General features: G+C 33.8%; 3 protein-coding genes across 4 annotated transcripts; 1 reads left to right on the top strand and 2 right to left on the bottom strand.

The window, feature by feature from the left end:
• Window positions 1-18328: 18328 nt before the first annotated feature.
• On the top strand, window positions 18329-20570 carry LOC106356530 (WAT1-related protein At5g40230). Its single transcript, XM_013796268.3, has 6 exons — window positions 18329-18983; window positions 19051-19230; window positions 19396-19615; window positions 19702-19860; window positions 19925-20076; window positions 20219-20570. The coding sequence occupies exons 1-6, from the start codon at window positions 18571-18573 to the stop codon at window positions 20358-20360; spliced, it is 1266 nt and encodes a 421-aa protein (XP_013651722.2). The 5' UTR covers window positions 18329-18570; the 3' UTR covers window positions 20361-20570.
• Window positions 20571-34109: 13539 nt separating this feature from the next.
• Window positions 34110-35932, bottom strand: LOC125589883 (RING-H2 finger protein ATL16-like). The gene has a single exon (XM_048762538.1). The coding sequence runs from the start codon at window positions 35494-35496 to the stop codon at window positions 34330-34332; it is 1167 nt and encodes a 388-aa protein (XP_048618495.1). The 5' UTR covers window positions 35497-35932; the 3' UTR covers window positions 34110-34329.
• A 3957-nt stretch (window positions 35933-39889) lies between these two features.
• On the bottom strand, window positions 39890-42214 carry LOC111207818 (B3 domain-containing protein REM2-like). Of its 2 annotated transcripts, XM_048762537.1 has the most exons (3): window positions 40663-42214; window positions 40279-40573; window positions 39890-40178 (listed from the first exon to the last, which is right to left on the bottom strand). In XM_048762537.1, exons 1-3 carry the CDS (start codon window positions 40825-40827, stop codon window positions 40147-40149), a joined length of 492 nt encoding a protein of 163 aa, XP_048618494.1. In that variant the 5' UTR covers window positions 40828-42214; the 3' UTR covers window positions 39890-40146. The 2 variants fall into 2 exon arrangements, with proteins under 2 accessions (XP_048618494.1, XP_048618493.1); XM_048762536.1 differs by having other exon boundaries at window positions 39890-40573.
• Between the last annotated feature and the right edge of the window lie 10949 nt (window positions 42215-53163).

Below are 53163 nucleotides of genomic sequence, written 5' to 3'. Positions count from 1 at the left end.
ATTGGTTTGATTAGATTACCAATAAATTCTTAACAGAACAAAAATAAGCTATAGTATTATGATTACCTGGTTTCCAAAATAGCAGGACACTCAACAGCTCTGCGCTGGAAGCAGATTGTATGACTTACATAACTGAAAAGAAGGAGACTGGATTCTGCTTTGTCCAAAAACGTGTCCTGAGAAAAATGATGACAATATGATCATGGAAAAAGTAAAATGCAAGGGTGTGAAGAAATGCCTTGGATGCAGAACCTGGATTAAAGCTTGAAGTGGATCTTCATTAGAAGGCCTGACATATTGATTCTTGACATTGACAATACAGCAGGCTCCAACTCGTGAAATCTCATCTTGGGAAAAATGCACATTTATATCATCATCGTCAAAATCTGCATTGTATGTAGTTGAACCAAAGTCATTTTCAAGTAAGTCAAGAGACAAAAGAAAATGCATGTGGAAGATGAACCAAGATACGTAAAAGCAACTATGTATTTAAAGAAGACGTAAAGCATAAAACTACATATAAGACAGCAATGGTTATTAGTAGGATCAGTGTATATGTGTCTATAGCCGTAGCGTTCAATGAGAAACCAAAATGATGAAAACGACCTCCAAGGAGGCGAAAGTAAAGAGTCTCAAATAAGGTGGAAAAATCAGTTACCAAAAAAAAAAAATGTAGGAGAAGTTCACTGAGTCATAAATGACAGAAGCGGTGGCCATGGAACTTTCTTCAGCAAAATTATGAACTAACTCGGCAGCTCATGAACATTTTGAATTCTTCACCTAAAGAAACAATCAGCTACAAGACAAGACATTTACACCGTTAATGAAAACAAATGTTCTCAAGATGTGACTTCAAGACAACACAAAGGCTTTTCCAAGAACATTCTCAGAAGTCAGAAACAATTACATTAACTATCAATGCAGGTAGTCAAACCAATATCAAAAACTCAAAAAGCATAGACTTGTTACACACTACTAACCTCTCCCATCTCAGCTTTGCTTCCTGGTTTAGCCTTTATTCTCCCCACCATTTGATTCAACATTGTATCATATTGTGGGTCTCGTTCTTCCAAAACACTATCATCGTTCGTTGTTCTCCGAGCTTCTTCATCCAACAGATATTCCCAAGATTCACGATTGAATCATATTTCATAAAAAGGTGAAAACTTTCAATCACTCAAAGGCTAAGATGAACAGAAACACCATTAACGCGGCGGTAGACAGTGATTTGGTGGCGGTGAGCTCTTCCTATGGAAGCCGGTCGACAGTGACTCTTGATGCAAATCTCTCAAATTCTTTGACTTTGCCAATGGCTCGACGCAGTTGCGGACCAATTGAAAGACCAACTCTTCAGAGAATACTGGAAGCAGCTACGGTTGTGTTCTTCATATGTTTCAAGGAGGACTAAGATTGGTATTTTGAAACCTGAGTTACAAACTTGGTAGATAGGACACAAATAAACGAAAGCTCGATAGTAAGATTTATTTGTATTTAGTAGAGATGGAGGTGATGGAAAAAAAGAAGCCAAAGGAGAAACCTTGATCATGGGTTTGCTGATGATTTGCATGTGCGCTTGCTTATGAATCGAGAGGAAGTGATGATTCTAATGACCGGCTCCGGAATCTTGGATCGAGCTCTTGCGCTAATCGACTCTGCAGTCGCCGTTCCGGCCTAATTTCCGATAAGACTGTCGCTGTGAGAGAGAGAGAGAGAGAGAAAGAAAGGTTATCAGTGCCATTGAGAACATCCAAAATCATATAATAATCAATTTGAGGATGAGGAAACGGAGAAGACGAAGAAAAAGGTCTATCGACGATGGGTGAATTTTGGAGGTTCCGTGAGTTTTTGGGCGGAGCAGAGAATGGGAATAAGAGTTTATATGACCTCACAAATAAAAGGATTCTGAACGTTAGCATGTCTTCCGATTGATGGATTAAAGAGGAGGTTTAATGAGAAAGCGTAATGGATCTGACGTTATTAAACAGAATAGAAGATATGAATTGTCATAGGTTCTCCAGTTAGAACGAAGAAGATGACGAATTGCTAACGACAAAATTGATTTTTTTTAAGTAAAATTTGGGCCTCAGTAAATACATAAATTGACGTGGCCATTAAAAGCTTTCTGATTTACTGATTTTTTTAATCGACTTGGTATAGCTGAGAGTTGATGTTATTCTTCTTTTAGTATTGTGAGGTTCGGAATGTTTTTTTGTTTTTTTGGTAGATAAAAGGTTAGCAATTTGTTTGGATTGTTTAATGTGTGTATATCATAGATGAAAAGAACAAAAAAATCCTTAGAATAGGAGATCATTTATTTGGTAAAGTGGTACAATTTTTATATTTACATCATACAAGTAGTTACAAAAAAAGTGGTTACAAAAACTACTATTAATTTATACGATTTCATTTGACTGTCGTATAGATAACTACGTCATGTCAGTGAATCACAGTTAATTACGTCATATAAGTGAATCGGTTTTAAGTGTTCTTGCACTGTTCTGGATGGTCCAACTCCAATTGTCGTGACCCTCAAATGTCCGACTTAATATCCAAATTATAGTGTCGAACAGAACCGTTAAACACGTATTTTCTCTTTTAAAATAAAACTAGATTTCGTGCGGGTATTAATTTTCATATTTATATATATTTTACATAATTAGAATATATTTTTTAAGTTATTTATATATTTAATGATTTATATATAATTATTTTAAATATAACAATTTGATAGTTTTCATGCTGTAACTTAATTGATTATTTCAAATCATCACATATATTTGACATTTTTTATTATATATATTTTAAAATTATTTTTTATTCAATTATTATGATCATGATGCGTAATTCAAAGCGCTAGATTTTCTTTATTAATATTTTTTATGTTTATTCATTTAAGATAATAACTATATATATATAAAAGTTTAAGATAAGTTAATTTTATACATGAATTATCTAATTTACTAATGTCAACCCGTTCTACCAACAGATTATATTTCTAGCATAAATTTTTAATGTTTGTGAAAGTAAAATATATTAATTTATCAGTTTAAAATAATTTTATCATATTTAGTTAAATACAATGTTTTATTTTAAAATGATACATATAACTATAAAATAGTTAAATTAGTTAAATATAATGTTTATAAAAGATAACTGAGTATATATATATATATATATATATATATATATATATATATATATATGTATAATAACATTAATTTCATTACTAATTACAAAATTAGTGAAAATATTTATATACAATTTTTAATAATTAAGATATTGTTATAATGTTTTTCAACACATTTGTTAAGAAATTAAATATATATATTTATATTTTAAATTAAAAGATATCAAATTATATTATGATTTAAGTAGTTAAGAGATTATATAATAGCATTTAAGAAATACATTTAATAAAAAAATTAAATGATGATCCAAATAAAAATATCACACATGAATCAATGTGAGTTTGTTAACCAATCCAGGTTTTTAGGAGTCGATGTTATATTAGGAATGATATATTATTAATCCTTATTATTAATAACAAATGAATGATAACTGATTTCCAGTGAGAGTCCATTTAAAAAAAAAATCACACATAAATCAAAGTTTTGACTTCTGTTTTAATATATAAAACTAGGTGATTTTTCCGTGCTCATGCATGTGTATAAATATTTATACGATAAATATACTATAATGGTTGATTGATATTTACTTTTAATTTTAAAATAATTTATAATTTATATGTATAATTTATATTAATAATATTATATTACTTTAATTAGACATGATTTTTGATATGTTATATCTAGCCGATTTTGTTGTTTTCACAGTCGATTTAGTTATCATTTGAGCATATTGGATTGCATCTATTTATCTTAATTCAACTATAACGTTTTTTATTCTAAATATATTAAAGTTTTGATTAATTTTCTTATTTGTATTTAGGTTGGTTGTTGTTTTATATACATAAATGTATTTTAGTAAGATTATGTATAACTTAAAATATATTGTGCTTAGAATGAAATAAAAAACAAGCGAAATTGTATGATTCCAAATTACATAAATTAATATAATGATAATAATCTGAAGTCTCATGCATATATAGAAATTTTACAAAAGAACTAAATCGTAACAGTTGGTTAATATTTTATTTTAAATTATTAATATATTTTGAGTTATCTATACTTATATTTATAAAATAAATATATTATTATGAAATTATATATATTCTTATTGTAGTTAAATCTATGGTTTTAGATATAAGTTGGGTTAGTCGAGTCACTCATGTTGTGAGTATATTGAGTTACATATATTCTTTCAAATTAAGACTGACATGTATTTATTTTTTATTATTATTAAGTCAAATAAAAGTGGTATTATTTATCGCTTAAATGTACATGTATTTTCATAATATTTACCAAATTATATGTTGATATTTAAAAAATATTAGAAAATAAAACCATGATCAACAGGAAGTTACATACATAAATAACTGATAAATTTTTGAAAGATTATGAACACATATTAATATTATAATAATTAAAATATTTTATAAATTCTAGATAATTTTTTGCCTTAGATTTATTGAATGATAACATGAAATTTATTTTAAATAAACTTAAAATGAGAATTGAGGTTTGGTTGAGTATTTTGATTATGGTTATATTAAGTTCCACAAACATAAAAATAAAATAGCAAACTAAATATTAAGAAAATAAATATTTTTAACAATAATAATATATATACCTTGCTAAAGTATATACTGTTAATATTTTTTGTATTGTTTAAATTTATGTTTTAAAAGAAAAAATATTTCTTTTTTTAATATCAAGATTATCTGAGTGAGCTTTTTCTTTGAAATCACATTACATACAAAAATATTTTTTTTCATCTAAGAAAATATAGATATAAAGAATGTAATTTCTTGAACAAAAAAATAAGTATTTTATTACTTCAAAAGTATATTTATGTTATTTAAAAATATGTTTTGAATGGAATATTACTATTTTGTGAACTTTCCTTTTCAATGAAATCATATTATATATAATATATTTTCGTTTTAAAATTTTCTTTTTAAACTTTGTAAATGCTTCTTTTTTGATATGTTATTTGGAAATTTTTTAAAAGGAAACTAGATTAAAAATCAATAATAGTATTTAAATGTAAAATTTTTATTCATTAAGGGTACCTCGGTAACTAACCGTCTTAAGAATTAACGTGAGATCGATACGTGAAAAAGTGACTTCTCAAATAATATTATAGAGATATCATAGTAATACAAACATTAAACTTGGACAATTTAGTGATTCCACTTATGAATTAGTGCAATTTTCAAAAAAAAAAAAAGGAGTGGTGTAGTTTTCAAAATAGAACTTTTTATAAACTTAACAAATCTCTTGATTCTTAAAATCAATCAACTCTACCTAAATTCATCTCCCACTAGTAATTCCTTACTACTTTTTTTTTTGTAACTGAATTCCTTACTACTATGTAGTTAGAGTTTCTAGATAAACAAAATCACGTTATAATAATAATCAGTTACTAGAGATTATTGTCCACATTGTTAGTCAAATTAACAACATTCTCTCAACTTTCACCGGACTAGATATGCGGCAAAATTAAGTACCAAATCAGTTGACTAAATCAAATTTTTTTTTGAGAATATCGTTTTACCATATTTGCAAGTCCTTTGTTTTCAGAGTAAGGTAAAAATATAAATGGTAATACAGTCCTCCTTCTCTCTCCTAAGACGCCTATAATCAATCTACTCTATTAAAAGAGAATCATTCTGAAAAAATCTACTTATACAAGTTGTTTGGACTCTTTCATTAGATTACTAATATTTTGGTCTTACCTTAAATTTATACTAACAATATGTTACCATATATTTCTCTAACAATAATTTAATCACAACTTATTATTTATTAGACCCACATTTTTAATACACGTTGATATCAGATCCTAACCACATCTATATTTTATTTGGTAGACCTTATAATACACGAAAATATGGAAATGCTCCTGCAATGTCAAATGTTTGCCTAAAGTGTTTTTAATGATTCTCTTTAACTATGGACAATGGACAATGGAGAATGCAACATATATGATGTCAATACTCTTATTCAAATTTGACTTATTCACATAAAAACCATTAGTGTTATAGAGCACATAGACTATTATTACTTTTGATACATGTCACAAGGTCCACAACTAACTCAAGATTCATTTTGGACTATAAGAATTAAATCAATATTTTTGTCCACTTTGTATTTTTGTAGGCTACATTAATAGATAACTGAACACTGTTTTCATTATTATTTTTATCTCACCATCTTCTTAAGTTTTAAATAAAAACTAAATCCAATACCAAAAACACCTAAACCCTATATAGATTATATGTAATCTCAAAACTATAATTTTTTTAACTTAATAAATCTATATATTGTCAGATTCATGAAATATTATATGATATAATTAATGGTTCTCACAAATTATTAAATTCTTCCAAATGAATTTTAATTTAAAATAAAATATATAAATAAATGCAAAAACATATATTTTCGTGACTATTAGGTTTTTTACAATTAATCTACCAAATTAATTTTGTATCATGTTGATATGGTTCTCGCAAAACATTTTAAAATTTAGACGAGATGTACACATTTATTCTTCTGTCTAGCAACTTACCAAACGTACCTATTTACTGTTAATAAATATATCCTACCAACATTAAGAATATAAATATTCAAATTTATATCAATCATAAATGCTATATATTAGAATAGATTTTGAAGATATTTTAGCTAAGAAAAATATTCTGAATTGTATCACCTTATTGATACTCATACATTCATTTTTTACGTAATTAAATTTACTAAAATTATATATATATATATATATATATATATTCCCTTAAAATTATATACATGGTTAAACTGTTGTCCATATCGCTGATTATATAAGTTTTTTCTTGACAACACATACTTATATTGTTATACAGTATCTTATAATCTAAAATATGAATATAATTTATTACAGTTTTGTAAGAATTAATGTGAGTTCTATATTCTGGTTTTCAACGTGTGTAAACGGTTGTACATGATATATATATATATATATATATATATATATATATATATATATATATATATATATATATATATATATATATATATATATCATTTGTGATCTATTTTAAAATAATTATACATACATCATAACACATATTCATATATTTATAATATACTTTACTTTTAAAATATAAAATTTCAAAATATTAAAGATGAAATAATAAATTTTGATTTATAGTTTAAAAATATTGTAAGTCAGAATATTTATAAATAAAATTAATGTATTTTGTTTGATAAAAATAAATTGTTAACAGTTACCTAAAATAGGTTAAACAAAGAGACTCATAATACGAGTCAATTTATATGGGATTTTATCGGATCAACCAATATTGGATAGTGGGTCAATGATAGATTTTTACGTTTTCACCGAGTTTTATCAGATTTTTATATATAAGGTTTTAACAAAATTCATACCAGATTATATATGAATCACATGATTTACTTCTGAGACTGTAGGTTTGGGTCACGTATGAAAACACTGCTAAAACTATTAAAAATTCTACAATTATATACTATTAGATTAGCTCAAAATCTGCCAAGTAAAATTTTTGTCTCATCAACTCAACAAATATAACTCTTACAAAAAACACACAAAATGTAATGATGACGTTGTAACATATAACTCTTACAAAAAACACACAAAATGCAATGATGACGTTGTAACATAAGAATGTACATATAAATTCTAAAATAAAATATTTTATAAATTTTATAATTTTGTAACTTAATAATATACTTTGAAACATCAAAACTAAAATAATAATTCATATCAAACATTATTATTACTTGGAAAAAAAATCCGCGCTTTTGAAGCGCGGATCAAAATCTAGTACTAATTTAAATTAAGATGATGACCCATTGATATATGTTGTGTCCAACTATTTAATCATTTTATTTAAGAAACCACTTATTATACAAACTGCCATTTTATAACTAAGAATTAATAATATTGATTTTTGTAACTTCCTTCCTCCTTGGTTCCAATATTCTTGTAGCCCACTTCTATCGAATACATACAAATAATACTCGATGATTTTTTTTTTTTTAACGTCATAATACTCGATGATTACATAATGGATTTGAGCGCGTGATAATAAAATACTACTATATGGTCGACTAATATTTACATAACAAACGCTAATTAAGGAAATTCTTAACGTTTAGTGCGACAATATGCCACTTTCATTCATATTAATGATTGATACACTTTTATTGATATACAGTATAACCTCTTTAAATTAATACTCTATAAATTAATATACACTAAAAATCTCTACAAAATAATATAATTTTATAATTTCAAATCGAGTTTTTGGTTCAATTAGTATATCGATAAATTAATATCTCTATAAATTAATAAAAAAATATAGTTTTGGTGTAGTCCCAACGTTATTAATTTATAGAGGTTTCATGTATATACTAAACAAAAAGATATTTAAATCTAGTTCACACACTCGGTTTTAAGGGTAACCGTTTCAATATACTAAACCAAAAAAAAATAGAAATCTGTCCATTAGAATTTTCAACAAATGTGTTAATATTTTTCCGCTTCTTTGGTGTAAAAACAAATCAGTTCATGGTTCAGAAAAACTAACAAGTTCATTATATTTATTTTATCATTATATAAGGGCTTGCCGGTTCAGTGTAAATATATAAAGATTTTGAGTATTCAAAAATATTTTAAATATTATTATAAAATTAAATTTTAAATCTAAAATAAATAGAAATATAAATTTATATAGACTATTAATAACAAAAATAAATTAATACTGTTATTTACTATTAATTTAATATAAATTTTTGGAGTTTTGTCAGATCAACCAGTATCAGATCGCGGGTTGGTAGCGGTTTTTAGTTTCTTTTTTTTGGTTTTATCTGATTAACAGATATATTCTATTAAATCAGAATCATGACCAATTGATAAATTATTGGTCCAATAATTTTTTCCCACGTGGCCTACTTAAAAAATAACCAGATATATTCCAATAATATAATCAGTTATCTTTCTTCATGCAGATCCATTCGCATAAGAAGTTACCTCTTCTTTTAAAGGATACATATATGACAACAAATCTAGAATTCAAATATATTTTTTATTTATTTTTTTATTCATATTTGTTACCTAATAATAATTCACAAGTTTATAGTTATGCAACATCACAAATTCAATACAATTATCAAAATCTCTTACTAATAATAAAAAAATCACAAAAATATAATTATAAAGAAAAAGACAATATGACCACAAAAAAACATAAATATGAAAATTAAATTTCAAAATAAAATTGTAAAACAAAAAATATAACCGCCCTCAGAATCTAGTTCTACTATAAAACACACACCCACATAAAAAAAAAACAGTAGGCCTTTTCAAGTCCTTAATCTGATTGTGTATTATATTTCTACATCTCCCCTAAAGTGTAAGTATTTTAATTCAGACAACCTGTATATCCAGAACTGAACTTATTGTTTTAACTGTCTACGTTTATTGATTGCATATAAGGGTCGCCATCTTGAACGGAATGGGGAAACCATCTCCAACTCACCATCTAGATTCTGGAGGTAACCCAAATCCTTATTTAACTAACCAGTAGAATGTTTTTACATATTATGTTCACTTTTTCTATTACAAAATTTTCTATTTTATTGATCCACGTTGTTTGCAAGTTTTACGTAAACAAGAATGAGTAAAGGGGCAAGTTTGAATTAAAAATGAGCAATTTCTATTGATCCACGTTGTTTGGAAGTTTACAAATTTATTCAATTTATTTTATATATACAGTGTATATAATTATCTCCATTTCTAAATCAGTAAATGTATACAGAATGATGATGCTTTTTTTAAACAGGATGATGAGTTAGGGTATGATCGGTTTTTCCGCTACCACCCGTAAACGCAGCTTTTGCGGTTGGTAGCGATTATTGGCGTTCTGCAACAATCGCTCAAATCGCTCCAAATCGCTTCCAACCGCTCCAAACTGCTCTAAACCTCATAAATTCAAAAGCTGGTTACAGCTAGCGTTTCCGGTTGGAGAGGAGAAAATTTTTTTCTTTTTTTTTATTTTTGGCAACTTTTTTTTTTGGCAACAAACTAACACACAGGAGAAATTTTTTTTCTTTTTTTAAAAACAATATAAATACAAAAATAAAAATATTCAATAAAATTTTTAAATTAGAATTATAAAAATACTAAAATATATCTATTATATTTTAATTAATATTATAAAATTTTAAAATACAAATATTTTCTATAATTTTTAAAAAATTTAAAATATAACTTTCTAAATATAATTTTTATATTTATTATAATATTATGATTTTGATATTTTTATAATTATATAAATGTAAATATTGTTAATTTATTATTTAACTGCTGTTGTATTTGGTAGTTAGCCAGTCATAAGTTTCCCGTAAACGTACAAATTTCTAACCGCAGAACCAGTCGTACAAATCTCTTAAAACCGCTAGAAACCGCAATCACCCACATCCGCAAACTTCCGCAACCACAAACGCTACTTTTGAACCAGTCAGACCCTTAATTAAAGATGATCACAACTAAACCTTAATTACAATTCAAATATCATTACATTTTATGTTATTTATTTAGGTTTACAGTAAAAAATCATCATATACGGTTTCAACTTTTTTTAAGTAGTACAAACTTTTTCGAATAAACCGAACCCGAAACTCCAAACCAAATTCGATCCGATAAAAATGAATTCAAATCAATCCGAACCTGACATAAATACCGAATGGATCCTGTTTTATGGTATTTCGGGTTATGGATATTATCTGAGCCGAACCCAAACCTAAATGGATATCCGATAGAACCCGAAACATTCAAAATCCCGAAAAGAACTTGTACCAAATATGATCTGAGTTCCTAATATGTATCCAAAATACACTAAGATATTATTGAACATCTAAAATAATTATCAATTATGTGAAGGTTGATGGTTGAAGGTGGTGGTTGAAACTTGAAGTTTTTAAATTTTGGTTTTGTTTTTATTAAATAATATTTTTCATTCCATGAGAACTTTGTTTTCGTTTTATGCTTTCATTTCTTTGTTTTTTTCTATCAATAATTATGCTTACCTTTCGTTTGATTTTGAAGGATCACGTTTGATGTTCCTTTTTTTATTTTTGAATCGATTTTACTTATGTTTTGGCTACAAAAGTATGTACAAATCAGGTAATTTAAAATCGAAGAAACGATTTTACTTATGTTTTGGTTTAAAAAATATGTAAAAATCAGGTACTTTTAAAACGAAGAACCAACTGGGACACAAATCCGAAAGTACATCGGGTTCTACCGGTTCTTTTGAAGATTTACTAACTCCGACCCGAATCTGATAGAACCCGAACCGATCCCGAACCGAACATTCATATAACCCGAATGAGACTGATTTTGATAAACCCGAAAATCCGAGACCAGATTGGACAAAACCGAAACACGATTGGGTCCCCGAATGTCCAGGCCTAATGTTTTGAATTCATTTATATTAACATATTTAAGAAATTATAACCCAAAAAACACGAAAATAGTTATACATAATGGTCTGAATATTGTCAGCCACACCCCTCACTTCGAGTTATTAGCATTACTATTTAATTGGTGACCACAAAAACCATTACTATTTTATTCTTTCTAAATTAACTTGCTCATACAAAAAGGTTTATTCAATACATATATTTACTTTAAAATATATCAAGTTTTTATATAAATTATTTGAGCTCTGCAATATATATATATATATATATATATATTAACTATGTCCTGGGCAAACCATCTTTAAAATCTTTCAAATTCAATATTAACATTCTCTTCCCATCGAAAATACATATAGGAGGACGATCAAATAAAATAGCATAACCGGTATTTCTTTGGTGTTACAAAAAAAACAGGTATTCCTTTGGTACTATTTATAAACAAAAATTTGTGAAATTTAATTGGTATTTTTGTGAAATTCATTTGGGGTTTCAGGAAAATACCAATTAAATTAAACAAATAATAATTGATCAACAATGGGCAGATGTCCTCGGGCAGATACGCATGATGCAAGACATAAAACCACACAATCCAGAAACCACATCAAAACTCATAATTGGTATATTGCTAAACAGGTAATTTTAACCAGAAATAAAAATTGGTTTTGGTCAAATCAACATCTAATTATACATGGGATTCCATTTTAAGTCTACAATGGTTAAGCTCATGAGGTGGGACAAACAAGCAGCATATTTTAGGTCCCTACAAACCAAGAAAAATAGGAAATTTCAAGTTGTTATTGTCACAAGCATCATCTCAAGACCATCTAAATCTCAAGACCATCTCAAGACCATTTAATTATTGTTCATACAAATAATTAATAAAATCACTATTGTAGGAAAACTACAACTCACTTCATCACTAGCAACAAGATTTTACTTTGACATCTCAATCAAGTACGTCAAACACTTCAAAAGAAGAATAAAAAATCAACCAAATAATGAACTCAGAGGCAACTTCTCCTATTCAACGAAACAAAAACATCAAGACAAATCAAAGCTATAAAAAAACGCTATCCAACCTCTTTTTGTTCCTTTGTTCGTATCCCAACAAGTTTGTTAGTGCAGTGACGACTGAGTTTTAGAAGCTAAAGAAAAACAATTCCTCAAGGTGTCCATGTACCAGTCGTGAAGTACTACATGAAGTCGTGAAGTACTACATGGAGTCGTTCAAGAAGTGAAGTGAAGCTGTGTAGCTGATTTAAAGACTGGAATTGGAGCTGACTTAGAGCTGAAGTAAAGACTACTTGGAAGCTAAGCAAGCTATGATTTACCTTGGAGAAAAGGTAAATCATCAAGGGAAGATTTCCAAAAGACTTTGAAGAAGATTTGGAAATATTCTATAAAGGAAGATATGGTAATATCTCTTTCTTGGCAAGTTGGCTAGGGCAAGCCACGAAATCTACAAGTATAAATAGAGAAAGATGTGCCTAAGATTAGGTACCGCCCAAGAAAAGGCCGTAAGCATAAGGGCTTTGGTGTTGAATTAGAGTAGACACAAAGCATAAGGGCTAGGGGTCATGAAGGAGTCAGAGGGGTTCTTGGGTTAGTTTGATCTAGGAACGTGTTAGGCTGGTGTCTCAGTCTGAGTGTGCATGTTAGTCAACTTGGAAGAGAGCTAGTAACGCACTTTATCTATGTAAAGATAAACCTTCATTATATCCTGCTGTAGTACTTTGTGAAATAAAAAAGAGCATTGTACTTGTATGTATTACTCTCTGTAACAGAACCGTCTTGCACCTTCAAAGTTATTGTATTATGCCTTCGGATATAATAAGTGCACCCAAATCTATCTTCATCAATTCATTCACAAATTTTATCTCCCCAACTATAAAAAAAGTTCTACAACATCCAATCAAATCTTAATTAAACTTAGCAAATAAATTTTAACTATTTTCAGAGATTTCCATCCTCAAATTAATATATCTAAAAGCATTTTTGCACGTAGCGCGTACAAAGATTCTAAATCATATAAAAATTGCTTAGATTTAGATATTCTAGTGAACGAAAAGTACGTATTTTGGATATTTCTGATATTTTAGAATTTCCCCTATTTTAGATATTTATTTCTGACCTTTTGGTAATTTTGAATATATCTGCCTTTTGTTCAAAAGTTCTTTATCAAAAGGGGATGGAGGGACAAATGTTGGACCTGATTTGGGTTAACCAATAACAAATTAATATATTTAAAAGCATTTTTGCGTGTAATGGGGACAAAGATTTTAATTAACATAAAAATTGCTTAGATTTAGATATTCTAGTGAACGAAAAGTAGGTTATTTTGATATTTCTGATATTTTAGAATTTTCCCTATTTTGGATATTTATTTCTGATTTTTTGGTAATTTTTGGATATCTTCGCCCTTTTTCAAAAATTCTTTATCAAAAAAGGATGGGAAGACAAATGTTAGACATGATTTAGGTTAACAAGTAACAAAACCGCAATCAAAACAAATAATAGTGCTGGGCCCGATAAAATCAAGAAAGCCAGCCAATATCAAGAGAAAAGCGAGATTGATATGGCCAAGAGAGGTCTCCGAGAAGATCTCGGAGAAGATGCATCTATAAGAGAATAAGGGAGTAAGAACAAAACACACACGAAAAATCCTAGGGACCATACACCAAACACTTTGACCTTGACCTCAAAATATCACTCTTATTCTAGATACTTTTGCTTAGATCTTGTTTCATAAACAGTTGTAACCCGATCTCTTTCTATCATTCATATTCATTCGAATCTTATCAATAAAAGTCTATTTTTTCAACCAGAAACTGATTACATCGTTGTGTTCTGAGGATATTATGTCCACGTTATTTTCTTCCATAATCGATACAAACAATCACTACCAAATACCCAGTGTAAGTTTTAAGATCCACAATCACGCAGTACATACACAAAATTAAATTGGGGGCACTTTTGTTGCTTAAGGCCTCCATCCCCACTCCATAATTTACTCCAAAAATGGAGTGGAAAATGGAGTATGAACAAAAAATAAAAGATTATTCCATTTTGTGGAGTAATCTTCTATTTTTTGTTTATACTCCATTTTCCACTCCATTTTTGGAATAAATTATGGAGTATGGATTGAAATCGGTCTTATTCATTAGACTGAGAACATTTTAATCAAATTAACGAGAACATTCAAAAGAAAATTAAAAACAGTAGGGGGCACATGACCCCGTTACCGTAGGCGTAGATCCATCCTTCAATCACTGCACTCTTGTATACACCAGGCTGCATAAACATCCATCCAGGTGGAGAGTTGTAGTTTTTATAACTTTTTCTAATATTATTCTTGGATTCAAATTCATCTTGAATTCAATTAAAAATATTTTGGATTCAAGAATTTCTTACGGTCAGATCAAAATAAACATGAAACTAAATATTTGAGTTATTTTTGGTTTCAAATATTCATTAGTGAACTAATTTAAATTTAGATGCTTCATGAGATGTAGTTTATTGGGGACATACTTGTGATCCGTCAACGTAGTATTCCACCCCTGTAACCTTGATGGTTGTATTAATAAAATCAGATGCCAAAAAGATGTTTTCATGAAAATTAGGAAAAATTCCTTAAAAATACACGGACTAATTTTCATTTCCTAATAAAATAGACGAACTTTTTTGGATCCCCGTTTAATACACGAACTAATTTTTGTTGCCTATTAAATACACAAACGTTTGAAATTCGCAGATTTCACACATTATTGAACACTAACGCCGTCGTCAATTCCATTAAATATAGTTAACGCCGTCTAAAATAATGTGTGAAATCTGCGAATTTCAAAAGTTTGTGTATTTAATAGGCAACAAAAATTAGTTTGTGTATTAAACGGGGATCCAAAAAAGTTTGTGTATTTTATTAGCAAATAAAAATTAGTCCGTGTATTTTTAAAAAAAAATTCCTGAAAATTATTAGAGTCTGAATGGTGACATCTTGATAATATAAGAAAAGTCAAATGATAATATGGTACGATACAACAATGGTTCATGATTTATGCGGTATAAATGCGATCCTTATGTAAAACATATAGAAGCTGTTTGATTAGCAAAAAAAACATTTAAAGTACATAATTGCAAATTTATCCTGGTTCCCTCATTCTCCAGCGTAACGATGGTCCGGTTAGGTTTAAACAATTCTATCGGTGCGAATTGTTTCTTAATTTCGCCTATTCAGTGTACTTTTCTGGGTCCACAATAAGCGTATCAAAACCTAACTGTTGGATTAAATCTATGGCTCAGAACTCTCAACGTGCATATAAAAAAGAAAGAATTACACCGTAAGACAGTTTCAAGTTTTTAATAACACTATAGGGCAGTTTATGCTACTCAGAAACTTTCTCTTTCCCCAATACACATTTCATTTATTTTAGTAATTGAAATCTAACTAAAGCCCAACTAAACAATAAAATATTAGTTTTATATTATTTTATATTCTTCTCTCTTTCTTCTTTGTCTTCTTCCTTCTAAGCTTTCTATTTGTTTTTAAATTAGAATCTGATTCTTCAGATTGTTTTTTCAAAAGAACTTACATATAATTATGATCTATGTTGTTTAATCTATATTTTAAGATAGGTCAAGGCATATTTCCGATGATAATGTAACTGTGACATATATGATAACGACATCAGTGGCAGAAACTTAATCAACTTTGGTGTAGTGATGAAGGAGACATAGACGATGGTGGAAACGTTTGTAGACGATGCAGAAAACCCATCATCCACCATGTATTGTACCAGACTATAAAGATATTCATGCACCAGGACCACCATCGTTCCTTCACATGGGACACCGCCAAGAGATTAGAGTTCCTTCACCACATTCGTGTTTTAGCTCCTTATTCGTCGGGATTTATTTTTCTTGTGACATTTTTTTCATCTCTGACGCGCCTTCAACTATCACGAAAGCTTGGGAACAACTATGGATAATTTTTAGTTTTTTTGCAAGTCTGATCCCAAGTTTTTCATCATTTCGATTTTGATCACAAACTCTTTAAACACACATTTTGCTTTAAAAATTTGAATCTGAACTTCTAAATTTGCATTTTTATCCAATGCGATATGAAAATAAACAAATGCATGCAATATATACACCTAAACGAAACCTAATATGATCAAAATGAACTATAACAAGATACTCAAAATCATTTGAATCATCAGATATCATAACTTGTGTAGTCTATAAAAGAACCAGTGTACATGTGTTTTTTTTATAAAAACAGATTTGTACATGCGGACATTGATAATGAAGGTCATCTTATCTCACTATGTTCAAAGATAATGAAGAAAACAAATCACGAAATCATGGGGTACTGCTCTAGGTTGGAAGGCCTACATGTTTAGTGTTCATGTACATAAGAGTTGTGAAATTATCTAATATGCATATATTATTGTACAAGTTAAATAGTGTACATATGAATTATTGTACATGTGGATAATGAAATATTTGTTAGATGGTATAGTGTACACAACAAATGGCTTTTAAAATTACAGTTTTATTTCTTTCGTATATTATTGTACAGTTAAATAGTGTACATATCAATTATTGTACATGTGGATAATGAAATATTTGTTACATGGTATAGTGTACACAACAAATGACTTTTAAAATTACAGTTTTATTTCTTTTGTACATTCTGTAAAACTTGAACAGAATGTTTGTGTTATTTTTACAGGTTTCATTTCTTTTGTACATTTATGATTTAAATTATTAAAATTATCAACATTGTTCTCTTTGTCTTTTATCATAGTGTATATGTCCATAAGCATATTTGCCTTATAGGGTACTGCTCTAGGTTGGAAGATCTACATGTTTAATGTTTATGTACATAAGAGTAGTGAAATTATCTAATATGCGTATATTATTGTACAAGTTAAATAGTGTGCATATGAATTATTGTACATGTGGATAATGAAATATTTGTTACATAGTATAGTGTACACAACAAATGACTTTTAAATTATAGTTTTATTTCTTTTGTATATTCTGTAAAACCTGAGCAGTATCTTTGTGTTATTTTTACAGGTTTCATTTCTTTTGTACATTTATGATTTAAATTATTTAAATTATCAACATTATTTCTTTGTCTTTTATCATAGTGTACATGTCTATAAGCACATTTGCCTTATAGTGTCCATCTGCACATTTGCCTCATAGTGTACGTGTGCGTTTGTGATGTATTTCTGCATTTGTGAAACATAACTTGTTTGGTCCACAAGTGAACTAATGTACATGAAAGCTTTTGGGAATTTATGTACACGTGGACAACGAAAATTATGTATACATCTTTGATAATTATGTTACACGTTTGAATTTTTTTTTGTACACATGTACCTCACATTTTTTAATGTGTACGTGTACACCCACAGAAGGGTAATATTGTAATTTTGTATATCTTCTTCTTCATCAACACTTCTCTTTCTACATAGCTTGCAGCCCTTTTTGTTTTCAAACATAAATCACCATTTTTTGGACGATTTGCTTTGATTCAACCTCGTTTCTTTATTATTATCATTCAAATTTGATAGATCCTTGATATAACATCGGATTTTAGACTCAAATCACTATAACATAGATGATTTTGAACTGAGTTTGTAGGCCAAAAAAGAGTCTACAATCAAATGGAAGATGACAAAAGTGAATCTTGGTTGAGAGGAAGATAAACCATTATATGAGAAAGTTAACCCAAAAAAATCAAAAAAGCAAACAAAAAAAGTTCACAACTTTTTACGTTTTTTTGTGGGTTTCAAATTTTAAGAAATTTAATACAAAAGCAAAAAAAAAAAAAATTTGTGGTTACATTTAGTTAGGGGCACAGATAATAAAAAACTAACTAAATATATAAGAATGACAAAAAAATGGTTTATGGCTACAATTTTTAAGGTTAACTATGTCTTTAACCATAAAAAAAACTATGGAAGTAGCACAAACTGCTTTTTTGTCTAATAAAAACTCAAAAACTGCTTTGCAATTTAAAAAACTCTATAAAACATCTAACCGTTCTGGTGGGTCCTTAGAATCTGGGGATACGATATTTAACTTTGACTTAGGAGACTTTCCTCTGAATCCGTTCATCAATTCTACCCACATCGAATCTACCATGAGAGAAACAGTGGCGTGGAGGTACATTAACAGAGATGTTGTGCCGTTTGCTTCCATGATTGTAGTGGAGTGTGTCACCGTTGGATCGACCACACTGTACAAGGCTGCTGCTTTGAGAGGATTGAGCTTCTATGTTTTTGTGTTCTACTCTTATGTTGTTTCGACACTTGTCCTTCTTCCTCTTTCCCTCATCTACCGAAGGTACTTGATCTCCTCACTTACTCTTTATTTATCACCAGTTTAATTAAGCCTAATGTTACATGTGCAGGTCAACAAGGTTACCTTCAGCCAAATCTCCCGTCTTCTTCAAGATTTTCTTGCTTGCGCTTCTCGGGTTCATGTCGATGATAGCTGGCTGTAAAGGAGTAGAATATAGTTCTCCTACTCTTGCCTCTGCTATCAGCACCCTCACGCCAGCTTTTACGTTCACCCTCGCCATTGTTTTCAGGTTCCACACTTCTTAACAGTACAAAGGCTCATGTCTTTACATTTTATGGTAACAAAACTCTGTTACCTTCAGTAGTCCAAAGCACGATCTTGTAGTTGATTAAATAAACCATAGGGAAGGTTAGGTAACTATCATCTGATTATTTGGTTCTGCTTCCTTGTAAAGGATGGAACGAGTAAGGTTAAGGAGCTCTGCGAGTCAGGCTAAAATCATTGGCACAGTAGTCTCTATGTCTGGTGCACTGGTTGTTGTTCTTTATAAAGGACCTAAACTTCTAGCTGCATCGCATTACCACCATTTGACTTTATCTGAGTCAAGCTGGATACTTGGAGGCATATCACTCGCTGCACAGTATTTGCTTATTTCAGTCTGGTTGATTATTCAGGTACAGAAACAGTTCATGAAATAAAAGACTTTGGTACTTGTTGGTGACACATTGCTAAAACTCGGTAGCTCATATATGGTTTTCAGACTAGGATCATGGAGGTATACCCTCAAGAGATAACAGTAGTCTTCCTGTACAGCTTATGCGGAACACAAATCTCAGCACCTGTATGCATGTTTGCTGAAAAAAACTTGACTTCCTTTCTGCTTAAACCTGATGTCTCCCTCGTTTCAATTATGTACACGGTGAGAATTCAAACCTTGTATCTTGCTTCAACTAGTGACTTTATTAAAAAAGTTCTGTTTTTAGGGTGCCTTGGTTTCATCATTGGGCACAGTTATACACACGTGGGGTCTGCATTTGAAGGGTCCAGTCTACATATCCTTGTTCAAGCCGTTGTCTATTGTCATTGCGGTTGGAATGTCTGCTATATTCCTCGGTGATGCAATTCACCTTGGAAGGTACCGTTATCTTTCACCTTCTTCCTTCATAACACCTCTCAAAGATTTGATCTAAGAGAAGTTATACATAAACAAGTCATACTTATCCTCTATATGTATAAATGGTAATGTAAATTTCGCAATATATATTTTCTGTGTGCAGTGTCATCGGATCAGTGGTTTTGAGCTTGGGATTCTACACTGTGATTTGGGGCAAAGCAAGAGAGGATGCATCCAAACCTGTGACTAGTTCTGAGCATTACTCACCTTTGCTGCTTGCACGCACCGTAGCTGATGAATCCTAATCATCATTAAGGATGTGACTGATGCAAGTGTAATCTTTTTATATAAAGATTTGACTTAAACCAGAAATGGCCTTCGTTGCAATCATATACTGTGATTTTAACCTGCTTCAGAGTTCAGATAGTGACCTTGTCTTAGCTCAGATGTTATTAACTGTGACTTTTTACCTCAACATGAGCAAGAAAGTAAATGGTAGAATGATACTGTAGTCATTTTTAATAGCAAAAGAAAAAAATATATTAGAGAATTAAGAAGCCTATAAATATTATCATTCTTAACCGGTGGATCAACTCTATGCTTGAGGAATTGAAGATCAATGATGACTTAGGTTAATTACTACTTTTGATTTAGGTTAATTACTACTTTTGATGAGGATTGTAGAATTTGGGGTTTATTTCTGAGAATGGTGAGGATGATGCTGATGAAGGTGGTACAGAAAAGACTGCTTCTATATTGTCTATTGATAATAATGCCCTTTTAGCAGTAATCTTGGTGGAGTTAACCACCAGCACCACTGTTGCTTCTAAAGTTGGAGAGTTGAGAGTTTCTGCGATATCAAATCTATTATGAGAAGGGCTGATGAGGACATTCATCATGAACCGGATCTAACTGAACCAGAGATTCAATACATGCTTGATCAACCAATGTTCCAGTACCAGTTGTGTTCAAAGGACTTATGACCAGACATAGAACTATAAGGTATTTCAGCATAAGTTTAATAAGATCATGATACTTGCTTTAGTCATGGGCAGGTTGTTGCAAAAAAAAAAGAGTCATGGGCAGGTTAAACCACCTGATGGACAAGCTGCTGAACCAAATAACAATACAAGTTGTCTAGAGAATGATGGACCAACCGAGAATACTAATCTATCAAGAGAAAATTTATGGCCATTCATTCTGGATCAAGTCCACAGGATGACAGGAACTTGCTGGTCATCAACATAGAAGATCAGCCCATTTAGCAAGAGCACAAGAGTCAATCAAACCGACCAAAGGTTAACAAAGTAAGCATTTCTCTAACGGTTTAATTGTTTGTTTTGCAGCTCTTATTTCCTTTTCTTTAAGTATCTCAGAGTTTTCTAGTTAAGGCTTACAGCCTAATAGGTTTTCATTTCAATCTTAAAGCTTTATACATTTTCTGCAAAGTCCTTAGAAGTCAACGGCTGCATCGTACATCTATATACGTCTCCTATATGCAGTTTGCATCATTTAAGCAATCAATAAACATAAAATTTATCTTTCAAACCGATCCAACCATACCCAAACCGACCTAAACCAGACCAAATTATATGTCCCAACCATTTGGTTAGAGGTTTTATCAAATGGTTGGTCTGGTTCGAAACGAAACACTATAATAAAACAGCGGCATAGTGAGGGAAAAAATCGTCGGTATGTCGTCGGAATAAGGCTATTCCGACGACATACCGGCGAAAAAAGTCGTCGGAAATAACTCCTCGAAAATTAATTTTTCCTCGGAAATCCCTCGGAAATTTCCGACGGAATTCCGAGGAACTGAATTTCCGAGGAAACTCCGAGGACCACTAGATCGTCGGAAAGTTCCTCGGAATATACCGAGGGAGGACTTCCTCGGTATATTCCGAGGAAATTTCCGATGGTCCAATCCTTGGAAGTTCCGACGAAATCTTCCTCGGAATTTGCATTGGGAATTTCCGAGGAACGTAGTCCCTCGGAAAATTCCGAGGAACATTCCCTCGGATTTTTTTTTAAAATTCCGACAACTTATTCCGAGGAAAAGGTCGTCGGAAATTTCTGAGGGTGCTTTTCCTCGGAATTTCGAAAAAAATATTTTTTTTTTAAACATAATTTTTTTAAAAAAATTAAAATTTGTGAAATTTAAATTCGAAAATATAAAATTAAAATTAAAACTGAAAACATATTAGATAATTCAAAGTTCTACAAATAAAAATAAAACATTACGAGTTTTTGGTAAAAAAAAAAAAACTACGGGTCTTGAATGTTCGGGAACACCTCGTTCGGGTACATCCTCTTCATCATCTCCATCATCTGCTCGTTCAGCCTCTTCTGTGTCTCATAGCCCGCCTGTTGAGATGCCATCTGGGTCTCCAACGCAGATATCCGATCATCCTTGTCCTTCAGCTGAGCCGTAAGAACTTCTGGATCAACATATGGCGGTGGTGCAGAAGAAGGAGCAGCCGACCGGGAGCGACGACCCAAACCGACCAAACGTCCCTTCTTCTTTGGAACCGACTGAAATATAAATAGCCAAATTTAAATAATATAAATTGATGATAAAATAAAAATCAAGGAATAAATAAATTGAACTTTAAAAAAAAGAACTTACCGATTCAACGATTTCGTTGATTCGAAACCGGGACAAGTTGGTCGAAGCCGTCGAAGCGTCATCCTCGGTTTGAAGCTGAGACACTTCGTCTACCACCTGAGTTTGGACCAGGTCGACCACGTCCTTCACAAGACCGTCATCAATCTGGCCGGTCTTCTTGTTGGTATACGCCCTCCTCATTAGGGCGAGATCATCAACCGGCTCGCCATCATTTTTTCCGCCTTGAAAAAAAACATAAATTAAAGAAACATTAGAAATTAGAAGAAATGCACAATAAATTAAAATTCTAAAACTCAAATAATTGAAGAAAAAGCGGTTGAACTTACCATGCGATCTCCCAGAGTGGTAATAGATTGAGCACCCAAGTTATGCTTGTAGATGCTCTTCCCTTTACGGTCGCTCCTGCGGTTGGTGGAGTTGGTGGAAGAAGTTTCTTTCGTCTCTTCCTTATCCCAATGCGTACACAACTCCTTCCAGACCGTGTCGTTCATCGACTTTGGGACCTTTTAATAAAAAAAAAGAAAATAGTTTAATAAATAAAAAAATAGTTTAATAAATTAAAAAATTGTTTAATAAATTAAATCGAACCTTATTGATTTCCCACTTCTTCTTCCACTCGTGGATGTGCTTCCCATAGTTGTCCATAACTTTATGGACGAAGTGGTGATAGATAAAGAGCGTCTCATCGGAATTCCAATTGAACTCTTGCTGAAAAAAAAAACACAATTAGTAGAAAATTTATATTAAAGATTAAAAATATAAGTAAAAAATTAGAATACTTACCGCAAACTGACGAAACCACAGATGCTGCTTGTCGGTAGGGAAGTGAGTGAAAGTCGGATGTCCCCTGTCGAGGGCCGAGTACATCATACGGTTGATCCATGCGCTGATCCCGTTCCCGGATCGGTTGAACCTAATAAAAAGAACAAACGGTTAATAATGAATCCAAATTTAAAGAAAAGAAAATATGTTTAATTACCATGTTTGACCCCGTCCATGTGGATACGGAGTGAGATAGGGAAGATGGTCACGACCGGGCTGTTGAACCAACTCCGCAACACTCATCACTCCCGGAGGACCCGGAGGAGCAGGAGCGGATGCAGCAGCGGGAGCGAGAGGAGCAGGAGCGGGTGCAGCAGAGGGAGATGTATGGTAGGAGCTGTGGGGCGAAGGGGAATCCTGAAAATGGCTGGAATCCCGAGACTGGCTCCCCGTACCACCACGACGCTGTCGAGGCCGGGTCTGATCATCATGAGACCTGTAAATTTTTAAAAATATATTTAATAAATATAGAAATATATAAATTAATTTTTTTTAAAAAAAATCCCAAATAATAGTTTTTAATCACAAAAAAAGATTTATAGATATCAAAAATGTTTAATAAATATATAAAAATAGTTCTAATAAACAAAAAATAGTTTTAATAAATAAAAAATAGTTTAATAATTACAAAAATAGTTTTAATAATATTAAAAATGTTTAATAAATATAGAAATTTATATAATATATATATATATATATATATATATTATTTTTTTAAAAACAAATCCCAAATAATAGTTTTTAATCACAAAAAAAGTTTTATAGATATTAAAAATGTTTAATAAATATATAAAAATAGTTCTAATAAAGAAAAAATAGTTTTAATAAATACAAAATAGTTTAATAATTACAAAAAATAGTTTTAATGATATATATATATATATATATATATATATTTTTTAAAATCCCAAATAATAGTTTTTAATCACAAAATAAGTTTTATAGATATTAAAAATGTTTTGTAAAATCCAAAAAATCAAATTTATATACAAAAAACATTTTGTAAAATCCAAAAAATCGAATTTATATACAAAAATCATTTTGTAAAATACAAAAATCGATTTTATATACAAAAATCGATTTTATAAAAACAAAAAAAATAAAAAAAATTATAAAATTTTTTTAAATCAATTCAACAAAACAAATTATTCAACCAAATCACAATTCTAAACCTATTATACAACCAAATCACAATCCTAACCAATCACCCTAACAAAAATCTATCAAAACTACACAAAAACCTAACAAATATAACCTAAGAGAGTGGGATAGGGTCCTTACATGATTTGTGTAAGAGAAGGGGGAGATTGCCGGAGATATCGCCGGATTTCAGTGGGAAATCGCCGGAGGAGTCGCGCAGAGGAAGAAGAGAGAAATGGGGAAGAAGAAGCGGCTCGTGGTCAAAAACCTAGGGTCCGACGAATACTATCCGTCGGAATTCCGTCGGAATTCTAATTTCAATTTTCGCGAAATATTTGCCCGGTTAAATGAAAATATTCCGAGGAAATTCCGACGGATAGTAAAATATCCGTCGGAATTCCGTCGGAATATTCCGAGGAAATACCGAGGAACTAGTGTTTGGGGTTTCAAAACATCAATTTTTTTTGTCGTATTTCATTTCTTATACAATTGTAATGCATACCATTGAGGATTCTTTGTATAGATGAGCATAAACCATGAAATAACAAATTTCAAAACGAATTGAAAGTATTCCCTTTACCGTTCATTAAAGTGTATAAGTGTTTCTCTTATGTTGTGGGGATTTCGTTCATACAATCGGAAAAGTGTTTATTATAGGGTAAGGAACAAATTTTTGACTTCATAATCAGTCTAAGACACTTGATAAGGGTTATATAAGTGTTATTCAAACTGCAAAACGTTATTTTCGGTTTAAAACCCCTATTTCCTTGGAATTTCCTCGGAATATTCCGAGGGAATTCCGAGGAAACCCTTATCTTCCTTGGAATTCTGTCGGAATATTCCGAGAAAATACCGAGGAACTAGTGTTTGGGGTTTCAAAACATCATTTTTTTTTTGCCGTATTTCATTTCTTATACAATTGTAATGCATACCTTTGAGGTTTCTTTGTATAGATGAGCATAAACCATGAATAAAAAATTTCAAAACGAATTGAAAGTATTCCCTTTACCGTTCATTAAAGTGTATAAGTGTTTCTCTTATGTTGTGAGGATTTCGTTCATACAATCGAAAAAGTGTTTATTATAGGGTAAGGAACAAATTTTTGACTTCATAATCAGTCTAAGTCACTTAATAAGGGTTATATAAGTGTTATTCAAACCGCAAAACGTTGTTTTCGGTTTAAAACCCCTATTTCCTCGGAATTTCCTCTTAATATTCCGAGTGAATTTCGAGGAAACCCTTATCTTCCTCGGAATTCCGTCGGAATATTCCGAGGAAATACCGAGGAACTAGTGTTTGGGGTTTCAAAACATCAATTTTTTTTGCCGTATTTCATTTCTTATACAATTGTAATGCATACCATTGAGGATTCTTTGTATAGATGAGCATAAACCATGAAATAACAAATTTCAAAACGAATTGAAAGTATTCCCTTTACCGTTCATTAAAGTGTATAAGTGTTTCTCTTATGTTGTGGGGATTTCGTTCATACAATCGGAAAAGTGTTTATTATAGGGTAAGGAACAAATTTTTGACTTCATAATCAGTCTAAGACCCTTAATAAGGGTTATATAAGTGTTATATAAGTGTTATTCAAACCGCAAAACGTTGCTTTCGGTTTAAAACCTCTATTTCCTCGGAATTTCCTCGGAATATTCCGAGGAAATTCTGAGGAAAAACAAATTCCTCGGTATTTCTTTAAAAAAAAAAAAATCAATGGTAGTCTGTTTCCGAGTCGTCATCACCAGATGAATCTGAATTTGGATCTTGGTGAAACTCTCCAATCACTGGTTCATCCTCTAAGTGAACGACGGCTTCCTCTCCGAAGTCGGTTAAATCGACTACAAGGCCAACTGCAGCTAAATCTTCTGCTGCATTTAAGTTGCCAGATGTGCTTGGTTGTAGTGGGTCTTCCAGCTCAGAACTTCCCTGAACTCGGCCTCTCGGGTTGAGTCTTGTAACAGTAACCCATGGATCATCTCTGTTCCTTACCCGGGGGTACTTGATATAACAAACCTGTAACATTTAGAAAATTATTAGTAAAATTATAAATTAATACACATGATGATGAATCATTCTGAATAATTAACATTTAATTACCTGATCGAACCTGAGAAGCAAGAATGAAAGAATCATAATATTGCAGCTTTCGCCTCGAATTTACTGATGTAACACCAAATGCATCTGTTCTCAAACCTCGATCTGGAGTGTTGTCGTGCCAATCACAATAGAAAACAATACAGCGCAATCCAACAATGCTCAAATACTTGATTTCCAAAATCTCATGTATGTGTCCGTAGTATACATCATCTCCTGATGCTGAACAAACGCCAACATCATAAGTCGTACTCGAACGTCTCCTCTTCTGAGTTGTGAATGCATATCCTCGAGTACAAAATCTCGGATATGACTTCACAATTAAGTTTGGTCCAACGACCATCTCACGTATCCAATCGTCAAATGTTTCACCTCTGGCCAAACCAGCAGACACCTATTAATAGCACATATATATATATATTATATCAATAAATGTGAATTAGTATAAATATGTGATAAAATATATTTTAATTTGTTTAAAGCACTCACATTAGTAAACATCCATCCAGTAAATTCTCTCTGTTTCATTTCTTCTAGTTCGTCCTCTGTGGCGTATCTATACTCGAACCGCTTTTCTGTAATGAAAACCCTGTATATGATGACAATAATGTAAATAATTAAGATTTAAATTTCAACTTGTTAAAATAAAAATTTGTAAGCTAATTTATTTATCTCTCATATTGAAGAACGTCTTCGCAGTTGATGAGCAAATATGTTTGCAAATGACTGCACTCCTGCTCAGTAAGTCGACGGTCCTTTGGTTTTCCGCTAAGTCGTCCAACGTCTGTGAAAATGTCTGGAACCGTAACATGATATGTTGCCCGTTCGCCTCTATCATCATGCCGAGCAGGTCTTCTCCTTTTGGTCTGAACTTCTGTTGGAAAGTAGTACTCGGCAAAGTTTGAAGTTTCTTGATTGATCATCTGTGCGACTATAGAACCTTCCACCCTACTTAAATTTTTCACCATCTTCTTCAAATGGAACATATACCGCTCATACAGATACATCCATCTATACTGCACAGGACCACTAAGTTCCAATTCTCTTGCCAGGTGAATAACAAGATGCTCCATAACATCAAAAAATGAGGGAGGAAATATCTTCTCAAGGTTGCACTGAATCACGGCTATGTTAGTCTTCAAATTTTCAATACCTTCAAGAGTCACTGATCTCGTGCATAAATCGCGGAAGAAACCACTTATCCCTGCAATTGCTTCATGAACATTTCGTGGTAATAGTTCCTTGAAGGCGAACGGAAGGAGGCGCTGCATCATTACATGGCAATCGTGGCTTTTCAAGCCAGTAAACTTTCCTTCCTTTCTGTCGATACAGTTACGCAAATTTGATGCGTAACCGTCTGGAAATTCCACATCGTTTGAAATCCAATCAAAGAACGCATCTTTTCCCTCTGCATCAAGTCGGTATATGGGAAAAGGAGCCCTACCATTCTCATCAACATGAAGTTCTGAACGAGCACATATATCGACTAAATCCAGTCTTGACTTCAAATTATCCTTTGTTTTACCTTGAACATTAAGGATCGTGTTCATGAGATTGTCAAAAAAGTTCTTCTCAATATGCATGACATCTAAATTATGCCTTAGCAGATGACCCTCCCAGTATGGCAGATCCCAGAAAATACTTTTTTGTGCCAGTTATGTAGTTCTCCAACAGCATCTACCGGAAAACGCTCATGTCCACCGACGTCTGGCGTCCTTTCTGCAGCCAAAATCTCTTAGTTGTATCTTCAAATCTTTCCCACAAATTTTCGGAGGTGGACTGTCAAACACCCTCTTGTTCTTCGTAAACAAATTCCTACTCCTACGATATGGATGATCAGGTGGTAGGAATATCCTGTGACAGTCAAACCAACACGTTTTCCTTCCGTGTTTTAGTTGGAAAGCATCAGTGTTATCTTGACAATATGGACATGATAGCCTTCCATGCGTTGTCCATCCAGACAACATACCATATGCTGGAAAATCACTTATTGTCCACATTAGTACTGCCCGCATTTGAAAGTTTTCTTTACACGAAACATCGTATGTTTCAGCACCTTGAGCCCATAGTTGTTGTAAATCATATATTAGTGGCTGAAGAAACACATAAGGTGATCTCTTAGGATGCTCTGGTCCGGGAACGAGAATCGAGAGAAACAAAAACTCTCGTCGCAAGCACAAGTTTGGGGGTAGGTTGTATGGTGTAAGAATGACGGGCCATAGAGAATACTGTCTTCCACTCTTGCCAAACGGACTAAAACCATCAGTACATAATCCAAGGTAGACATTTCTTCTCTCATACACAAAGTCGTGATACTTTGATTGGAAATGCTTCCACGCTTTTGCATCTGAAGGATGTCTGATCTCACCATCTGTTGAGTGCTCCGCATGCCATCTCATTGGTTGCGCTGTGCGTTCAGACAAATACAACCTCTGTAACCTTTCCGTCAAAGGCAAATACCACATCCTTTTATATGGCACTGGAACTCTTCCACTCGTATCTTTATAACGAGGCTTTCCACAAAATTTGCATGTAACCCGCTGTTCATCCGCCCTCCAATAAATCATGCAGTTGTCGCTGCATACATCTATTACCTGATACGATAAACCAAGACCAGCTACGAGTTTCTGAACCTCGTAGTATGAACCAGGAGCTACATTATCCTCGGGTAGAATACCTTTTACAAAATCAGCAATCGCATCCACACAGTCTTCAGCCAAATTATAATATGTTTTAATGCCCATCAATCTTGTAGCAGATGATAAAGCTGAATGACCATCTCTGCAACCTTCGTACAATGGTTGCTTTCCAGCATCCAACATATCATAAAATCTCCTAGCTTGTGCATTGGGTAAATCTTCCCCTCTAAAATGATCATTTACCATCTGCTCAGTACCTACACCATAATCTACATCCGTTCTAATTGGTTCTTCTAATCTAACCGCTGGCTGAGGTTCGCTAGTACTACCATGTTCATAATCAGTTTCCCCATGATGATACCAAATTTTGTAACTTCGTGTAAACCCACTCAAATATAGATGAGTCCAAACATCCCACTCTTTAATAACCTTTCTATTTTTACAATTAGAGCAAGGACATCTTAACATACCTGTTTTTGCTTCCGGTTGTCGTTGAACTAACCCCATGAATTCGGTTATACCTCGTTGGTATTCTTCCGTAAGCAATCTCGTGTTCGGATCCAAATGAGGTCGATCGATCCAAGAACGAAAATAATTTGAAGAAGACATGTTTTTTTATGAATCAAATTCGTGTGTAAAGAGAGTAAGAGGGAGGATGAAGATATGGAGTGAATGAAGAGGAAGAAGGGTGCTTATATTTATAGTTGAAATCCTCCCGACAGACCGAGGAAATTCCGATGGAATTTCGACGGAAACGGCTAGTTCGTCGGAATTTCCTCGGAATTTTTTAAAATCCCCCAACGGCTCTCTAACGGCTATAATATATCCTCGGAATTCATCGGTTTTTTCCGAGGAATACATTTTTCCTCGGTATTCCATAAGAATATTCCGACGGATTTGTATTTCCTCGGAATTCCGTCGGTATATTCCGAGGAAATTCCGAGGAAACACAAATTTTGTGTTTCCTCGGAATTTCCTCGAAAATTCCTCGGGATATTCCGAGTATTTCATTTTCCGTCGGAATGTCCGTCAGAATACCGTTGTTTTGTTGTAGTGAAATGTTTATTTAATTAGATTAACTAAATATATTAATAATATTAAGATTTAAATTATTTAACCATTTAACCTATATAATTAAACATATTTTTATACATTTCACTTTTAAATGAATAGAAACGACACAACTAATAAAAAATAAAATAATATGGAACTTATAACGATCATCAAAACCGAAAAACTAAATATGATATTTATATTATATTTGAATATAATAATATAAAATTATTGGGTTACATCTTTTATAATTTTATTGAAATGTTTAGATTTATGTTTAAATATGAAAAATTATTAATTAATGTCAAATGATTATTTTTATCTTTTACAAATTATATTTTGTAACCGAATTAGAATAAAACTAAATACCAACTCAACTGAAATGAACAAACACAAACAAAATCGGGCAAAATCGAACCAAACAGAAACTAAGCCAAAGTAGACTAAAAAAACCAAACACAAACCAAACTAATTTCGGTTTATTTTGGTTACAATTTTCTTACAATTTTTTAGGCCCAAACAAACCAAACCGAATCCAAAGTGAACTGAAACCAAATTTAAACCAAAATGTCCTTCCCTAATATATATAAATATAATACTAATAAATTCAGTAGTACACAGAGTTTGAATTGTATGTAGTATTGACCGACCAAAAATCTCAAAAATAAATCAATGGTAATGTAATGACAAAAGCAAGACCAAAAGTCAATGGTAGGTCTACTTTTAAGTCCGCCCATACCATAACTTTCTCATCTTGTTTACATTTTAGATTCTCATGATCCTTTAAGTGTCCACTTCCTGCGACCACTGGTCGTCTCTTTCCTATATTACTTTTAATTTTTACTTGCTGTTTTTTTGGATCATACGCATATTTATAGATTTGCTAAACAATCTAGCTACTAATATTTAGTCCGATAATATACCCTTTTTATTAAATGAGAAACATTTTTAGAAAACAACCTTACTTTCTTATGTTATTAATAAGTTTGACATTTATGCTTAGGTGTCATTACGGACATCTTATAGTAACAACTCATCAATTACTAGGAATATTACAAATCATGACATCGACTAATCCCCTATATGTTAATCTTGGAACATTATAATATGTTTTTGTATCTACGTGTCATCACTTGGATGATCTTAGAATCTTTAAAAAAATTAAGTTCGTTCATATAAATATATATATTATTTTTTTAAATTAACTATCAAATTGATTAATAATGTACAAAATAATATTATTTCTTTACTTAAATAAAAGCTACATAATTACCTAATATGATTAACATATATATGACAAATAATGATTATGAATAATACATATTTGATAACAATTTTTGTATCATATCTTTTTTTTGTTTAATTTAATATTATTAAAAGAAATTAAACAATCACATAAAGCATATAATAAAAAAATTATATATTTTCTTATATGTTATATTTTGAATTTTTTTAAATGGCTATAAATTACTAAAAAATGTAAATATCCCACATTGAAAATTTTGTGATTAATAATTTAATCTTTTTTTTTTGTTCAATCAAGATACAAATGATCATAAATCGTATGAATATGAAGTCTCATCAATAGATATTTATATTATATATATATATATATATATATTAATATCATTCAAGTTAAATTATATACTATATAAAATATGTTAATTTTGAAATTTGCAGTGAAAAATTATTGAGATCTTAATATTATAATTTTGAAATTTGTATTGAAAAATTCCACATTACAAGTTTTGTGATTAACAGTTTAAATTTTTGTTACACTAAATATACAAAATGTTAATAATATCATACGATTAGGAAGTGTCAATGATAAATATTTATATTAAAATATACTATATATATATATATATATCTATGTTAATATCACTAAAGTTTAATTATATACCATATAAAGTGAATAAAATGATTGTTTTGATTTATTTACCAAAAACACGATTGTAAATTAACAAAAGGTATTTAATTTATGTGTTTACTCTAATGTATATACTTTTATGTGTACAAATTATTTTTTAAATAGGTTGTTTCTAATATGTTATTTGATCCTGACAATCACAGAAATTACACTTCTCGAAGTAATTTTTAATATTGGAAGCACTATATATATATATATATATATATATATATATATATATATATATTATTTCATTCAGATTAAATAATTTAGTCTTGATTTTTATTCCTAAAACGCTTTTAATGAAATATCATGACAAGATTCCAATCACTTCTTTTTGAGTTTTGTTCGAAGAATGAGAGATTTGATCATTCATCTAATATTTGTTTCTCCTCAATTCCCTATCTAGCTATTATAATTGTAAGAATGAGAGATTTGAGATATTTATTATAAGTTTTTTGGTTTATCATTTAATAAATCAAATAGTTCTTAGTTTATACATAGTTTACATATACTAGAATGGTAAAGTATTATATATATATTTTTATCGGTATACTCTTAAGTAACTAAACCTCCAAAGTGTAGGTTAATAAAATATGTAATGTGTTTTTTTTATTCTAGAATTATATGATTTTTAGACCGAAGTGATGAATATATACTAGACATATATTTATATTTCGAGTCTGCATTTATATTCTATATCATCTGTGAATAGAGTTTGCCGGTGAGTTTCTTCAAAAAATTGATTATTAGATATGTATCTGGAGTGAAACTAATTTTTACGGATGTCCATCTTTTTCTAGACGCAAATGCATTCAGCAACTCGATCAATTTAAACCCTACAAACGCAAAAGAATAAGGATTTTTCCTCTTAAAGGAATCACTTTCTGGTAGGCCTGGGCATTTCGGGTATCGGTTCGGTTCGGTTTGGGTATTTCGGGTTTCGGGTAGTTCGGATAGGGGCTAGAGGATCCATTTAGTACTTGACATATTTTCGGTTCGGTTCGGTTTGGATAGTTTTGGGTTCGGTTCGGTTCGGATAGTAAATGTAGGAACTGGAAAATATCCGGAAAAAGTTCGGTTCTCATTTGGATCCGGTTCGGGTTCGGATAGTTCGGGTAGTTCGGATAATTTGGATAAAATATCGGTTATTTAGGGTAAAATATCAAATAATTAAGATGATTTACATAAAAATTTTGGATATTTTGGATTACTTTGGATATTTCAGATAAAACTATCCGGATACTTTTGGATACTTTCGGATAGTTCGGATACTTTATAATAATTTAGTTATCATCAACTATTTTCAGATACTTTTAATAGAATTTTAAATTTAAAATATATATTTAATGATGTTATATGTATATATAATTAATATTTTTATATATTCGGGTAACCGTTCGGTTCTCGGTTCGGTTCCGGTTCGGTTCGGTTATTTCGGATATAAAAATATAGGAACCGTTCGGGTATTTGAGGGTACTGGTCCGGTTCCGGTTTCGGGTATTTCGGTTCGGTTCCGGTTCGGTTCTTCGGTTCCGGTTATTTTGCCCAGACCTACTTTCTGGATAACAAAACTTTTCGAGCCATTTAATTGAAAAATAAAAAGCTCTAGTAATATTTTATAAGATAGTATTGGTTTAGAAAAATGCACGATTATATTAGTTCATAGTGGCTTAAAGCAGATTCTAGTACTAAGCTAAAATTCAACGCAAATAAAAAAATTGTTGACTTTGGAATATGATGTAGCATCTTTATTATGAAATTAATGTAACACCAAAAGTATGTTCATATTCGTTCATTGGCAAAATGAGATTTGAGTTTTTCAAACTTAAAAAAGTCCAATAATTTCACAATACAACTCATTTACTCTTTTGACCTCTAAAATCCAAAACCAGGCCTGTATTTTTCACCTACCTCACCGACCAAACAATAAAAATAAAAAGCAAATGTTAGGAAGAAACAAGAAAACAAAGAACCAAAGTGTTCCATTAGGGTTCAAAATAAAGAGGCAATATGGAAGAACTTCTACAACGTCTACTACTCCCAAAAGAGAAGAAGGATCTCTTCATTTTGTTACTACTAACGTTGCCGCTACTACTGCTACACTCTCCTCCTTCTCCGACCACCGGAATTTCCTGGTTTTTCCGGATAATCGCCTCTTGAACAGCCAAATACAGCTGTCTATCTGCAGACGAATCCATCGAGATCGATCTTCTGATGGGTTGAACACTACCAAACTGCTCATCTTTGTCTCTTCTAATGTCGATACATTCGTCTCCCATACTGGTGACTTTGTGAAGTTTTCTTCCTTTTCTCTGAAACTCTCCTCGATTAAGCTTCCTAGGAAATTGACTGATCGAATTATGTGGGTTTTGGTTCAGTAGGTGACCTGAATTCGATCTTTCTTGTACCACACGTACCCTTCCGTTTCTTGGACTATCTCGGTCACTATTGCTTCTGTTACTGTTCCCTAGACCTAGCTCAATGACTACATACTCATTCTCGCCTCTAACCATGACAGTGTCTGACCCCAAAACTGCATTATCTAGGGAAGTACTTTGAGCAGAAACCGGAACGGGAGGAAAACTTGCGTCGCAAGAAACCCTAGTTCTACACAGAGGGCAATTGGCATTGTTCTGAAGCCAAATATCGATGCAGTCGATATGAAACAAATGACTACAGTTTGGGATAATCCTCAGCTTCTCCTCTTCTTGAAACTCATTCAAACAAACAGAGCACTCTTGAGAAGTATTATTCTCTTCTCCTTCTGTGAAAACGTGGTCGTTTCGACTGTCTCCATCTCTCCTCTTCTTGAATTTTAAAATAGGGATTGCTCTAATGACGGATTCATCGAGACCGCGGTTTATCCTCGGAGTGTAAAGCATTATAGGACCATGGTCGTTGCGTTGCCGTCGGGATAATGAGAATCTACCAAGAATGTCGATTCGATGCCAATTCAGACAGCATTTGATAACGAAAACGTAATAGCTTACAAGTAAGAAAGCTGTGGCTAAGATTCCAATCACGGCGACGGCTATGATCGGAAAGTTCGTCCCCGTCGAGCTCACACGGTGGAAAACAGTCATTGGTGGTGGTGGTGGCGGCGGAGTAAAGTTCAGATCCCGGAGGATATTACGACGAGCTGATAGATCCATTACCTAGAAGAACAAGCTCATTCTCTAATAGGAAGAGAAGCATAAACTTTGAAGAATTTGAGATTTGTTTAAAAGATTTGGGAAATAACAATTGATAGTTAAGCAGAGGATGAGAGAGATCAGGGAAGGAGAAAAAAATGGAGAACAGAGAGAGAGAGAGAGAGAGAGAGAGAGAGAGAGAGAGAGACAGAGAGAGAGAGAGACAGAAGACGAAGCAGAGATGGAGTAAAATGAAAGTTCGGTGACATTTCTAAGTATCTTTATATTTATTTTAATCTTTTTTTTTCTCTAAATTTCTTGATCGGTGGGACTCGTTTGGTGTAAGAGTTCTCTTTTCTTTACTGATTGGTGTAAATTGAATATCAGTATTAAATATGATAAGTGGGAAAATTGAAAATTTGTTTCTTTGTTTGTTTATGTACCAGTACAAGTGGTGGGAAACTTTTTATTTAAGGAAGAAACCTGACATATATTCACATTAATTCTAATTTATACTCCCTCCCTCTGTTCCAATACATTGTTTTTATTGTTTTAAAAGGAACTCTTTTCATGTTGACAAAAAAAAAACAGAGAAACTCTTTATATTAATTATGATTATACAATTTGATCTACCTTTGGTTATGTGACCAATCTGATTTGATCCTTCTGATAGAGCAAGTTCGCCTAATCCCTTTTTTATTATTTGAGTAGCATTAAAAATAAATAACTTTTAGTTCATGTGTTTATTACAAGTGTGTCATTTTTTACGTGGCAACTTCACAAGCTTCTTCACTTATTCTATTTAAAACCATTTTGTTAAATAGAATAATTACACATCATGCCATTGATCAAAACATTATAATTACCTTAGTTTTGTCTACATTTGTCACATATATACATTGATACGTATTACATCAAACCTTATCATTTATTTCTTGCGTTAGTTACCTTAACCAAAGTTCTACGTATTACATCAAAGATTTTAAAATTATGTTAATTACCTTGACTGAAATTTTTTCATTAATTTGTTTCACTACAAAAACATTACTAACATACGTAGTGGTGTAATTTTTTATTCAAAATGAATATAGATGCGAAAAAGTTAATGTGCGATTATCAATCAAAATTTGTTTTCTAAAAAATCATAAAAAGTATTTGATGATTAATACGTGCTCAAGTGATTGATTTTCTTAAAAATGCGAAAAAATATTTGTTCTCTTAAAAATATATCAAGAGGAAAACTTTGTTTTCTTAAAATAGTGAAACAGAAGAACCATGCATATGGTATATACTTGCCCCGTTTCATTAAATTGTTAGATGATCTCGGCCTTGCGATTGTAGAAACTAAGGTACAATACAATTTTCTGGCATACAATTATAAAAACTTACCTTAGGTGATCTATCATAATTAAGATTTTAACGCCAGCTTGCATAATGCAAATAATGGCAAAGCAAATTGCCCATGATTCAAACGTGATTTGCAAGGACGAAATTGATTGATGATTGGGAAAAAGAAAACTTCTAATAACTTTGATATATTTTTAAATTACAAATTTGGTAAATTGATGGTAATAATACGTGATTTGCGAGGACTTGACTTTTGTATATAAGGAACATAGATTAAGGTTCAAATTATTGTAATCAATTAATAATCGTGAACTTTCTTGAATTTGTTCAATTGCGATTGATAAAAGGAAATTTGCATTAACTATTTACAATATTAAAGTAATTTTCGACTAAGATTGGAGCGCAAGTTATGTGTAATATTCGATTTAGTTACAGCCATTATTTTGAATCCATATGACCACATGGCGATTCCTTTTTAGTATAAATATACGGTTTCTATAATTCATAAAACTCACCACACCTTTCTTCTCGACTTTGCTCATATCAAAACATTCTCTCAAGCAATCAAAAGGCTGGCTTTAACTCTGTTTCCGATTTGAAACCATTCAAAACATTGTTTCTTTTATATTTTATTAGTCTATTGCTTATGTTTCGTTTTATTTTATATTTATAATTTATTTTATGCAAACAAATATACAACTTTTAAACAAAAATTCCGCAACTTAATTTAGATTGACATACTAAATTTCGTCTAACCTTTACTTTATAACCTATAGTATTTCTTGCTGACTTTAACTTTTATTATGTTTACAAATTAAAAGTGATAATATTTTGAAATCTATTTACTACGCGCAGGACGCGGATTATCACCTAGTAAGTAGATAAAATTGTAGTCTGAATTAACGCGAGTGATGATGATATATAATCTGGTTCACTAGAGTATCATTTATGATCTAATAACGATGGTCGGTCGCAATTTAATAATACTTGTAATTCTGACATCCTTGATTATCTAACCATTCAATTTTGAGATGAATCGTACACAGATTAATTTTCATTTTTTTCTTTAAAAATTTTAGTGGGCGAGTCTGTAACTCTGTGACTAACTGGTTATAAATCTTCATAATGAGACTAATGTTGTGACTAAAACATTTAACAAAAATTAGATAACCTACGGACGTGATAAATTGTACTCCGTATAACTTAACGCATTTCCATCCCATAAGTATCAACCAAAAAATAAATTATGGATTTTTTGTTCATACTTAATTTTTCACGCTATTTTTGGAGTAAATTATGGATTTTGATGAAAATATCTTAAAGATTATCTTTTTTTTTTTTGAAATATCATTGTAAAAACTCATAGAATTTAATTGGTAAGACTTTCGCTTTATGCTTTGGCTTTAGAATTAAGGCTGTAAAGAATTTGGTTTTTAAGACTTTGATTGTTTTAAGTTTTATTAAAATAAGATCTTATATATTAAAACAGAAGTCACAACATTGATTCATGTGCGATTTTTTAAAAAATGGACCTAATAGACATATTCCTAAAAATTCATATTATATTTAATCTCTAATCTTATCATTTAAATTTTGGGCCTACCAGAAATTTTTATTGGACTATCAATAATTGGATTTAAACAATATAAATTAAATAGATATAATTCAATGTTGTAATAATATACCTCCACATGTTAATTATTTAACTATTTGTCGATGTTAACTTTTAAAATTATAAAAAAAAAAATTTTGAATAACAAAAATCATATTATTTAACAATGATTAATCTTTACTACCCTAAACCAATGAAAACAAATTTTAAACTATATAGTTTATTTTAAAAAATTAAACAAAAACTAAATGTTTAATTATTTATTCGATAATATAAATCTATGAAGCGAAAAGTTTATTTTTTAAAAAAAATTCTAAATTTGTGAAATGTTACAATATCTTTGAATATAACAATAAAACAATATTTTACTAATCTTTGTATATATAATTATGATTTTAATAATGAAATAATAATCCGAAAATATATATATAGAAGAAGATACAAATACATGTGAAAGTTTGAAACAATCTATTCAATGAAAAAAATATACCGTAAACTTATTATGTTTTAAAAATTGATAGACACATATATATTATAATATATATCAATTTAGAATTCAAAACAAAATGTTTATATAAAAATAAATGAAAACAAAAACCCGCATAGTTGCGCGGATCGAGATCTAGTTGGTAGTTAAAATTATAGAAGTTTGGAATAATATTTAAAATATTTTATTTAAAAAGTAAAATTATGATACAATTAAAAGTTTAAATATAGATGATTATAAAAGTAGTACAATATGGATCTCAAATGAACAAGAAAAAAATTTAATGATTAATTTGTCAATTTTAAATTTTAATAAAATTGTTACAAACTTATATAAGTGATTTAGTTACAAAGGAAAAAGAAAATAAAACATTTTTAGTGAAAAAAAAAGTTACAAAAATCATGTATTGTTGGCTTTAGAAAAAATAACACAAAAGAGGAGAGAGAAACTTATAATAACTTTAGAGACTTTAGAGCATCATTATGGGAGGAATTTGATTAAGAGCCCTTAGCATTTTTTTTTTATTATTTTTGTGTTTAGGAACTAAGGTAAGAGCTTTTGTATAAGTAGTTGATTATTAGTGGGACTAACCTTGTCCCTTACTTAATTAAATTGATTATTTTCATTAATAAGTAATAACATATATAAAAGCATAGTTTTAACTTGTAAATATTTTATTCAAAAATTGAAAATTTATAAAAGAGAATTAAAACAGAGAATGTGTTATAAGCTATAAGCTAAAGAATTTCTATTAGTTTTTCTTATCTTATGTATAAGTTTATCTTCTTAAAACTATAAGTTTCATTTAATATGGTTTCTATAAGTTTTATAAGTGTGATAGAAGTTTAAGAATGTCTACGTTTGATACAAGTTTAAAAATGTTTACAAGCCAAATTCAAGTTTAACACACTAGCCTTATCCGAGAACAACATAGCATATAAAGGAATAATACAGTTACCTAATAGAGAAAGCAGTAATGAGACCGAGCTTACAACTTGTTCAAAATTACACTTGGTTCACATGATTACACTTGTGGCAACTTCGAGTTGTAGCAACAAGATTACAACAAGAATTTACAGCAGTACCAAAAGGAAAGAAAAGGAAACAAGTTTTGATAGAGACAAAACAAACCGAAAGAGATAACTAGCTAATGAAACAAAAGGAAACAAGTTTGATAGAGAGGAACCACAGCAAAAGAGATATCTATTTCCGGTCACAATCACCCCTAAATCACCCGTGAGGTAGAAGCAATGTGACCTGCAGAACAAGACAAAACAAGTTAAAGCAGAAGCAATGTAGTAAAAGAAATAACAAGCAAGTTAAAGACGTGTCAAGGAAGTCAATGGAGAAGACTCACCATTCTTTCTACTCAAGTGTTTGATCAGTAGTTCAGAACACTCTTTCCTTTCCGGACATACACACATTAATGGAGTAGTTTTCCCATCTCCAACCACATTGAACACAAATAAGTCTCCTATGGCGCATCTGTTATCAAGACAGAACTTTCTCCAGCCTCTTCTGATGTAATACATGCCGTCTGATTCGCTAAATCGTAAACTCACAGTCCATGAATTTCCCTCTTTGTTCACAAGTAATATCTCTTGGCATTGTTTGTTCAAAGCAGTAGAAGTCGTAGCTTCCATAGGAAGATACTGCAAACACATAACGTAAAGACACATAACAGATCAAACCATATATTTGACTAACTAAATATGGTCTATACGTATGAAAATTGACTCACAAGTTTGTCTTCTTTTAGATTTGAAGCAGTGACCTCAGCCAAAAAATAGTAGTCGAATGAGAAAGAAGGAGCATCATCCGCGTCGGCTTCTTCCTTAATGATGTGAGGATGTGTATACTGAATCTCACAACTTCTAGGACCAAAAGGAGTGACATGAAACACCATGGCTCCTTCGTGTTTGAAGACGATTTAGTATACACATAGAAATTTGAACCGAACAAGGATGTTTTTTTACCAACTAAACCATCATACAACATCGGATAAATACCATTTTATTCGTCGAATTTCGACAAAACCCTAAAAAAAAAAATTTAAATTCAGATCGGACTTGAAAAACAAACCTTGTTTTTTTTTTTTTGTTGTTGGGACGATTCTCAAAGGTTTTGGAGAGGATTGGTTCTCGTCGTATTGGAACGGAAGCGAACCGATGTGGATTGAGCTTTGGAGGAGGATCGGGGATCAAACGACGCCGGAAGCTGCGACCTCGCCAAGGGAGATAAAGAGATCTCCCACTCCAGTGAAAGAGAGAAGACACAGGGTTGGCTTTCGATTTGAAGAGATGGATTTGGAGATCAAGGCTTCGCCATCGCCTTCGCCATCGCCATCGAGCTTTTGATTTTTTTTTTTTTTCGATTTCGGAATTCTCGAGGAGAACAACAGCCGAACAACACGGATTCCATCGCCCACTTCCGTGTTGCCACGTCGCCTACGGGACGAGCCCGAACAGCCCTTACTAAAGGCCCGTCCCACTCTCTTTTAATTTCTTTTTCATTTATTATCGACCCATTTAAAACAACGGGACGGGCCTAAGGCCCCCGATACCGATGCTCTTAGAGTGTTTAATTTTAAAAAAAAAAACATGATTGATAAAAAAAAAGCTTTAAACACTTTCTAATCTCACAAAACCCTCGAAGTCCTAACAACAATGGGACCCATAATCTTTTGTCAAAAACTAATTTTGATCCTTATGATTCAAAATTTTTCAAGAGAGTCGAAATATGTGTAAATGGTCAGTTAAACAATTCACAAGTAACCATCCATTGATAACGGTACGAATAAAAGTATACGAGATAAAGATGGTTTACAGAGATGTTAGAGTAATTTAATTGGATTTTAGGCATAGATTAATGATTGGAAACGTGTATGATAAATGGGTTGGTATGACTTTTTAACACGTCCATTCTAGTTAACATAGACTCATTGTAAATTATAAATACAATAAAAGACGAAAAAAACAAAAAGTAAACTTTGGGCACATGCATTCCACGACAGCAATATTTGTCAACAGTTCAACACAATAGCTTTTGATACATTCGACTAGCTATATACACTCTTACATATTGATGGTTGATTAAAATGATTTTTTTTGGTAAACAAATAAAAGTTAATGACATCGGTGATATTTAAAAGGTCAAATCTCCAAAATAGCACCTTTCTAAATTTATATCACAAAAAAACACTCAAAAACTAAAATGACCAAAATAGCATTTTTCTAAGTTTATTCTTTGAAAATTTTAATTTTCTTATTTTTTAAAATTTGAAATCTTATCCCCAAAACTTCATTTCTCAACTCTAAACTCTAAACCCTAAACTCTAAACCCTAAACCCTAAACCCTAAACATTAAACTCTAAATCCTAAACCCTAAACTCTAAACCCTAAACCTTAAACCCTAAACCCTAAATCCTAAACTCTAAACCCTAAACCCTAAACTCTAAACCCTAAACCCTAAATCCTAAACCCTAAATCCTAAACTTCACCCTTTAACTCTAAACCCTAAGTTTGTGACTTTTGATAAAACATTAAGTGCTATTTTTGTGACTTTTGAACTTGAGTGATAGTTTGGAAACAAAAATTTGATTTAGTTCTATTTTTATCTTTTTCTCTATTTAAAATGCGCGGTGCAATAAGGTTTGATTGCAAGATTTTGCAATTTGTCACTGTTTGCAAATGTTGGTTTATTTGTGTTAAAGTAAACTTTTTTTAAAGTACAGTTTGCTACCCAAGGTTGGACATAAATTCCTAATTAAACAACTTTTAAATGGTATTCGGTTTGAGAAACATTACATTCAACTAATTAAACTGATTGAAAATTGAACTCATTAGTCAGTCTTGTCAACATAAATGTAAAATTTTGCAAATTACATTTTTTCTACAATGTTAAAACATTCATTATTAATTACTGTTAAAGGCAAACATGATCTTTTAGTTGAAATCAATAAATTAAAATCTATTTTTACTGGTTATTCTTTCAAAACGAGTAATAGTTATTCTATGCCTTATAAAGAGATTGAAAAAAATATATAAGAATCTAGCATTGGATGCTATATCTTGCTTGAGAAATATTTACTTTGTTTTATCAATCAAGCAATGATGCAGTATTTTGAAAACACTTGAACTAACTTTCATGGTGGGACCGTGGGGGTACTAAACGAAAGACCACAAAATTGTCTAAATCTTAAGGAGAAAAACTCGGACGATAAGTCAATTCTACCACAAGAATCAAATTTTCGTTTTCTTTATCATTTTCTGATTTTTACTTATGTTCTTTTATCGTTCAAAAAAAAAACTTATGTTCTGTTAAACTTACCAGGAAAAAAACCTTACCGGGAAAAGCAAATGAAAAGAATAGAACCGACACTGTTTCCGTAGTCTAGCGTATGCCGTGTGCATACGTTGACGATTTTGGCACAAAACACTGGCGCGTTTGTGTAATTAATTCTCACACACAACAACACTAACAATAAATGTTGATGGACTTCCCATCATTTTAAAATGAGATGCTTTAGAACTTTTTGCAAGGAAAAAAAACTTTTGCTCGTATGAGATCTACGGTTGGTTCGTTTCACATTAGTCAAGGTTTGTCGAAATACACCATCGTTTTCTTTATACACTTTGTATCTTTTTTTGAAAAAAAGGCTTTCAATTTAAATACTAGAAAGATACAAGCATAAGTTTTAGGGACCTTAGAGCTAGAGCTGGGAATTTGGGTCATTACCCGCGGGTCCCGCCCCGTTTGACCCGCCGCGGGGCGGGTGCGGGTCGATCGATTTACAAATTTTAGCATGCGGGTGCGGGTGCGGGTTGAGTCGATTTTTAGCGGGGCGGGTGCGGGTCAACCAAATTTGAGTCGCGGGTATCCGCCGACCCGCAAAATAAAAAAATATTATTTTTTTCTAAAATTTTTTAAAATAAATAAAAATAAAAATAAAAATATGTAAAAAATATATAAATTAATGAAAATTATATAATTTAAATTATAAATGTATAATTTTTATTATAAAAAGTAATTAATTGATAAAAAAAAATTATTTATTAAATTTAATATTATATGCGGGCCCCGCGTGTTATCCGCAATCTTAGCGGGGCGGGTGCGGGTTTACGATTTTTCTTTCGCGGGTTATGCGGATCGGAATTTTGAGTTTAAAAAATAGAATCGATCCGCGGGTTGGCGGGTCATGCGGGGCGGGTTGACCCGCGAACCCAGCCCTACTTAGAGCAACATTATCGCCGTATGTTATACGGCGTCCTTAACATAATGGAATTAAATGAAGATCAAAAAGAGTGAATTAAGCGTGGGACGTCCCTTAGTTAAGATGTGTTGGGGACGTCCTTAACACGCACGTGTCGCGATGGGAATGGCCGATGATTTCTAGGACAAATCTCGTTGACTCCGTCCTTCATTTCGTGTCGGTGAACTCACGGCGTGTTGCTCCAAGGCGATCGAGAGTGCGATTTCTTCCATCTCTTCCGTTTATCTCGCGCCATCTCTTCCACCGCTTCTATCTTCCCAGAGGGTCTCTCGCGACGTCGATCAGTTCTCTCTCCCGTCGGCGGATCTATCTCCACGGCGATTCTCTCGCGACTTTGCTTCTCTCTCGCGGCGGTTCTGTCTGGACGGCGCATCGGTCTCGACAGTACTCCTCTACTTGATATCGAACGCAGCAGAGAGGATCCGTGGTCTCACCGACAGTGTTTCACTGAATACGAAGGAGAAGAAGGTCTGTGTTCCTCGAGCTTATAGAGTATTTATATTTTTTTGTTCTCGTTCTCGATCTACTGCCTTGGATTAGGATTCTTTTGTCGTTGTAGCTATAGGGTTTTCAAAATTTGGAATCTTGTTTGTGAAATGTGTTGTCGATGTAGCTATAGGGTTTTAAATATTTGAAATCGTCTTTGTGATATGAGTTGCTATTTCTCATCGTCTTCGTGAATGTTGTTTTCAAAAGCATTACGGTTTTGTAGTGTGATTATTTTTGAGTCAACGTTTGCTAAAGCATTACGTTTGGAGTGTGATGATTTTTGATTGAATGTTTTATGCAAATATAATCGTGTGTGTGCTTCTAGTGTGACTGATTTTTGATTGAAGGTTTTGTAGTGTGAGTTATTTTTGATTGAATGTTGAAACTGATATATGCTTTTTTCGTTTGATTGTGAGTGAGCTATTAGGTTAGGTTGGAGGGGCTGTCAATAACCCGGAAGATAAACAAATTTAAAGAACAAGCATTTCATCCAAACTACAAGGTAATTCACTTTCACTTGAACTACAATACTTGGTAGTAGGCATGAATTGATAAGTCGGATTTAATACTTGTAGGCATGAACTCTGATTAGACTTTAGTAGGCTTGGTTGGTTGTGTTAGTTAATGCACTTGTAGGAAAGTAAAAGAATTGAATTGTGTGATGTAGTGAGATGATAATACTCGTGGGCATGAACTATGTCTGTTTGCAACCAAATCATGTATTCTCGGATGAAGTGAGATGATAATCTAGTTTGTTCTCAACCAGATCCTGTTTTATTTTTTAGGTTAGGTCATTATGGTGACAAGATGTGTAATAACTCTGATTTGACTTTCGTATAGTAGTTTATGGTTAGGTCATATCCAAAATGGGCGACTTTTATTCAATCTATCCGACTACCACAAGGTCCCAAACATTCTTTATTTGCTAAAACTCAAGAATTCGTTCGAAAAGATGTTGATCGTGCCTTTGGAGTTTTGCAAGCTAGGTTCGCTGTTGTTAAAAATCCTTCTAATTTATGGGATAAAAACAAAATATCAAATATTATGAGAGCATGTCTCATACTCCATAATATGATTGTCGAAGATGAACGAGATGCAGACACTGTTGAGGAATTTCAAGATCATGATTTTACATTTGGCGTTAAAAAGTCTACAAAACACGGCGATAGAATTGGTCGTCGCAAAGAAGTTCGGGATCCACATGTCCATGAACAATTAAAAGAAGATTTGATTGAAAATATATGAGAGAAATTTGGACATCTTCCAACTTAATATAATGTTTATGTTTGTGTGAATTCAATAAAATGTTTGTTTCCTATTATTTATTTATAATTTTTTTTCCAACTTTGTAATTTTCTTCTGTTTGTGTTTTCTATTTTAAATGTTTTATTGTTTTATTCAAAACTTATCATTTATATGTCATTAAAATGTTAAAACTTATAAAAAAAAATAATTAACTAAGATACCACTAAAAGTCCTACCAATAATCTTAGCTTTTAAGGTTGTCCCTAACCTAAGTCCTTAACATCAAAATAACATTAAAATAACCTAAGGACACACTAATTGGTCCTATGGATAATGTTGCTCTTAAGAGTTCAAAGATAAAACAACATGCAACAGTTTTAAAGTCAAGAGAGACACGAAAGCAACATAGTATAATGGAAGCAACACTTACAAAGATTTTGTTGTGAACCTAGTGATGAGGACCTCTTCCTCGGCCTCTTTTTCCTTTCCTTGTAACAGTAAACCATTCCATCTCTTTAAGCCTTTGAGATGGCTTTAATGGCCTACCGCCTCGTGACCTTAGTGTTGATTCATCATCTACAAACGGGTCTCGAAGATGTGTAGGGGAAGTATCATTAGAGGCAAAAGTAAATGGTAATGGAGAATTTGAGAAGACAAGTTCCTTGGCTAGTGGGACACTCGATGGTTCACTGTCGTCAGCACTATCCAACATCGCAAATAAGTTGTCATGAACAAATGGTACAGAAGACGGAGAGGAGTTAGAGTTATCAAACACAATATCAACATTCCCAACAAACTTCCCTGAAGGAGCCTTTGGAGTTGGTGGTGCAGACTGTGTTGAGGAGTCAACAGGTTCTGCGACATCTAATTGTTCGCAGGTTTCGTCATTAAGAGAGACAAAAACTACGGTAGATGGTGGGAGTTCCTTTTCATCAGTAACAGCAGTAACATGAGTACCTTGAACAGTCTCAGAAGGTGTACAAGACACATGAACCTTTTCAGTGAAGGAGCCTGTAGGAGTGTTCACAGCCACAACTGAAGCAGAGGGGACTGTGGTGACTTCTCTACTTGGTTCTCCTATCTCTGAGTTTTCATTTATAGGGAGGCCGCTTCCTTCATGATCAAGAAGAATACAACCTTGAGAATCAAAAGATAAAGTATCTCGATTTTCCTAAGATTCTAGTGGAGCTGATTTAGTAACTTTGAGAGACTGATATGCAGCATAAGAGTTTTCAGATACAGCGTTGATTGGGACTGGAGGGAGACCAAGGCATCTAGGTGCTTTGTGACCTAACTGTTGTTGGGTATGGGCTTAGCCCTCCCAAAAGGCCCGCAAGACAATTACCCAGACATATGATTACAACACAGAAGATCGGCTCGTCGACTCGAAAGCCGGTGTTCAGCTTGGCTCAGACTACTTTCAGTCAATGAGGTGATTGACTAAACGTCATCGGCTCGTCGACCTGACACAACGGCCCGACGAGTCAGCCCAACTACTCGAAGAGGCCCATCGAGACAAGACACATTAGGTCAACGAGCATTCACTTATAAAAGGAGGAGACAAGGCAACAAGGAGGGGATCCGCAAATTACTACACTCACTTTCGGCTAGAATTAGGGTTTTACATCTTACATCTCGCCGACTTGTACGGTCTGACGAATTTGTCTTCGCCGGACTTTTTCCTCTGTTCACTTCCCATTTTTGTAACTCGGTTTCGACTCATTGATCTAATAAAACACGTCTTTGTCTTGACCCACCGACGAATGGAGATCCGGCTACGATGGTCCGAAAACAACTGTTCGACACTTACCGAACAGCCAGTGCCGGAAACCCAGCAAACACGAGTGTCGAACAGGTCCAAACTCCCGGCGGCGTCGACCTCGTTACCGTCCGGGAACTCACTGAGCTTAAGCAATCAGTCCTGGACATGAAAGACCGAATGCTCGAAAGACCTACTTCAGCACCGCTGATCGAACGTGTCCTCGCCGAAACCTTTAAAACCCCATTTTCCCCGAAGATCACCGACTTACGTTACCGTCCGACCGAGAAAATTCGCCTCCCGACTTACGCCAGAAAGGTAGACCCAACCGACCACATCACTACTTTCAACATCACGATGGGTCGAACCAACTTCTCTGAAGAAGAAAGAGACGCTGGCTACTGTCGACTCTTCGTGGAAAGTCTTCAAGGACCAGCCCTCGGATGGTTCACTGGATTGGAGCGCGACTCTATCAACAATTTCCACGATCTGACGACTGCGTTCCTCAAGCACTACATCATGTTTACAAGACAAGGAGCAACTCTGTCCGATTTATGGAATCTATCTCAAGGACCGAGCCAAAGCCTCCGCGACTTCATGGAAAAATTCAAAGCAGTCGCCTCAAAAGTCCAAGTCCCCGACAGTGTTGCCGTCGACGCATTGATGAACACTCTCTATTTCAAGTCCCTGTTTCGCGAGGATCTCTACAGAAATCCGACCACTTCGCTCCAGGACGCAATCGCCAGGTCAAACAACTTCATCCGAATGGAAGAAGACACAGCTGCGATACTTAAGAAATTGAACACGGCAACCAAACCGGAAACTGTCCCCAAAGCTCCCGAGGCACGCCAGGAACCTCGTCAGCACACCTCAGGCAATAAACCTAACCAGCCGAAAAGTTTCGTCTACGTGGTTGAAGACAAAAACGCGTCCCCACAGCCCACTGTCGTTGTACGCAAAAAAGGTTGGAATGTCTGGGAGAACGACGAAAAGCCGCAAACCTCTTCGACACCTCCGGCGTCAAGTCCTGGACCAGCTGAGTCAAATATGTGGTGTAGCTTCCACAAGTCTAAGGCACATGATACAAGGAACTGCAGGCATTTGTTAGACTCCCTCTTCTCGTCGTACGAAAAGGGAACGTCAAACGTCGAACTCCCTAAGCCTAGGCCCAACGGCACCAAGAGCTGGAGCAAAAACAAAGAAAAGAAAACTCACAAGAATCAGGATAAGTCTGGAAACCGGCAGGATGACAAGCCAGAAGAGCACGAAGAAGAAGACGGCGACGTACAAGTCGACGAGGAGCAACCGCGTAATCGTCGACGTGTACAAGTCATCCTCGAACGACCCAATTCCTCCTCAGACGAAGAAGAGGATAAACAGATCCATGACTCACGCCAGTATTCCAGCAAACGAACGAACGAGAGCATAGGGTCAGAAGGGTCAAACGACTTAAGAAACAAGCTCAGGCGAAAGTCGCAAACACCTGATCGCACATATGACTCACACAAAAATCTCCGCTCAGTCATCGAAAAATCCAAGGCTAAGAAAATTGAGGACTTGAATGCTCAATCCCGTCTCAGGCCACGAGTCATCGACCTTCGCGAAAAGCTCAACTCAAAGTCGGAAGATTTCAGAATCAAGCTCAACCGACCAAAACATTCGGACTTACGACGGAGAATCGAGGAGGCGAGATCCAAGAATGAGGACGTACACAAATCTGTTGTCAAGGACTCACCCGTTGTCGAGGACTCGCCCAACGTAAAAAATCCACCTATCATCGAAGACTTGCCTAGCGACTCGAGGACTCGACTGAGAAATAAACGAGTCGTCGAGTCTAACTTCTTAAACGTAATCATGGGCGGCTCACCTCCTTGCGGTGATTCCATCCGGTCTGTAAAGGACCATCGACGACAGGCAGTAACCTCGAAGAAATGGCCATCGAAACCCGAACACGATTCCTCAATCACTTTCTCGCCAGACGATGCCATCGGCGTCCATTTACCTCACAACGACCCACTGCTAGTCGAGGTAGGTATTGCGAAGTGTGACGTCGCTAAAGTGTTGATTGACACAGGCAGTTCAGTCGACTTAATCTTTCGAGATACGCTCGATAAGATGGGAGTCGACTTGCGCGACATGAAGCCATCATCTCGCTCCCTTACAGGATTCAACGGTGCCTCTGAGACAATGATTGGTACGATCAAACTCCCCGTCTATGCATGCGGAGTGATACGCACGGTCAAGTTCTCAGTCATCCGAACGAAAGCTCCTTACAACGCAATCCTCGGAACCCCCTGGTTACATTCCGTTAAGGCAGTGTCTTCGACATATCATCAGTGCGTGAAGTTTCCAGGACTAAACGGTGAGGTGCAGACGCTTCGCGGAGACCAGCAGGCCGCTCGCGAACTACTCATCGCAACGGTGAAAATGCAACAATCAACTCCTCGCATCAACGCGATAGCAAAGCAAATCCAACCACAAAAAGACGAGATTTTAGAAGTCACCATCGACGACTCTGATAAGAGCAAAGTAGTCCGAGTCGGAGCCTTCCTCGACGAAGAGATGCAACGCGCAATCATCAACTTTCTCAAGGAGAACGCTTCAACGTTTGCTTGGGCGACGTCGGATATGAAAGGAATAAACCCCGCCATCACATCCCACGAGTTGAATGTCGATCCCACCATCAAACCGATTCGCCAGAAGAGACGAAAGCTAGGTCACGACCGAAGCAAAGCTATCAACAAAGAAGTTTAGCGACTCCTCGCAGCTGGCTCAATCACCGAGGTGCGGTACCCCGAGTGGCTAGCTAACCCAGTCGTCGTAAAGAAGAAGAACGGGAAGTGGCGCGTTTGCGTCGATTTTACCGATTTAAACAAAGCATGCCCAAAAGACAGTTACCCCCTCCCGCATATCGAAAGACTCGTCGAGTCGACTGCCGGGAATGAACTCCTGACCTTCATGGACGCATTTTCTGGTTACAATCAGATCATGATGCATCCGGACGATCAAGAGAAGACGGCGTTCATCACTGATAGAGGGACGTACTGTTATAAAGTAATGCCGTTCGGTCTCAAGAACGCGGGTGCGACTTATCAAAGACTCGTCAATCGAATGTTCGCCGACAAATTAGGGAGCACGATGGAAGTCTATATCGACGACATGCTGGTAAAATCACTCCGCGCAACGGACCATCTAGATCATCTCAAAGAATGTTTCAAGACGTTGAATGAATATGGGATGAAACTCAACCCAGCCAAGTGTACTTTTGGCGTTACCTCAGGAGAGTTTTTAGGATACATCGTCCACCCAGCGAGGAATCGAGGCAAACCCTAAACAGATCTCCGCCATACTTGATCTTCCGAGCCCAAAAACCAGCAGAGAAGTCCAACGACTTACAGGAAGGATCGCAGCCTTGAACCGTTTCATTTCAAGATCCACGGACAAATGCCTTCCTTTCTACGAGTTGTTGCGAGGAAACAAACGCTTCATCTGGGACGAGAAGTGCGAAGAGACGTTCAAACAACTCAAGGAGTATCTTACGACTCCTCCTGTTTTATCCAAACCCGAAACCGACGATACACTCTCACTCTATATCGCCGTATCAACAACCGCGGTCAGCAGCGTCCTCATCCGAGAGGATCGAGGAGAACAGAAGCCTATCTTCTACACGAGCAAACGCATGACTGATCCAGAAACTCGGTACCCCACCCTTGAGAAGATGGCTCTCGCCGTTGTAACGTCGGCGAGAAAACTGCACCCCTACTTCCAGTCGCACACAATCGAAGTATTGACAAATCAACCATTGCGAACGGTAATGCAGAATACAAACCAATCTGGACGGTTATCGAAGTGGGCTATCGAACTCAGCGAGCACGACATTGTCTTCAAAAATTGAACAGCTGCGAAATCTCAAGTCCTCGCAGACTTTCTCATCGAGCTTGCACCAGAGCTCGAGCAAGATCTAATTCTCCCGAGTCAAAATTGGATACTCCACGTCGATGGGTCGTCGACAAACAAAGGATCAGGGGCAGGAGTGCAGCTGCAATCCCCGACAGGAGAACTAATAAGACAGTCGTTCAGCTTCGGCTTCGCCGCTTCAAACAATGAAGCAGAGTACGAGTCATTGATCGCAGGACTAAGACTCGCCAAGGCAGTCAAGGCGAAACGCCTCAGCGCATACTGCGACTCACAACTCGTAACCAGTCAGTTTAGTGGTGACTACGACGCCCGCAACGAATGAATGGACGCATACCTTAAGACCGTTCAAACACTTGCCAAAGATTTCGAATTCTTCGAACTCACCAAAGTTCCCAGGGGGGAGAACGTATGCGCTGACGCTCTTGCTGCCCTAGGTAGCAGGTTGCGCGATCAGGTGAAACGTACCATCCCTATCCACAAGATCAATAAACCAAGCATCGACCTGACTCCCATCGAAACCGCCATCGTAGCGCCAATAACCGAAGCCACAGCCGCGAACCAAGTCCTCGAAGAGGCGCCAGACGACACCAACGACTGGAGAACTGAACTTATTGACTATCTGGTCGATGGGAAGTTACCTCCCGAGAAATGGATCGCACGACGACTCAAGACGCGGAGTGCCCACTATGTCGTCCTCGACGGAGAACTCCACCGATGGACCGCAACCAAGGTACTTATGAAGTGCATCAATGGCGAAGAGACGCATTTAGTCATGGCTGAAACGCACGAAGGCGCCGCAGGAAATCATTCTGGAGGTCGAGCACTTGCTTTAAAAGTAAAAAGTCTCGGTTTCTACTAGCCAACAATGAATGCAGACTGCGAAGCTTACGCCCAGCGATGCGATCTGTGCCAGCGACATGCCTCAACGATCCACTCCCCGACACAGTTGCTGCGAACGATGACAGCTCCATACCCTTTCATGCGATGGGGGATGGGCATAATCGGCCCGATGCCGAGTTCTCGACAGAAACGCTTCGTCCTGGTCTTGACAGATTACTTCACGAAATGGATTGAGGCGGAAGCTTTCGCAAGCATTACAGAAAAAGAGGTTCAACGATTTGTGTGGAAGAACATCATCTGTCGCCATGGCTTACCTTACGAGATAGTGACTGACAACGGCTCCCAATTCATATCGAACAAATTTCAAGAGTTCTGCGAGAGATGGAGAATCCGACTCAACACATCAAGTCCGCGATACCCCCAGAGCAACGGCCAAGCCGAGGCGACCAACAAAATCATTATAGACGGTTTGGAAAAGCGCCTCGATCTCAAAAAAGGATATTGGGCAGACGAACTCGACGGTGTCCTCTGGTCACATCGAACAACTCCTCGAGGAGCAACAAAGTGGACTCCTTTCTCGATGGCACATGGAGTCGAAGCCATGGCTCCCGCCGAAGTCAACGTAACCAGCCTGCGAAGATCGAGGATGCCACAAAACGTCGAGCTCAACAGCGGTATGCTCTTCGACGCCCTGGACGTTATAGAAGAACGCCGCGACC

Source organism: Brassica napus, chromosome C7 (assembly GCF_020379485.1).
Source record: "Brassica napus cultivar Da-Ae chromosome C7, Da-Ae, whole genome shotgun sequence".
Taxonomy (NCBI): Eukaryota; Viridiplantae; Streptophyta; class Magnoliopsida; order Brassicales; family Brassicaceae; genus Brassica; species Brassica napus.
This window is presented reverse-complemented; position numbering and strand designations above follow the sequence as displayed.

Coding starts and splice junctions, on each gene's coding strand:
- LOC106356530 (XM_013796268.3), top strand. CDS start 18,571: ATGTCTTTAACCATAAAAAAAACTATGGAAGTAGCACAAACTGCTTTT. Junction 18,984..19,050: donor CTTTCCCTCATCTACCGAAG/GTACTTGATCTC, acceptor TTACATGTGCAG/GTCAACAAGGTTACCTTCAG. Junction 20,077..20,218: donor GATGCAATTCACCTTGGAAG/GTACCGTTATCT, acceptor TTCTGTGTGCAG/TGTCATCGGATCAGTGGTTT.
- LOC125589883 (XM_048762538.1), bottom strand. CDS start 35,496: ATGGATCTATCAGCTCGTCGTAATATCCTCCGGGATCTGAACTTTACT.
- LOC111207818 (XM_048762536.1), bottom strand. CDS start 40,827: ATGGTGTTTCATGTCACTCCTTTTGGTCCTAGAAGTTGTGAGATTCAG. Junction 40,574..40,662: donor ATCTAAAAGAAGACAAACTT/GTGAGTCAATTT, acceptor ATGTGTTTGCAG/TATCTTCCTATGGAAGCTAC.